This window comes from Cucumis sativus, chromosome 1 (assembly GCF_000004075.3).
Source record: "Cucumis sativus cultivar 9930 chromosome 1, Cucumber_9930_V3, whole genome shotgun sequence".
NCBI lineage: Eukaryota > Viridiplantae > Streptophyta > Magnoliopsida > Cucurbitales > Cucurbitaceae > Cucumis > Cucumis sativus.
The window spans coordinates 30,656,491-30,727,748 of NC_026655.2; the positions used below are offsets into that span (position 1 = coordinate 30,656,491).

Here is a 71,258-nt window from a genome sequence, read left to right on the forward strand (position 1 = left end):
TCGTTTAGATTTAACTTCCAAAACTAAATGATCGTGGAAAGAATAGTCAAAACTAAACGATTGAGACATTTTTGGTTGTTTTCAGAGTAGGCCTATGAGTCTTTTTTTTTTGTTTTCGAATTGTTCTATATTGTTATGTTTTTTAAAAGACCCCAACTATAAATATATTAAAAATCAATTTTATTTATGATAGATGTGATTAGCCTTTATTTTAATAGAAAAAACAAAAACTATTTAACCACTCGGTAAAAAAATCACTAAAAGACAATTTTTTTAAAAAAAAAAATATTAATTCAAGTTTTTTTAGATTAATATAAAAATATATACTATTAATGATAAAATTGTTTAAAAGTATTTACAAAATAAAACTTCTATCAAACTATAAACCGGTAGACTTACATGAGTTTCTATGAAATGTGAGTAATAGATACTAACCGATAGAAATTGATAGAATTTGAAATTTTTATTTATTTTATATATATATATTTATTTATTTTGGTATATTTAAAAAGGAGAACAAATTATTACTATACTAAGTGTAAGACTCTTAGTTTAACCTTTCATTATTTTCAACATTGTAAAACGAGTGTAACGTGGGTAGTTCTAATCAGTTAAAAAGGAAAAGAAAAGAAAAAAGAAGACTAAGTTTGAATGTGTTCATAAAAGATAGGAGTTTAAATTTCAAGAAATAAATACACCATATATATATATCATACCATGCATACCATGCATGGAGTTGGAAGGAGACGTTGCTGGAAGGAGACGTTGTTGGAGATTTTGTGGTTAAAATTTGTTCTCATTAAATTTTTTAATTGCAATTTATAACTTTTTAATTTGGCACCCATTGGATGAGTAAAAGAGGCACCCACCCTTTGCATGTACAATAAAAATAATTTAAGACTGCTTATCACATCTTTTATATCGACTTATGTTAAAAAAAATGAAACATTATATGTATCGGTCGAGGCATACTCCATTCTCCTTACTACTGTGGATTGTGATTCATTGATAAGAAACGATACGGGGAACCTAAGTTATTTGAACAAAATTAACATTGGATGATACATATTCAAGTGTGTAAATCTCTCCATGATTATTATCACATTCTCTATATTATTTTCGAAAAAGTGACTATTGTCCTGTAATTACTTTCTCTTTAAACGTAATGGTATGAACGTTTAAATTACATATAATCTTAAGAAGTAATAATATTATGAAAGGGAGGTTTTTAATACAACAATAAGTCTTTTTGGATGGTTGGATTCCTCAATTCACCCATCACTCCGACAATGTCACATAATTACTTTATTAGTAGCTTAGTTTTAATGACAAAATTAAAACCCAAAGTAGGGCTCACCTTTTAAAGGAATAGAAGACTAAGGATCACTTTTTAAAAATATTATTGAAATGGAAATAAATATAATATATTTTAAGGCAACAATTTGTAGGTAAATATAAATATGAATTTCCTTTTTTGACACACCATTTAATTTCATTAGATACTTTAGAAGATGGTGGATGTGACACAAGATATACAACAGAAATTTTGCATTAAATTCCCATACCTTCTTCATCTAATTAGCTAATATATTTCATTTCAATAAAACCCAAACCCAAAATTTATCACCTTTATAATTATCTGAGTTATTAACTCCATCATTTATTTTTTCAAGGGTTCATATATATAATAATAAAATGCAAATGGTCTAAAAACGAATGAAAAATAGATAACAGTAATAATTGGTGGGGTTGCCATATCAACTACTCTTCACAGCTTTTAAATATGCCCATGTTTATAATCTTGATGGTGGTTGGGGTGAAATTTTACTATATTTATTTTCGTTATATACTTCTATTTAGTTATTTACATGGAGAGCTGCGAAAATTAGTAAATTAGATAAAATATTTACGACAATAGTAAAATTTTCAGATTCTATTAGTAATACATATTGATAGCTATTGATATGTTTCTATCAGTTGCATTGATAGATAGTAATAGAAGTCTATCAGTGATTATATTGATAGAATCTAAAATTTTGCTATAGTTTCTAAATATTTTAATTTATTTTACTATTTTTAAAAATGTTCTTATTTATATCTAAAGTTTTCTTTATATAAATGACAATTAAAACAATGAGTTTTTTTTATAAAAAAAGATAACAAACTGGCAAAATATTTACATTGTACAGGATAATTTTAGAAACGGAAAAAATCGACAGACCCACAATGGAAAATACAAAAGATGTCTAGTCAACACGCGATTAATCAGCCACATGCGCACATGTAATTCTTTATCTAAATGAGCATGATATGCGGTCGTGTAAAAAGTAATACACGATCGTGTAGGTAGTATCAACAAGATCATGTAGTTCTTTTTAAACGATGAAAAAAGAGCTTCAAGTCTAAACGATCGTGTTGACTTGGTAAGTGATCATTTAGATTATATTCACACGATCGTGTAATTCTTTTTAAATGATGTAAAAAGTGTTTCAAATCTAAATGATCATGCTGACCATGCTAAACGAGCGTGTTGACTAGGTAAGCGGTCGTTTAGATCATGTCAAAGTGATATTTAAACGATCTTGATATTCTTGAATATAATGAAGATGAAGTTAATATTTAGATGAAGTTCAATATTTAAACGATCTTGAGTATTCTTGAGATTTAAACAGAAGAATTAATCCTTTAAAAATAGAAGAAAGAAAATCCGTAAGAGGAGCTTTAGAAGTCTAGAAGAGAAGATAAATAAATCACAAGAAGAAGAAGAAAGAGAAGTGTCTAATGGTCTACAATATTAAGGAAAAATCTTGAATTTATGAAAATGTTTTATTGACTTCATGGGCTTTTGAATTTGTTACATGGGTCGTAAATATTTTTGTTTTTTTGTTAAATTTATGAAAATTAACCTAAAAAATTATAAATAAGCAATACAATATTAAAAGGTTAATTTACATAGATAGAACAAAACACGAAAATATTTGCGACTTGTATAACATAAAAAGAAAGCCCATGGAGTCACATCATTTTTTTTCATAAACTTAAGATTTTTCCTTGTTTATTTTGAATTTCTTGGAACGAGTATTGAATTCTTGTGCATCTTTCTCATATTATTACTTCTCCTTCTTCATAGTCCCACTTCTTCTTGTTTGTGATTTCTATATCTCTTCTTCTAGAATTTCTTGTTTGACATCTCTCATCTTCTAGAATTTCTTGGTTTGCCAACGCTCACATTGTAAGGTTCATCTTCGTGTTCACCTATGTGATTGCATTCCTAATAACATCGAGGATAGCTTGAAAATTCTCTGTCATGTCGTTTATCATTTCCAACATATTCTTGTGGGAGTTATCTAGCTCAATAATTGGTTCTTCTATATGAGCAACAGAGCTCGGCAAACTGTTCCCATGCTCGTAGGTGACTTTCCAGTTCTTAATATTCATGATTCTAGAGTGCCAACTCTAGTCAACAATTCTGTATGGATAATCCCGTCGAGACGACCAAACACCGCATCAATGCCATTGACTTTCTTGAAAATTTCCTCAAGCCGCTTTTCGAATAAACTAATGGAATCAAGAACTCCCACTAGGTAGAGCATCTGCTCTTTGAGTCCAACAAGTCGAGCAATCGTTCATTATGGGTCTTGCTCGACTGTTTCACAACCAACATCTATCTGTCTAAATTGTAAACTAGCCAATTTGGCTCTGATACCACTTGTCACAATCGCAACCTTTCAACCTTGGAACGAGCGATTGTGCGGCACTTGTTCGACCTAGTCAACAAGTTAGTCGATCAAATTTTGAAAATCGCGGACAAACTCACGGTACTATTTTCAACCTCCCATCATGATTTTGAGAAAATATTTTAGAAAACGTGAGAGAAATAACTTCATTGAAATCGTTGTTAAAACAAGCATTGAAAACTATCAATTGCAACGAAAAACTTAGATTGCAAAGAGTACGACAAGGCTTGGGCAGGGATTCAACTACTATGCCTCCCCTATAGTACATTTTGAACTTTTTCAGCTCTGGTAGGCTTGCATATGATAAAGACTGAAACATCACACTTTAGATTTATTACATAAAAAGGAAAACAACTAGCTAAACTAAACATAAGACATAAAGATAAGATAAATCAAGGGTATTTGGGCATACGGCCATAGGCAAACATCGTCCTGGACAAGTATGCTCATTACACCATGCATGTGTAGCCAACCTTATCCATTACGTTGTTTGGAACTGTTAGGCTATTTTCAAGCTATTTTGATTTCTCATGATATTTTTGGGAATTTTAAGGAAAACTTTGGATATTTTCACGTTCAAGAGACTAATTAAGGAATAAATATGAATTTTTCAGATCAAGAAGGCTTAAGAGGAATTTACGGCGATTGATACATACAAGTATTGTGAGTAACAAATTGTTTTAAACACTATCTATTAAACATAATTTCAAGTTTCACATGAAAAATTATTATCAACAGAGATGTGATTTTCAATGAAGATGAATCATGTAACTAGAGTGACGATGTTGATAAAGCTAAAAGTCGATTTTGATGTTAATATAGATGACAATAAAGTTGCTCAAGAATTAGAGCAAGTAGAAATCCAAGCGGTTGAGTCATCTTCATCTTCCACGCCATCTTCCATAAGTGATAATGAAATCTCACCAAGGAGAATGAGGAGTATTCAAGAAATTTGTAATGCTATTAACAGAATTAATTATGATAATTTTGCTAATTTTGTATTGTTTGCTGCCTATAACTTTTGATGAAGCCATCCAAGATGAGAAATGGAAAATTGCAATGGATCAAGAAATTGATGCGACAATAAGAAATGAAACATGTGAGTTGATGGAGCTTGCGACAAACAAACAAGCTCTTGGAGTAAAGTGGGTGTACATAACAAAGTTGAAGTTAGATGGTAGTATTGAAAAATACAAGCCAAGACTTGTTGTAAAATGCTAACAAGCAGTACGGTATGGATTATGTAGAAATATTTGTCTTGTGACAAGAATTGAGACCATTTGATTAATTTTTTCATTAGGTGCTCAAAATGGATGGAAAGTTTATCAAATGAATGTAAAATCCGCCTTTTTGAATGGACACTTGAAGGAAGAGATATTTGTTGCACAACCTTTGGGCTATGTGAAAAGAGGAGAAGAAGAAAATGTGTACAAATTGAAAAAGGTCTTGTATGGATTGAAGCAAGCTCTGCGAGCTTGGTATAGTCGTATCGACAGTTTTTTTTTCTAAAGACAGGATTTTGAAGGTGTCCATATGAGCATGCACTCTATGTCAAAGAAGACAAGTATGGCAAACTTTGTCATCGTTTCTCTTTACGTTGATGATTTACTTTTTACTGGAAATGATAAATCTTTGTGTGATGATTTTACAAATTCCATGAAAAAAGAATTCGAGATGAGTGATATGGGTCTCATTCACTACTTTCTCGGAATTGAAGTTAATCAAAATGAAGGAGAAATTGTCATTTCACAACAAAAGTATGCTCATGATTTACTAAATAAATTTCGGAATGGAAAGTGTTTTACCTTGCAACACTCCCATGGATGCAAATTTGAAATTGTGCAAGGATGATATTGGAGAAGCAGTCGATCTCCAAGTTTGTATCGAAGCTTAGTTGGAAGCTTAGGGCTGGTTTGATAAAGTTATTGTTTCCCATTTCCTGTTTCTGTTTTCATTTTTTAAGAAATGGGGGTGTTTGGTAACGTTTTCTGTTTTTTGTTCTAAAAAAAGTATAAACGTTTCTCATTTTATAAGGAATTATTGGCAACAAAAAAAAAGTTGTTTCTGATGCTCCCGTTTCTCAATTATTTCTATTAGTTTTTTTTTTCTCAATTGTTTCTATTGGTTTCCTTTTTCTTTTTTTTCAATTGTTTCAATTGGTTTCTTTTTTCTTTTTCTCAATCTTTTCTTTTGGTTTCCTTTTCTTTTTTCTCAATTCTTTTTATTGGTTTCATTTTCCTTATTTTAAATTATTTTTCTATTTCATTTTCCTTTTTCATTCTCCATTGTGATTTCCTTTTTCTTCCTCTTATTTTCATCTTCTTCCCAAATAACCAGTCTCCGCGTGGTTTCTTTTTTCTTCCTCTTATCTCCACCGTATTTCCCAAATAACCATCCTGTTTCTCCTCCTCTCAAAATCTTCGTTGTCTTCATCTTCGATTCTCATTGTCTTTCTCTACACGACGCTTTACTCTTTGCTGGATCTAGGTTTTCCTCTTCCTCTTTGCGTAAATTTTTTTTTTCACCATGGGTTTTCGTCGAATTTGTGGATTTTTGTCAGATTTGGGTCTTAGTGTGAGTTGTTGTCTTCCTCTTTGTCATGAGTTTTGGTCCTCCTCTTCGTCGTGGGTTTTTGTCTTCCTCTCGTCGGCTTTGTTCTTCAGATCTCAATCTTCATCTCATTCTCCATAAGATTACAAGAAGATCTTCCTATCTAGGTTTGATAAAAAAAAAATATGTTTAATGGAAGACATATATTTTTGTTTGATATTTAATTGAATTAAATGTGAATAAAATGAAAAAATAAATTTCAAAGAAAATCAGAAAACAATAAAAGTTATCAAACACATTTTCTATTTCTGTTTCTTTTTTTCAAGAAATAAGAAATATAAACAGTTATCAAACACATTTTTTATTTCTTGTTCTAAAATAAAAAGGAACGGGAAACCGGGAACAGGAAACAAGGAACAAGAAACAGGGAACGAGAATGTTACTAAACAGGCCCTTAATATGCTTGACAGCAACAAGACCTGATATTTTATTTGTCGTAAGTATATTATGTAGATTTATGACAAACTCGAAAAGAAGTCATTGGGAAGCAGGTAAAAGAGTTCTTCGTTACATTCTTTTGGCACCATTAATTTTGAAATTTATTATAAGAAAGTTTCAGAATCAGTGTTGTTTGGTTTTTGTGATAGCGACTAGGGTGGTAATATGTGGATGATCATAAAAGTACATTTGTTTATGTTTTTAGTATGGGTTCAGGTGTTTTTTCATGGACTTCAAAGAAACAATCTGTTGTTGCCCTTTCTACAACCGAAGCAGAATATATCGCGTTAGCTGCAGCTGGATGTCAAGCTTTATGACTTAGGTAAATGTTAAAAGAATTGAAGTGTACTCAAAGAAGTGAAACTGTTTTATTTTGTGATAATGGATATGCCATATCATTATCAAAGAATCCAGTTTTCCATGGACGAAGCAAGCATATTAGAATCAATTAATATCATTTTATCATAGACTTGGTTAAAGATGGAGAAGTGATAGTAAAATATTGCCAAACTCAAGATTCAAGTGGTAGATATTTTTACAAAGGCGCTCAAGTTTGACTTATTTGTTAAATTCAGAGGAAAACTTGGAGTTGCTCAAGTCTAGATTGAGGGAGGATGTTGAAATTAAATTAATCGAAACTTAATACATGAACTTGTATTATTAAATATGCATGAATAGTTGAGATGCATGGAATAGTTAATCACTAGATACATTGATATATAAAGAGTCACATGTATTGATATTTATTGTTGATGACCTTTAGCTTTTCTACTAGTATAAACATGCGTAAGGTTTCTCAATCGTAAACAAGAAGGAAAGTAAGACATTCAAGTTTAAGAAATATTATTCAATTTCTTTCTTCTCAATTGTGTGAATAAGAGAACAATCTTCTTCTCTTGTTTCTTGATTTTGTATCGTGAGGACCTATACGTTTCCAACACAGTAGAGGTATTGAAACTAGGTTTATCAACACTTAAAAGCAGAAGCATATTAGTTTGTTTCAACAAACCAAACAGAATCAGAGAGAAGAACATTCTCATTAATATTTGTTTTAGTATCAGCATGCATACGAACAAAGTAAACGTCATTATCTATGATCACAGGGGGAAACATTTTCAATGCAATCCTTAGAAATAGAAACCCTAGTTTCATCATGCAAGTGGTCCCTAGTTGCATAAATCATTTTTGAATCTTTTGGAAGAAGATTAGAGTCTTGCATGAGATTAGATTCATCATTTGATGGAGGATTTTCAACTTGAGGTCTTAACTCAATATCAGAAGTCTACTAGGTCAGTCAAAGTAAAAGAAGACAAACTAACATTTTCAATCTTCTTTGTCTCAGTTGTAGAACCTAAGTTGGAACGTTTACGTTTTACAAGAGGAGCAGTCAATCTGTCTCCCGAAGGAGGTATACCACATAAAAGCACATCATATTTGTTTGAAACTTGTGGAGGAACATCGTCACGAACAACCAGTTTCCTCTTTACCTTTTCTTTGTATCCTACCTTATGATCGTTCGAAGTTTCGGTTCCTCAATGAGTACTAACCCTGTAGAAAGACTTGAAGTATGAAGTAAGGGAATGAGTGAAGAGAGATAGCTGAAGAAAGAAAAGGACCCACGATTCTTTTGAAAAACCTGTCACGCAACAACTGCCCAAAAGTTAGCGCTACTCACTCGGTGCACAACAAAATTCAATAAATACCTCATAGATAGATTTCAAAACCTAATCTTAAGAGGATTAAGACATGGAAAGTTACAACAAATAGGTCATGAAAGCTCATTGAAAATTGAAGGAACATCACAGTGCTGTTTTAGTTTAATATTTCTTCTTGTGATTTGTTCTCAACTCAAGTATTAAAATGGGTATGGCATACAAGTTATAGTGTCTAATCTCACTCTTTCAATTTGAAAGATTGTCCTTACAAACAAGTTCACTGTTTTTACTTTTGGCATCAATAGGATATAACTACTACTAAACAGAACAAAAATATCGGAAATTCCCCTTGCAATCAATATCAAACATTTTTCTTCAACAACTACTAATAATCCTTATCCTACTTTTGTTTCTATGAAAATATTGGAGAGAAAGAATCAAACTTGTTAGGTGAGCTAAAGTATATTGTTTTTGGCCATATTTCAGCATTTAAAGTATATTACAAATGTGAATGATAGACCATTCGTACAAGAATTGAGGGCCTTTATAGTGCCAACTACTCCACAGCCATGTCCTTCACCTCAATTAACTTTGGTAGGAAAAACAGTTGTACTAACCCTTATTACCACAGCCTTCCATATCTGTGTTTTCCAACAAAAAAATGTATGAAAAATTAGTAACTGAATTCTCAAGCTCATAAATTTCCCAACCAAAATAGTGGTAGTAATAATAACAATAAGCAAGAGAGATTTGAAAAAGTCATTGACCCTTTAATTTGTTTTGTTTTGTTTAGGTATGTTCAACATAAGCTTTTTGGGAAGACGAGACCAAAACAGCCACTTTCAACTCAAGATTTTCATGCTACGAAGTAAAAATAAAGTGCTTTGTGAGAAAAAGTCATAACCATCTAAAAGTGATGCATCGTAGCGTTGGAACAACAATTACTTTGGAAGTAGTTTGAACAACAAGTTTTAAAGCAATTTGTTATAAAAATAATTTGAATAGATAAATTTATTTATTTATCTAAATGGTGCCACACCATTTAAAGTCTCTTTTGAATATACTTTGTAATTTAATACTCTTGAAAACTAATATGTTCAATAATTAAAAAAAAAAAACAGAGAAAATGTTAACCTAATACCCATCAAAGTAGGGGTTGTATTAAATTAAATCATGAAGTAGTAATAGTAATTTAAATTCTAAATTATTTTAAAGTTAATTTTTATAAATATAACAAACATTAAAAATATTTACGATCCAGGTAAAGTAACTAAAAAGTCTATAAAAGTTGTCATTTTTTTTAAATATTACAGGTTTGTCCTTCCTTTTCGTCGTTTTTTTCTCTTCCTCTGTATTTTTTTCTCTTTTGCATTTCTTTTGTTAAACTGTTATTTAGTTCAAGATCGTTTACTAAATATAAAATATATATATATTTCAAATTTTTATTTGGTTATTCAAAATATAAAGAATCGTGAATAAATGGTTGGGATATTACTATAGTCAAATCTAAACGATAATCCTAAGAGATTTTATCAACTACGAATTTTGGAAGTTTCTCTTCCTTTTCTCTTTCCCCTAAACCTAGAAAAACATACTATACCCTATACTAAGGGCAATCCCTTTGGTCCATAGTGCCCCATGGACTATATAGATCACATGATATCCTTAAATGCTTGAAATCCTTTTCTTTTATGAAAAAGTTTGTTGTGTGTAATTTGTAAGAAAATTATTGTTGGGATTCAATTTGGAGATTTAAATTTTAGATTGTCCTTTGACACCTTCGCCATTTGATTTGTAATTCATGGGCTGTGGGTCTTTTGTCCATAACTTCTCAATGTCTAAAAAAAAAAATTGAGTTAATACTTTTGGTCTCTTTAGACTTACTTAGAAGTAACAATTTTGGATATTTCAACATGTTCAAATAGGCAAAACTCTGATTATTGAAATTTCTCAAAATTTCAATTATCTATGCGACTTGCGAGTGTAATAAAAGCTTTTTCAATTTAATGATTTTTTTGTCTTGATTACACAAAATGACCACACTTCTCTCACCACCATTACAAAAACCATCTTCCTTTCATTTTTATTTTATTTTTCTCTATCAAAATATTTGTACAACACCTTATAAACAACAAAATGTTGTTGTTGAGCAAAGTGAAAAACTTGTACCTTGTTGAAAGATGAGTGCGCAAGGGTGAAGGAAATAAGCTTTTGATCGACCCAATGTATGAATAAAAGAATGATTTAGTTAAGGTAGGTCTAAGTAGCAGCATATACACAGTTGATGAAGTAATAAAATTTTCAAGTGTTTCGACTGTCGAATCTCACGAAGACTATTTTATGCAACCTCTAACTTACCTATCAATCAATGGAACCCAAATAGAAAATTCATTCCCTCAAAACTTGTGCCTTTGCTAGGCCTTAGGGCTTCCATTTTACAGCCTTAATATTCTTTTCTTTCTTGTTTTTATTCATTAGGCAAGGAATGATCCTTAATATCACTCATCACCCTCACTTTCGTTTCAACATGCCCCATGAGTTACCTGCGAACATCTGACTATCAGTAAGATCACGCTTGAGGCAAACACTTGCTTCCAAGTGAACCGTTTCATGCACAACAGTACAACTATAACATGCTTCACTTCTAGCTACTTTAGCTAACTCGAAAAGGAAGAGTGTCATCGTAGTTTTTTTTTTCTTCTTTTTCTTTTCATGGTTTAGCACACATACATGAATACAAACATTCCCATAATGATCTTGATAGAGCAATGTAGTACTCCCCCTCCCCCCAGACATAAAGAAGGCAACGTCCTCGTTGACTAGAGTATGAGAAAGGTACAAAAACAAGGTACTTAATATTGCCCGACTGCAAAACATAGGGCTAGCAATACGCTCCTAACCAAAAATCATTGTAAACTATTCAAAGTTCGGCGTCGAGAGACATTTGAAAACAACTATTTCAATTAAATCTCACTACTCAAATGGCAAGAGCCTAACAAAAGATTGAAACAATTGGCGTCTAAGCATAGTTCATCAAATAAGTCATTTAGTTGAAATCAATATTCAAAATGACAATAATTCAACTCCAAAACAATACTCAACAATAAACAAAGCATTAGACATAAAAAAAGATCGTGAGGGGATTGCCTTATGGCACTACAAAACCCTACATGAAATTCAACTTTAAAGAGACCTCATAGTAATAAAATTTCTAGCAACGTTTAAGTGAATATCTTTTCGAGCAATACATTAAAATCCTTGATAACTAGAAATATTTCCAGCAACGGCCACTAGCAATGCACCCTTAAAGAAATATTTATATAACTCAATAACTAAAAAAATAGAAACATAAAAGAAAAAAGAAAAAAATACAAAAGATAAATCAACCAAAGTGCTGGCCACTTGCGAGTGGATAGGTTTTCCATATTTCTTCACATGTGTCTTTGTCCTAACATCTACTCGGGTAATCAAAGTTCACAATGAAGAAAAGTTTTTCAACATTGAAACACAATAAATAGTTATGTATTAGCTATATGTGCTAAATATAATAATGTTATTAATTACATAAATTTACCAAATCTACAACTACGACTACACATGTGAGAAAGTTGCTTTTTTTTCCATATCTTTAAACTTCCTACTTTTTGCCTAAAAACCATACTCAACCAGATATTAATAAAGATTCTAAGATTAAACTTGTTCCATACTTTTGAACCAAAGTTTAAATTAAACAATCCAAACATGTTTTGCACTAATAAGCTATAAGTCAATCCAAACATACACTCATAAGCTATAAGTAAAAAACAATATTTAATTCACTATTTCAAAATTAAGACCCATGTGTTTATCACTTTCTTGAATTGAAAAAAAGGAACTACTCTAAACAAGGGATAAAATTAAAAGAAAAGAATGTTTTAGGAACCTAGCACATTATATTTTCCAACAAAATTCATGACTACTCAATTCACAGCATTGGTACTAATTTGCTTGGAACAATAAAGAAATTTCATGAGTAACTAGCTCAATCCATAAAAAGAAATTTCGTATTTTCACAACATTGTTTGGGCTAAGAGAAATGGGCAAGGATTGATGAATCATTGGAAGACCCTCAAACCTTAACAATAATTCCTCTTGAACCAACCCAACCCAACAACAAACACTTATCACGTGTTGAAAGTAACACTCGTTTACAATAACAATATGGTTAGAAAATTTTCTAACTGAAATGCTAAGAAGCCAACGAAGAAATGCTAACAAGCCAACGAAGAATGAAGTGTTTAAAACCCAACAAAATTAAAGAACTAAATGAACTTAATGTACCAAGAAGAAAATTTAGCTTGAGTTCGATCGTTTTAGTTTTAGGGACTAAATCCACCTTCAGCCCTTTCACTTTTAGGACCAAAGTAGTTGTTGGTGGCACCTTTAACTTGTTTCAAGGTAAATGGTCTGTTTGTAAACATATTCTTGAAAGTTCAATGACAAGGGAAAGATTAAAAAAAAAAAAATCAACTAACTTTTACTGCTACATGTGAAAGAAATATGAACTGTTTTTATATTTAACACTAGACAACTTTAACCACTGTATACGTCTTCCTTCTTACGTATGCATATCTAAGGAAATACAAGGAGCATTATGACGAGACCTCTTCAAAAATCCAATTTCAAATGATCTTAAGGTCATTCATATAAAAAGTATGCAATCAAACATTATTAAACAATCAATAAATTAAGAAGATTTACTATCTCCTAACTGCTTACCTATGTAGAAACTGATGTAAGCATAACATAGTTAAATTTGGCTTATCAATACATGATAATGTCAAAGGAGAAAAATGTTTAAATCTCATCTCAAGTTAATGTACAAAGATTTAAGAAGAAAATTAACTAGATTTTCATTTACCACTATTTGTACATCTGAAGCTTGATATTCAACAGGCAAAGGAACGTATAGATGATGCTCACAGCCTCACATCACACACATGCACGACTCTTGCTCCAACCACCTGCAACCACATCGCAATACCCAAAAAATCAGCCATTGAAAATCGCTAAATCAAGTTCTAAAGTGCTCACGATAATCAGCCCATCAAACTTGTCAATCAAATGTCAAATTGGGAGCACATCAATTAAAATAAAAGACTAACAAATTTGGTCCACCAAATATCCCATTAAGTTTGTATGCAATTCAATTTCAGAATTTGACAATTCGGTATTATATTATTTCTTTTCTCATCAAAGGCTTTAAATCATTTACTTATATCATTTAACTAATTGAAACCGAAATAAATTACAAATTTTTTAATGAACATTAATGTGAAGTAAAACCTATGCAATTCTGTGAGCTCCATTACATTTTCATGATAAGTTTCCAAAAGGAATGGATGAAGTTTAAGAATGTTATGATGTTACATTGAAATAAGCCCAAACAAAGCAAGCAACTTCTGAAGTAAGTTAAAAGACTTCATGAAATATATGAGAAAATCAAAAGAAGAAGCCATAACCTCATAGCCACTACCTTGAGCATGCTCTACCCCTTTTCTAAGGTCCTATCCATAGGATTGACATAAGAGAAAAATTAAATCATACAACAAGAACAACTTAAAAAAAAACAATTAAGATGACAATTTACCTATGTTGTTGAAATATATAAAATTGCAACAAGATGGTCAATAAAAAATAGGTTATCAACATCAATTACAGGTAGCCCAGAGACTTAATTATGGCACCACATATATTAGCACATCATTAAACACATAAGTATGAATATCACAAAAATAATCTCCATCACTTAATTGGAGAGAAGATAACAAATAAAAACAATACTAGTAACTTGTAGAAATCTAACACAATCAGTTGTTTATGTAACTAAATTATGAATACCACAATCTTATTAAGTAGGAAACACAATTTCTATCGCAAGATAACTATCGAGATCACAATGGTAGAAGATCAATTGCTTTTCACCTTTTAGCTTATAAGTTTTAAAGAAAAATTTCTTTTCTTATTCATATGGTTTAGGGTTTATTATATGCGCTCCCTCCCATCGTTTCTCCTTGACTTCCCTGGAAACGTTGCAACGTTAAAGTGTGTTTACTCTGTAAGACCAAAAAAGGAAATCCATGGGTTAGATTGAATGACTTTAAACCTTGCTTTGATTGGCATAAAACCCTTGTCCTTAAAAGAAAACATTTCTCCAATTTGGTAGAACCAATTTGAGGGTCCAAAATATCAGGGAGCTTCAGAATCTTTTTACATAGTTTCGAAATACAGATCATCGTAAAGATATCGAGCGCAATCAGAAGTAGAGACATCTGAATTAACTTAAAATAAAGTTCTTGATGGGTCTGAGTAATCTTCGGAGTGTAAGGATCTAGTTCGGGCTCAAGCCATCAGAATTCTCGAGAAAAATGTGAAATGGATGGGAGCATGACAACAAATAGCGAGTCGGAGGTCCATCCTATCTTAAGGGTGAGTTTAAGCTTAAGTGTCCAATCATCGGCCTTATTTAAGCTAAGCTTAAGGATCTAAGCTGACCATCCTCGCGTCTCGTCTTAACCACTTTGCAATTTTTTTGGACAGATGCGGGGCAAAGTGTGACAACAACTCTTAATTTAAACGCTGACCTAAAGATAAAGAGAATGAAGGTTAGGGATGACAATACAGATTCTTTCACAATGGCCCAGAATATATCACACACCCACAAAAATGAAAAATGAACTATCTATCTATACTCAAAGAAAAGGGTATCGCTCAATGCACAAAATCGTTGAGAGATAAAAGAAAAAGCGCCGAGAAAGGATATTCTGACGCATAAACGTGCAGCGAGATCAAAGTTGGACAAAATGTGTCAAGAGTGGATCTCCCAACGCACAAGATTACGGCGTCGGAAGATGTGTGTAGGATCTCCCAACGTTTAATCTTGTCCATTAAGAGTTACTATAGTTTTTTTTAAAAAAAATACCTTCCATTACTAAATGGAATGTATTATGTATCCACGGAGAGCTTTCCCAAAAAACAGTATTTTGAAATTAGTATTACTTTTAAATTCATTCAAAGTCAAAAATGCAAAAACTAAACTCTAGCTTTACAAACATTTTTTTCAAAGTGTAAGTCTTACCATTTTTACCATGTAAGCTAAGCATAACAGAAAAAATCAAAGATACAACATTTGATTAATTGGAACAAAAACTTAGATTCATCATAAAATCATAAAATAAAGACAAAATCTACAGAGCTAAATGGAAAATAAACAAACAAATAAATCTATTCACTTGGTTAACCATCACACGCAGTTTTCCAAAATCAACGGCAACTACGACATCCTTGATGTCAAATCCTAAACCCTAATGGTAGCACGGTGTGTCTCTACTTTCCTTCTTATTAGATATGTGAAGAAAGACATAAAAAAAAGGGTAAAAAGGGGAAAGGAAAGGAGAAGGAGAAGGGAGAGAGAAGAAAAGAGAAGGGAGGAGAAAGAGAAAGAGAAGGAATTAGAGAAGAAAAGAAAAGAAAAAAGAAAGGAGATAGATGTCGGGAAGAAAAAAGAGAAAAAAAGAAAGAAGGGAGAGAGAATTGACAGTCTTGAAATTTTAAAGGATAACTCCTAACGTCGCTCAAAATTACGTTGACAAATCCCCTTTATATCCGGACACACATTAAGTAATGTGTCGACAGTTCCCCTCTATGTCCCGATGCATTAAGTAATGTGGAGTTCTCTCACATCTCTCCCTACTCCAGTTTATGCAATGGTAGATGCCTTATCTTTTGGCGCGTCTCTCCTAACTATGTAAATCGGCATCAGGAGATCTAGAATTTTTTGTAGTATATAGGCGTTTGCTTGGGGCGATTGCACATGCCTCTAATATCGCAAAAAAAATCTTCTAACTACCGATTTACATCATTTTAAATGTTGTGTGGTACCTTCTAGCAATTTGTTTGTCTTGTAGCAATTTGTATCACCTGGTATCTTTTGGTTGGTTGATATGCAAGCATGAATTGCCTATGACAACTTATTTTCATTTTGCTTCTATCTTCTTTTTGCAAAAATCCTACATTAAGATAAGAAAAACATGTGACAAACAGGTGTTTCATTCTCTTACAGCTCATAAATCGCATAGTTCATATTTTCACATGACTTACCACCATTTTTATATAGCAATACTACTTCATTGTTCTACATAAAAAGTTATAATAACTTATATTTCTACAAGTTATCACCAATCTTTTGTTTGGATCTTCAATTCTGTTGAGATGTTGCTTCTCTTTTAGTATTAATATCCCTATTCGCTTTTAAACTCATGAGTTCTTTTTAACAAGTTTTATTACATTATGTTTCTACAAGTTTTTCCCTATGTTACTAAGAGGAAGTTTTAACCAAAATAGTAACCCTACAAGAAATTGTGTTTTTAGTGGCACACAAAAAACGTCACTAAAATGAAAACAACCTTGCTAAAAGAATTAGTGAAATATAATAATATTAAGAAATATCACTAGGAAAGATGCAATAACACCAACTTTATCACAAGAAATATATGTCAAGAAACTTCAATAATTTCATAAATAGTTCAAGCAATGTCAACCTAAGTTAATAGTATGAAGTCACATGAAGTAAATGGATGTCGAAAGTTAGTTTCAAAGTTATAACTATGAAGTTACGTCAAGAAGTTACATTTGTGCAAACGTATTGTGGATAACAAAAAATTCCTACAAGTTTTGGAATCATGAAATGATGTTTTCCTAATAAAATTATAAGATACAAATAAAAAACTCTTTTCATATTCATCCAAAGTCAACATCAAAATATTGTATAGAAGACCATTTATGCGTCAAATCTAAAATGTGTAACATAACATAATAATCATGTAAGCAAAAAACGAAACTTAAACACTTTAAATATGACATTACTTACATGGATAAAACTCAAACATTCTAAAACAGGGGGAGGGGGCATGTCTAAAGCGAAAGCAATAACAAACTCCAAAATGAGGAAAGGGGGCATGTCTTCATCTAAAGCAACAAATTCAATATGATTGAACTCAATAAACGAAACTTAACACTTCAAAGCATAATGACACTCCATAACGTTCTAATTACAAGCATCAAAATCATCACAAGAATGAATCTATGACTACCGTAATGGTAGGATAATCATATCAATGTACAATAATATACCATGTTTGCATATACTACTCTAAATAACCATAATATTCAAATCCTCTTCCAGAATTTCTTTCTTCTATTTTTATGCATCTTCTCTTTCTTTCTTTCATCATCATTCTTTCTTTTTCCCATCATTAAAAAAATACTACACGATCATGTATCATTTTCTATACGATCGCATATCATGATCGTTTAGAAGAAGAATTACACAAAATATTTTTTTCATCGTCAAATAGAACTACACGATCATGTATAATTTTCTACAGAATCATGTATCATTTCCTATACGCTCGTCTATCGTGACCATTTAGAAGAAAAATTACATGAAGCATTTTTCTCATCATTAAAAAAATTACTTGATCGTATATCATTTCCTACATGATCATGCATGGTAGATTTATTAAGGGGTTAGCGGGACACATGCCCTCTCACATTATAAGTTTTTGTATTTTAATATTAATTTTGAAGTATTATATTACAATGTATATTAAATTATGTCTTATTTTAAATAACGTCTGATTTTTGTGTATCGATCATGCTCCTACTCCATAATTACCAAGTTAATGGTTCAAATATTGCATTTTGCAACTATTTTTTAAAATAGTTTTTATTTCAAAAATCAATAATTTTCTATCTCCAAATATCAAATTTCTTTCTAAATTGTTACAAAATACATTTTATTCCAGACATCAATAATTTTCTTTCCCCAAATATTTAGAAAAAAAATGCAACAAAGTCGATGATCTAAGCTTCCATTCTCTCAACAATATTACATGAAAACTGTATTTTTTTTTCTTTTGTTTTTGATGAAATTTTTAAAATTACATTTACATTACAAATAAATGTAGTGAATATTATTGGAGTATCAACGAAATATCTAGATATTTTTTAAAATAATTTTTAGTGTGTTTACTATAGTGTCTGGTATCCCTCTATATAAAATTTAAGGATCCACCACTGTGATCGCGTATCATGATCATTTTGAAGAAGAATTACACGTGCGTGTGTGATCAATGTTGATACTACCTACAGGAAAATGTATCATTTTCTACATAATCGTGTATCATGATCGTTTAGAAGAAGAATTATAGGTGCACATATGGTCGATCAATCACGTGTTGATTGAGATATTTTTTGTATTATCTATTTTGGGTCTGTGAATTTTTTCCATTTTTAAAATTGTTCTATATAGTATAAATATTTTGTCGGTTTGTTATATTTTTTAAAAAATCCCTAAAATTTTACTATATTTACGAGGAAAATTATAGCAAAGAGCACAATTTATGAATTTAACTAAAAATATAGTACACTGATAAAACATCTATAGAAATAGCAAATATTAACCAATTAGCAGGCAAAAAAAATTAAAATGTCAAGTCGATCCTTGATGGAAACTATCATTGATAACCGTTGATAATGATATATAACAACTTATATTGATAGTATATTTCTAAAAAAATTCTATCATTGATAACATCTCTTGGTAATAGCAACTTATAGTAGTTATCAAATGCTATTATTGACAGCTTTCAATTTGAGAAAACTGGAAAGAAACACTTGTAATGGTGGTTGTTCGCACGAGATTTCCGAAGCAATTTGATTCATGGTGTTGAACTTGAGTTGATGTTGTATTTTGTTGATTTGATGCGATGCGGTTTGATCTCTAGAATGTGATCATCTAATTTTCTCTTAATTGGATGCTTACGCTTGATTTGAGTAAGTGGAGCACATGATGTTCTTGAAGTTAGAATCTTGGAAGAAAGCTTTGTATCTTCAAAGAAGCTTCAATCTTCAAGAGAAGTTGAAGTCTTGGAAGAAAACTTATATCTTCAAAGAAGCTTCAATCTTCGATGATGGTCGACTTCAGAAGTTAGGAAGTCTTTTAGCTCTTGAGAGAATTCTATCTAGATTTTATAGAGTAAAAAATTCTAACACTTACTAATGAGGAGAACTCCTCTATTTATAGAGTTCTCTAGTAGACTTTATGGACTTAAGTATGGTTGATCCATGGACTCAACCACATGAATTTGTGTCATATTTACCATTTGGGTTCAATTAAGTTTATTTTCGAGTTCAACTTAGTTCAAGTAAATAATAATTAAATAAACCAAAATAATTAATTTGATTCAACGGTTATGATAAAAACATGTGGCATTATAGAAATGATCAATTTATGTTTTCAATTTGAATTTAGAATACATATCAATTTTTAATTAGTTTCAAATTCAATTATTTTCACTTTTCATCATTAATTTAATAAATGATGTGACAATTTGTGATTGGTCTCAAAATTTTCTATTCAATTATAGTAAATAGAAAATTTATCAACGATAGCAACTATAGGTAATTGTAACTAATATCAAGTGATGACATCTATATCTATTAGTGATAGGAACTATCACGAATGGTTTTTAGAATGTGATTTATAGAAGTGGTGGTGGGAGCTATTTAAAACAATTTGGGTTTTATTTTAACGCTTTATTCCTTACAAAGGGTTTAATGTAAGAAAAGGATGTAAAGCCCTAGTTATGTCCGTCGTCAAACTTATCAGCAGCGGGAATTAAGAAAAGCAACCTTCTCTTCCTCGCTCTCTCCGCTCCATCCATCAAACCACTCAGTATGTTTCTTCAATCTTCAACTTCTTCTTATTATTTCCCTTCATTTTATTGTCTTCTTCTTCTCATCTCTCTCTCCAAATTTTAAGTTTCAGGAAGTTTTCCTCCCCTTTGGATATCTGTTATCTTTATTATCATCAATAATTGTTCTTCCCTACTTGAGTTTTGTGGGAATACTGTTGTTGTTGGATTACCCATTATCTTGCCCATGACTTTTTGATTCTTTGTTAATGATATTCTTTTCATCTTTTTGATTTCTTGGGTTCTGAAAATCTTCTTTAATCTGCTTATGTGCAGAAGGAAGTATCAAATTCACTTTTGGGTCAGAGTTAGTGAGTTATTTCTATAAAGTACCAGTTATTCATTGGTTAGTTTCAGTTGAAATGAAGCACCTAGTTACTGGATACTGATTATATCATCCCCTTAAGAGCTTTGAAGCACCCCCCTTTGCTATTTGAGGTTGTTATGGCGTATATATTGACCGTTCAGAATTATATGGTAACAGTTAACGGTCTGCATGAATGTTCCAAACAAGAGTATGCTAGTACTGGTATTGGCCAATGCTTGCTGGAAAAAGAAAAACCATCTTCTTTACACTTATATGGTTTGTGCAAGACTAGTTTTAATGGTTCATATAGCTGTCATTGGAGTACAACTCTTGGTTTAGGAAGAAAACAACGGGTTTTACATTTTAAAGGATTGCAGAGGAGTGTATGTATTGATAGAGTTGATGATACTTACGAAGATGAATTGGCGTTGAATGGCCACGAGATAAAGGTTGAAAGGAATTTTTCTGAGAAACTGACTAAAAAGAGGTTCGGTTCTCATAATTGTTCATCGTTGTATCTGGATGGGCCCTTTGTTGGAAATGATGAAGAAACCAACAATGTGATTCTACAAAAATTCTGCTACAAGGGGAAGTTGATGGAAGCATCTAGGGTAGTTGATATTATGGCTAGTCGAAACCAGATTCCAGATTTTGAATGTTGCATAAACATGATTCGTGGGTTCGTAAACACTGACCGAATGGATAAAGCTGTACAAGTCCTGAAAATCATGGTGATGTCTGGTGGTGTTCCAGATATTATTACGTACAACATGGTGATTGGATGTTTATGCAAGCAAGGACATTTGGAATCTGCCATTGAGCTCTTGAACGACATGAGTTTGAGTGGCTGCCCCCCAGATGTGATTACGTATAATGCAGTAATCCGCCACATGTTTGACAATGGATGCTTTGATCAAGCTGTTGAATTTTGGAAGGAACAGCTCAGAAAAGGAACTCCTCCTTATTTAATTACTTACACAATCCTCATTGAGCTAGTCTGGAAGCACCGTGGAACAGTTTGTGCTCTTGAAGTATTGGAAGAAATGGCTAATGAGGGTTGTTATCCTGATCTTGTCACTTACAATTCCTTGATCAACTTAACCTGCAAACAGGGAAAATTTGAAGATGCAGCTTTAGTTATTGATAACCTTCTTTTCCATGGAATGGTACCCGATGCTGTGACTTACAACACCCTTCTCCATTCACTTTCAAGGCGTGGGCATTGGGATGAAGTTGATGAAATCTTAAAAATCATGAGCATTAGTTTGCAGCCTCCAACAGTTGTGACGTGCAACGTCTTGATTAATGGTCTATGTAAAAATGGACTCTTAGATAGTGCCATAAACTTTCTCAATCAAATGTTTTCCTACAATTGTTTGCCTGACATTATAACGTACAACACTCTTCTTGGTGCTCTTTGTAAGGAAGGTATGGTAGATGAGGCTTTTCAATTACTTCATCTTTTAACCGACACGGCCTGCTCTCCTGGCTTAATTTCTTACAATACTGTGCTTGATGGGTTATCTAGAAAGGGCTACATGGATAAAGCAATGAGTTTATACAGTCAAATGATGGAAAATGGGATCATACCAGATGATACCACCCATCGCTCTATAATTTGGGGATTTTGTAGATCAAACAAATTTGTAGAAGCTGTGGAGACATTGAAGGGAATTCTCAAGGGAGGATACGAAGTGAATAGTAGCTTTTACAGAATTCTAGTTCATGAACTATGCTTAAATAAGAAGGTGGATCTTGCAATACAAGTTCTGGAAATGATGTTATCAAGTCCATGTAAATCCAATGAGACAATTTATTCTACTATAATTAACAGCATAGCATCTGCCGGTTTAAAGGAACAGGCTGATGAGTTACGTCAGAAGTTAATAGAATGGAAGGTTTTAGGTAAGCAAGAAGATTAGAAGCAAGTTTTTTTTCTTTTCTTTTTTTTCCAAGGGGAAAATTTATACCTCATCAACTGCTACTTGAGATTTAGGCAATAGTTCCTTGGGGAAGTTGTACAGTATGGTTTAAGTTCTTCAAAGTTGAATCATTGAATCTTACTTCCTTCTACAGAAAATACCCTTTTTGTGTTTCTATAAAAAGCTCGTTTTGAAGTTACTCGCATGGAACTGGCATTCATATGATAAGAATTAGTCATTTGGCGCTTGCATAAGCCTTAAACGCATTTGTTAACTGTTAAGTAATTCTTGACACTAAAAGGAATGAAGTCGTGTTGATTTTTGATGAATGTGTTAACCATGAGCTGATTAGATATAGTCTATAGCGCCCGTGTTCTTAGATAACACCATTTTCATAAGAAAAAGAACGAATGCGGAGTGGTTTTGTCTCTTAGATAACAAGTCTATTGCTATGTTTTTGGTAATGGTATGATTTGCCACAATAGTTGGGTTGTAAATTCTTGTAACTAGTGGATGGATGGAGCGTAGGGTGACTACAATAAAAATTGTTTTGATTGTTTTAGTGATGTAATTAAAAACGGCCATTAATAGCCACATATTTGTTGCAAATATATTAACAGTAATGTTGCATAAAACGTCGCTAAAACATTGTTGGTGAATATCTTTTGTGTCACAAAGTGTCTACGATAAAACATTATTTATGATGAAATTTTATATTTTTGTAAAAAGAAAAGAAAAAACAGAATTATTGACAAAAATAGATATTTTTTGGTGAAGAAGTGTGCATGTGAGTCCTACACCCTCTATTTTTTATTATTATTTCTATATATATAAATATTGAAAAAAAAAAAAAAGAAGAATACGTGAGACTCACGCATAATATATATGAATAATGAAAAACGTAACATACTAATTAAGCGTCTTTATAAAAAACGAGGTCTTGTTTAACATAATTCATTTATGTATATACTAATCATAATTAAGAACATAACCATGAGATAAAATCATAAACAATAAATAAATGAGCTCAAAGTGTCAAATAACATAATCTTGATTTCAATAATGGTATCTACTGATGCCCATACGTTCTACATGATCATTGAACGTCTTTGGTGGCAATCCTTTAGTCAGTGGATTCGTAATCATAAGTTTAGTGCTAATGTGTTCGATTGACACCCTTTATTTTTGAACTTCTTCTTTAACTGCAAAGCATTTTAATTCCATATGTTTAGCACCTTTAGAATACTTCTCATTTTTTAGAAGAAAACTGCTGCAGAATTATCACAATAAACTCTTAGCGGCTTGGCAATACTGTCGACAATTTCAAGTTCTAGATAAAGTTTTGCAACCATAAACAATAAATTGTAGCCTCAAAGCATGCTACAAACTCAGCCTCCATAGTGGATGTAGTGATAATAGACTGCTTTGTACTTTTTCATGAAATTGGTCCTTCAGCTAATAGGAACAAATAGCAAAAAGTGGATTTTCATGTATCCACACATTGGTAAAATCTGAATCTGAATATCCAATCATCTCAAGATTATCAAATCTCTTCTAAGTAAGCGTATAATTATTTGTTCCTTCCAGATACCTTAAAACTTTCTTTGTAGCTTTCCAATGATCCATTCCTGGATTACTTTGATACCTACCTAGCATACCCACACCAAAACTGATGTCTAGTCTAGTGCAAGTCTGTGCATACAATAAGCTTCCAACAATAGATGCACAAGGAATGGTTTCCATTCGATTTCGTTCCAATTCATTTTTAGATATTGCATGAGACTAAACTTATCTCCCTTTTGAATTGGAACTACACTTGAAGAGCATTTGTCCATATTAAATTTCTCTAAAACTATATGCTTTTTGAGACAATCCTAACAATCCATGTATTCAGTTAGAAAATATTTCAATTCCAATCACATAAGATGTCTCACTCATATCTTTCATTTCAAAGTTTTGAGAGAGAAATTCTTTGGTTTGACATAACAACCCAAAGTCATTTGTAGGAAACAAGATGTCATCAACATATAGAACAAGAATTATAAAATTACTCCCATTGATGTTTAGGTATATACATCGATCAACGATATTTTCTTCAAACCCAAAAGATGTGATGGTATCATTAAACTTAAGATACCATTGTTTGAAAGCTTGTTTAAGTTCATATATTGACCTCTTTAATTTACAAACCATATGTTCCTTTCCTTTAACCATAAAACCTTATGGTTGATCCATGAACACTTCTTCATCTAAATTCTCATTTGGAAATGTTGTTTTCACATCCATTTGATGAAGCTCTAAACCATGAGTGTACAGAACTACGTGGTGATGAAGTTGGCTTATGCATTGAAAGGAGCGTATAATGCTTAACGGCCTGAGCAACAAGGACGAATCAGAACACTCTCGGATGTTGATAATTCAATAGTCCAAACATGAAATTATGTGACCTAGCATAGAGAGTGATTCGGGATCCTTGGCGAACTAAAATGGTTGTTAAATGATTTGTTAAGCATAAAGAAAGGTTTATGCGAAATGAAATGATTTGTTGGTGTGTTTAAATGGTTTGATATTATTTTTGCGAAATAATTATGAAAAAGTATTGTGAAAGGTTTTTATAAAACCTCACTGAGTCTTTCGACTAACGTTTTCATAAATCTATCTTATAGGATCAGATGTTTAGGCCAAGTAGAAAAAAAGGTTGAAAGATTTCTAACGAGATGAGAAAGGTACTAAAAGTTTAAGAGTTTATTTAATGTAACTTTAGGTCAAAATGTTGCAAGTTATGTTCATCTAAACGCCTATTATTAATAAAGTGTAAGTTTTTTGTTGAATTGATCACGTTAAGTTTTTCGCATTAAGAATGACTTTGAATGTGTTTGCCATTCAGTACAACTTTTGTTGCGTTTATGTTTTCTCTTGGTAGCTTAAAAGGAATTGAGGTTGAATTAATTAGTCGATAAGAAAATTTCAAGGTTGTAACTTAATTGCATCATATTCCCATTACTTTGATGTTTTGGTTGTATTCGATTTAGGGTGTGACAAATTTAAAAGTTCATCTAGATATTTTAATTGTAATCGTAAAGGTCACAATAGTACGACTTGCAAAGTTAAGTTGGAACAATTAATCAAAAGATGTAATCATTCTTTTTGTATTGTAATACATGTATATACAAATGGATTGACATTACAGTTTATGAATGAAATATTCTGATTTATTTTGTTCTATGTTAGATAGACAATGATCTATCGTTTTCTATCTCAAATAGGCAATATAAAATTTTATCTTCTTGTATTCCAGCTTCTTCCTCTTGTTTCTCTTCTATTTCTGCTTTTTCATCTTCTTGAATTTCAACTTTCTCTGTCTGCAAGCATATAATGGAAAGAAATAATTTTTTAAAACTTGTATAGTAGTTTGGGATAAGAAAGTGACGAAGGTCTATCATTTTTTATTCCATATAGACAGAAATAAAGAACTAACACCCGTCTATCCTAGACAAAGATAGGTCACTATTTATCCTAAATAGGTAGTGATAGACATATGTTTGAAAAACATTCAAACCTTCATCAACAATTGTGTTTCGGGTGTTTAAATTTGTGGTTCCAATTGTTACAAATCATCTTTTTCATCTTCAACTTTATCTATCCGTTATAGACTGAGATAAATTTATAACTTGGATAATAATAAAAATAGTTTTAATTACAAAATTGGACATGAGTTGATTGTTGGGTTTGAAAATGTTCTATACAATTAAATATTTTGTTACATTTATAAAACAGAATCATTAAATTTAATTAAAAAAATATTACTTATTTAAACATGTAAACTAATAAATTAATATATATAAAAATAAAGAATATTACTTAATATATATATATAGTAAAAATAATCAATTTAATATTTATAAATATAGCAAAATAGCTATAAAAAATTTAGAGATAGTTGCATAAAGCATATTTAAACTGCCCCTAAATTTTCATCTAGTTTGTTGATGGTTGCAATTAGTGTCTTGCTTCTAAATGAATAAGATAATTTAAAATCGGAAAAGAAATAACTAAAAATCCGTAAGTTTAATGTGAATATTTTCACTATCTTTTATATATTTGAATCAACGTTGATTGTGTTATTTTTATAAAGTTCTAACTTCATGAGAGGGAGATGAAAAGAGGTGTGAAATGGATTTTTGAGGGGGAGAGCTAAAAATTTGGGAGTAAATGAGTAATGAGCACTGGCCTCAAATGTAACCCATGTGGGCTGAACTTGAATTCCATAACTTGACCAACCTGCTGCTATCAATACACAAATTAGATAGGTTTAGGTGTAGGTTTAGATAAAATGAGTACACAAATTCATGTTATTAAAATCTTAAAATCACATCATCAATCAGTTAAAATAATAATAATAATAACGAGAAGTTGGCACATAAGTCGTACAGTAGTTTTATTTTCATTACTTGAAGATATCTTCGAATGCATGATAGAAAAAAATAGATGAAAAAAGAAACCACTAACAACAAAATTCATGGATTTAGTGAAAAAATGCACCTCTATAAAAAGGCCAACCAAAAATCTTCTTGGAAACAGTGACAATGGCAATGGTAGTTGGTTTAAATCCTGTGCTATCTACAAGTACAGATTAGTCCAAGCTTCAGCCAGCCAGCTCACCTTCTGCGATTCAAAGTTACATGTTCCATTCATCATTGTGTGCCACGTTAGGTTCAAATAAGCAGAGGTCCTGAGCTATTAGCCTATGGCATTGCGCCAAAATCCTATAAAAAAAATATAAGCATGAAAGAAACGAAGGATTATTACCCTGAGAAAGGAAATATAGTATACTTTACTATTATAATCCAAACTAAAGGGTTACAGACCGCATATCCTCCTTTTTAAGGAATGTAATGTTTGTGCCTTGTTTTAGAGCCCGTTCAAGCATCTTTCAGAAGGTTTTTCACGTCTGGACCTGAATACATTTATATTTCCAGCAAGATTCCATAGGAGAGTCAAAGACTGGTATCATGCATTTGGTCTTAAGTAGCATAGTGAAGCCATGAATTTAATTCTAAACTTTGTAACGAAGTTACTACCTCCAGTCAAAGTGCATATAGTATCAACTTCGTCTTCTGAAAGCTTGAATAATCCATCCTTCTCTATGAGAGATTAGGCATAATCCAAGCTCTTGCTTCTATAGAAATATTGCCAGCAAAACAAGTTGAGCATGTGCTAGGAGTGTGAGGTGCATTTTGTTGACATGACTTGTACCTGAAAACAGACGGGAATGCAAATTTTCTCCGGCAAGTCCGCTCCTTGCATATGTTTGGATCATTATACAGAAAAATATAAAACGACTCCGGCTGTTTCATTTTATCTCTCATTTAGAAGACATTTCTCGATTGCTTCATCACAGAGATTAAGAGTTATCTCCACATCTCCTTCTTCATAGCACATGTCAACAAAGAAATTGTATATTTCTCCATCAGCAACCAACCCATGTCCTCTCATCTCTTCAAAAAGTTCCCTTGCTTCCAAAATTTTCTTTTTCTTATAAAACCTCTTTATAAGTGCATTATATGAAGTAACAGTGGGAACATATCCTTTTTCAATCATTTCTTTATATAAAAACCATGCCTCTTTCAGATTCCGTGCCTTACAATGCCCTTTTATTAAAATATTGTAGGTGTTACTATCCGGCGCCACTCCTTGATTACGCATCCTCTTGTAAATCTTAGTTGTAGTATTCATACTATTTCTAATGCAATGCTGCTTCATAAGAGTATTGTATGTTATTGCATCAGGCACGATGCCCTTCTCTAGCATCCATCCCAAGAGTCTATCGCCATCTTCAAGCATTCCCAACATACAAAACCCATTCATTAAAACATTAAATGTAACAACTGTTGGTTGAAGCCCTCTATCCAGCATCTCCTGAAGAAGTTTATGAGCCTTATCAATATCTCCTAATCTACAATAAGCATCGATGACCGTGGTATAAGTGATAGCATCAGGATCAATCCCAGCTACCTCCATCTCTTTCATCAATTTTATTGCTTGTTCAATATTGCCTGCTTTGCAAATACCATTTACCATTGAGTTATAAATGCAAACATTCAGTTGAAGTCCCTTTTTCCGCATCTCATCCAAAAGTTCATTTGCTGTATCTAGTTCTCCATGTTTACAAAGGCCATCAATCAGGGCACCGTAAGTAACAATGTTTGGAGTCATTCCCATTTGAACCATCTCATTGTGAAGAGAAAATGCATTCACCATCTCACCTGCTTTGCAGTAAACATCGATTAGTGTTGTATATGTAACTTCATCAGGCTTTAAGCCTCGGCTAATCATTTCATGGAAAAGATTTTGTGGTTCTATCACCTTTCCACCTTGACCAAATCCCTGGATAAGAGTTGTATAGGTTATATAATCAGGACTGATCTTCTTAGACAGCATTTCGTCAAACCATTTGTTTGCAGTTCGAACATGTCCTAATTTGAAGAAACCGTGTATGAGAGTGGTGTAGACAACATTATCAGGAATAATCTTTTGAGACATCATCTCTCTCAATACCTTTTCTGCTTCAAATGACTTACCAATTTTACACAAAAGTAATATTATGCTATTGTAGGTATAACGGTTTGGTTTAAGTCCTTTTATTTGCATGTCATCCATAAGCTTCAATGCCTTCTTCAATTCTCCCAAATGACAATATCCATCAATCACAGTACTATAACTAACAACATCAGGTGTAGAACTTCTAAAATCCATCTGCATGAGTAACCGATGGGCTTCTTTTACTTTTCCCAATCGACATAAAGAATAAATAATGATGTTATAAGACGTAGTATTCCAACTAATACCATATTCACAAAAAACCTTTATTGCCATCTCTATTCCTTCAGAATTGTTAGCAATGCGACTAAGAAAAGCATTACAAGAATCAACAGTGACAACTAGTCCGTAGCTCAACAATTTGTCCAATAGTTTTCTTGCTTCACTTAAATGACCAATTTCCACTAGGACTTGAAAAAATATATCAAATGCAATGGGGTTTGGTCCCCAGTACTTATACGTGTATATCAGCCGGTGGGTAAATTGAGTCATTTTAACGCCAATCTCCAGCTTTGAGTTCAAGAAATAATCATGAACCAGCTCATGAGCCAGCCTAAGATCATTTGACACCACAGCAATGTGAATAATAATGCAACGGGCTTCAAGTGATGGTTCTCTACGAACTCGTGCCCAATCAAAGAAAGCCAAAACCAGATTGTAGTCATTCTTAATGTTCATCAGTACCCAAATCAGATGATCATACCTAAAGTTGGATTCATGAGCCTTTAGAATGCGATGAAGGGGCTCAGAACGGCGCAACTTAATTACAGCAGTGATATCATGGATAAGTTCAGTATCTCTAATTGTAGGCTTCTTAGGAGAATAATCAGGAAACGGTCTGGTTTGAAGCAAAAATGAAGATGGGACTCTTTGGCTTTGAGTCAACCATCTTCTAGAGAGAAAAAATGGAAGAAAATTACATCTAGAAGCTGAATTAGAAGAAACCTGTAAACAGGAAAACCGGAAGAAGACGACACACAACTTCTTGTGCAATGGTAGAATCATCAGAAAAGCATTCTCTTGTTAGCACATGAGATGTCCCCCATGTTTGACAAGACAACAGCCCACGTCTATTCATGTGATCTTTTATAGGAGTTGGTTGCCATGAAAAAACCCAGCCACAAAAAGACTTTTTCAGGGAAAATTGCACTGGTACTAGTTACGAACACCTCACTCTTCTCCAAACTTAAACCTTCTCAGGTCAGACTTCAAATCGTTTCTTCAAAATACTACTTCAGTAAAACCTTCATAACATTTGCAAACAATTAGCAAATTATGAGTTAGCAAAACAGTTAATATGTTAAAGCCATTGCCTTCTTAAAGGCTACATATTATATGTTCTACTTTCCATTTGGAACCCTGAATTTGTAAGGATTATCTGAAAACATTCCATGTGTTTGGGTAATGTCTCCAGAATAGACTAACATAAACCAAGAAAACAAAGAAAAAATCAAAACCTCGGGAATCTAAAAAATGAATGGGCGCAGCACGATCTCGGCAACAGATAGAAGTGTTTGGAAGAGAGTCAGATGAGTTCGTGGGAAGGCCAAGACTTAGCAGCGGCGAGCAGGAGAGAGAGAGGTGGGTTAACGTGAGATAGGGATCAGGAAAATAAAACCTTGCAAAGAACACCCAACTCTTCAGTCGCTACCTCCACCCGTATCCTAACCTTTCAGAATTAATAATTGGGTCTTCAATTTATATAAATTTTAAGAACTATACCCTCAAATTTATACGAACTACGAATATTTAAAATACAATTGTGTTATGTTTATTTATATGCATGTTAAGATTTTCTTTTATTTAATTATAATCAAGCCTACTTTTTTTTTTTTTTGTTTAATTTATGGTTGAAATTTAGTGAGAAAAACTTGGGAGAATTCTATAGTAATTCACATAAATAAAATATAATAGATTAAAAAACAATTTAGTTTAGATTTTCTATTAAAGCTTTCTATTAACGATAGGTATTATTTTGATAATTTAACGCGATATCTCTCGGTTCTTCTTAAGAGAGAAAAGGTATTGGATTATCTATGAGGTGTCCAAGTGCGGACATACCTCGTGGATTTCTTATCCAAAGGGCTAATGCTTTTACAATTGAATCCTTTCAATCTTTTGTTGCTCGTTTCTCTCAGCACTAGATAGACAAAAGGAGCGAAACTCGTTTGCAAATTCTGTTCAAAGTTTAAACAAAGGACGATGCTCCATCTCCAACACCACCTAATGGCATAGCAAGCGTCATCAACGAGCATGTTTTCATCGGAATTTCTCCCTCAGAGCCTCCATTTCACCAATCCATTAGCGAAGCCAACAATTCCCCAATCACGTTCAGATTCCATCCCCGCTTGCAGATTTTCAAACAAAACCCATCTCAGAAATGTCACTTCTTCTGCTGAATTTAGACAACCCCATTTCCCCAATCTCGATAACAGAGATGCTCATTTGATGAAACTCCTCAACAGATCCTGCAGAGCTGGGAAGCACAACGAGTCCCTCTATTTTCTCGAAAGCGTGGTGAGTAAAGGCTTCAAACCTGATGTTGTGCTCTGTACTAAACTCATTAAAGGGTTTTTTAATTCGAGGAATTTAAAGAAAGCTATGAGAGTTATGGAGATTTTGGAAACCTATGGTGACCCTGATGTTTATTCTTACAATGCTATGATCAGTGGGTTTAGTAAAGCCAACCAAATTGATTCTGCAAACCAGGTGTTTGATAGAATGCGCAGCAGGGGTTTTTCTCCTGATGTCGTTACTTACAATATAATGATTGGGAGTTTGTGTAGTAGGGGGAAGCTTGAGCTTGCTTTTGAAGTTATGGATGAGCTTTTGAAGGATGGGTGTAAGCCATCTGTGATTACTTACACAATTCTTATAGAAGCAACCATTCTTGAAGGTAGAATCAATGAAGCTCTTGAGCTGTTTGATGAGTTGGTGTCGAGGGGCCTCCGTCCTGACTTGTATACATACAATGCCATCATTCGAGGTATTTGCAAGGAAGGAATGGAGGATCGAGCCTTGGATTTTGTTCGACATTTATCAGCTAGAGGGTGTAATCCAGATGTGGTATCATACAATATTCTGCTGCGTTCTTTTCTAAACAAAAGCCGGTGGGAAGATGGGGAGAGGCTTATGAAAGACATGGTCCTAAGTGGCTGTGAGCCGAATGTCGTTACTCACAGCATTTTAATTAGTTCGTTTTGTCGCGAAGGGAGAGTAAGGGAAGCCGTGAATGTGTTGGAGGTGATGAAGGAGAAAGGGTTAACACCAGATTCATATAGCTATGATCCACTGATTTCCGCCTTCTGCAAAGAAGGGAGATTGGATTTAGCAATTGAGTATTTGGAAAAAATGGTTTCTGATGGTTGTTTGCCCGATATTGTAAACTACAATACAATTTTGGCTACACTTTGTAAATTTGGTTGTGCTGATCTTGCTTTAGACGTCTTTGAGAAGCTGGATGAAGTGGGTTGCCCTCCAACTGTGAGGGCCTACAACACAATGTTCAGTGCACTTTGGAGCTGTGGGAACAAGATCAAGGCTCTGGAGATGATATCAGAAATGATAAGAAAAGGAATTGATCCCGATGAGATAACATACAATTCTCTGATCTCATGCTTGTGTCGGGACGGGTTGGTTGATGAGGCTATTGGATTGTTGGTAGACATGGAAGCTACCAGGTTCCAGCCGACAGTGATCAGCTTCAACATTGTGCTTCTGGGAATGTGTAAAGCACACAGGGTTTTTGAAGGCATTGAGTTGCTAATAACAATGGTTGAAAAAGGTTGCCTACCGAATGAAACTAGTTACGTCTTGTTAATCGAGGGGATCGCTTATGCCGGTTGGCGAGCAGAGGCTATGGAGTTAGCCAACAGTCTGTACAGATTGGGAGTTATTTCTGGAGATTCTTCCAAGCGTTTGAACAAGACATTTCCAATGCTTGACGTTTATAAAGGGCTAAGCTTATCAGAAAGCAAGAACCAACTCTTGCAAAGCTGATGTTGACTATAGAATTTTCAACTTTTGGCTATTTTGTTTTGTTTTCTTTGTTTTTTTTTTTTTTTTTTTTGTGCAATTTCATTAACCCACCAATTGACTTTTAATTTTTCTTTTATTTTTCCTGAAAAAAACAAAGTCTGCTAATAAATAAGACTAGGGAAAGAAGAAAAAAACATTATTAAATTAATTTATTGAATGCCAAAGCAGCTTTTAGTTGGGGATCTATAGAATGCAATGGAAAACAATAAGAGTCAGATCATCAAATATCTTGAAAACATGATAATTTGCAAAAGCATGTTCTTGCCCTTATTTAGAAAATGTTTAAAGCAAAAGATGAATATTAAAAATACTCCGATAACCACTATTGTGGCTAGGCTTTGTAATCACATGCGATCAGCAGTTGAAGTCAAACATAAAGAAACTTGGAAAAAGTAGTAAAGATGGAAATTCTGTAGGTTACAAATATAACACATCCACCTATAGATAGAGTATGTGTCTATGAGGTCTAGCCACCTATAGATAGAGGATGTGTCTACGAGGTCTAGATTATTGAAGTATGAAGTCGATGACCGCTCCTTTGGACGACAACATTCACCTTAAGGGAAGTGTCTAGTGTCTTGACCATGCTTGTCCTGACAGAGTATGTTTTTGCTTTGCATGTTGCTTTCATTACTATGTTGTTTTGATTTCACGCGACTGTTCGCTATATTGCATAAGCGTCCATCACAATTGAAATTATTTCTTTAAAATGTACTATACATAAAATTCACTAGTCAATTTTCCGACTAAGCCTTATTGACTGCTTTGCAAGCCAAATTGTCTTGCAATTATCGGTTTTTTTTGTTTTATTTAATAATGTTTTTAAAACTTTTTCTCTCTCTTATGTTTTATAAATCAATTCTCTTAAATGTGAAGGAATGTTACATCATATAGTGAGATTGTTTTCGACTTTCAAATTTCACACGACTAATTTGCTCGTTGGGTTAATTAGAGCAAGTGTCCCACAATCGCTTGTCACGCATTTGAAAGGTTGCAATTGTGACAAGTGGTATCAAAGCTTTGTTGGCTCCATGGCTAAATAAGACATAACCATGTTGGCATTGAAATAGCCGTCAAAGTTGCAGTTTGAGTGCCTAACCAAGATCGAAGACCAATTCTTGAATATAAGAGAATTGCTAGACAAACTGTGATTTCTTCAAACTCGGTTGGATGGGTTGGATGAAAAGTTTGAAGGATTAGACACACTAAATGCCCAAATAGATGAACTGCCAATAAATGAATTAACGTTGAGGGTTGATTCGCTAGAACATAAAGTTGCTCAAGAGGGTAGTTTTGAGCGGGGAGGTGACTCTATGAGCTCTGTCGCACATATAGAAGAGTGTGTGGAAGAACTTGATTGTTCCCAGAAGACAATGTTAAAGTTTCAAATGACTTTTAAGTGACTATAAAGACAATTAAGGTTGAGATGGTCGAGATGAAGATACAAGTGAATTTAACAACGCAAGCACCGATCTTGAAACCTAAAGCCTTCAATGAGAATCATGGTTGACACACAAACTTGGTTGGTGTTTTTTTGGGACTTAGTTGTTTTGCCTTTGTATAATGTGATTGCAATACGTCACGAAGTAGGTTCATCGCGCATAAGATGTTCACCTTATTTTTTTGTATTGTGTGATTAATTCTATGCGATAAGTCATGGGTCATGATCATGCTCACTATGTACATGTTCATCGCGTAATATCTAAGTCCTCGTTGAGTAAAAGTTTTTCTACTGTTCACCCAAGTGCAAGCAAACAACAGGTTTACCTAGATGATCCAAGGTCGAACACAAGGAATTGGTTCAAAACATTAGTTCTAGACTCTACTTATCATTTAGGCGTTATGACGATGAAGTTAAAAGAATAATAAAATAACTAAAATTACTTACTTATACCTAGAGACTCATGCACAGGAGAATAAATTATGGCAAGATGGAAGATTGAACGAACTAACTTGCGTAAGGAAGGCGACGAAGGAAGGTCTCATGTTATCATGCGATTAAACTATATGACCACCTCAATGTGATATAACTCACCTAGTTATCTTATGATTAAGGCATGCACCTCTCAGAGTCATTAAACGCCACACTTGGTCTCATTTTGGGATCCAAATGACTAAGGCTAGCTAAATGGTTTATATCTAGTACTACTTATTTATTTTACTTAGAGTGCTTTGCATTTAAGGACAACAACTTCTTAGTATCTTAGTTCACACTTGTTCACCTTTCGAGATACAAATGGAGGAAGTCATCTCGCAAGGTTGAGAAAACTCTTCCTTCTGTGTATTAGCCATGTCCTTGCTACTCACCCTCTCGGGTAGTTGACGACATACATTGGCCAAGTGTAGAATGTAGCTCAGCTAATACACTAAGCGGTATAAATAAATATTACTTATTGAGAACAAATCATAAACCTAAACTACGAATAACACAAAGACAAATGAAGAGTAGAGGCATGGATGGATTGAAAAGTATGAAAAGATACATTGTATTAAAGAATGAAGGTCTTCGGCCAATGTACAATATAACTAAATACAATGTAAAGAAATAGTAAAAATGAAAAGAGGAAGAAAATGAAATACAAGTTAAGGGGAACGGGAGATGGACTCATCTCCTCTCAAACTCTAAGCTTTCATGTTACAAGCTGGTTGGAGAAGAAGAATGAATGTTGTACAAACGGTGGTGAGGCTAATCCTAACCACCAATTCTCTAGGTTTTCTTGTCTATTCGAACCTCAAATGGCCCATGTAGGCCTCTTCTTGTCTTTGTGGGGATGAAATGCTTTTATAGGCAGATTTTAGACGAAAAACTTCTATTCCTTCGAGATTGTCAGTGCTGACTTTGGTCCTGTGAGGTCACATCACTCCAACTACTATTCTTGTCCTTTAGTCAGTCTTCCTCAAATGATGATGTGGTTCCTCGTCTAGAAATGTTAATCGCTCGATGAGCTCTTATCGCGTAACCCTTGGCAAGATGTCTCTTGCGATTCACTAGTTTCTTTCTTTGTTCATTATTCTGCGTTTAGACATGTCAATCTCATAAAACAGGCATGATACTTATGTAAGATGTATTTCTAAATACTTATGTATTTACAACGTAAGTTATGCATTCTCGTTATACGTTTTAACCTTATTATTCTAATAAAAGATGTTATAATAAACAGGTATTTATACATGTTATCAGAATTGTGATGCTAAAGAGCTTGAAATTTCATTTTTGATATGGAACAATACTTTAAGACAAGTGGAACCATCTTTAGAGAAACTAAGGTGACATTACCCTCCCATGCATTTGTCTGATGATGCAAAACTCTGGTGGAGGCCGAAAGTGAACGACATCTAGAATGGTCATTGCACCATTGATACTGGGGAAGACCATAAGAAAGAACTAAGTGCTCAATTCTTTCATGAGAATGTTGAATTTATTGCAATAAGGAAACTGCCTAAAGTTAGACACACAAGAACCATCAAGGACTACGTTAAACAGTTTTTCGTTGTTATGTTGGACATTTAAGACATGTCCAAAAAGGATAAAGTATTCTTCTTTATAAAAGGGCTCAAGTTGTGGCCTAGGATTAAATTATACGAAAAAAAAGTTCAAGATCTTGCATTTGCTCTTGTTGTCTCAAAGATATTGTTAGATTATAGTAGCAACCAAAGATCTCAAAAGAAAATTGCTCTAACACTGAATTTTAGGGCAAGGCCTCCAAGCCTAATCCTCCAGAACTTCAGAAACAACAAGAAACCGCAAATCGCAAATATTGGTACTCCTCAAAGATCATATCAATCAAGTTTGATTAAGACAAAGCCCATTTTCAGTTTTTTATTCAATGGCCCCCATTGAGTACCCAGGTGGTCATATCGAGCTTTGTTGACAGTGCTACAAGCCTTGGTGCAATATTCTAATGGTTCAAAGGCATAAATGGAAGTTAACAAAGAGGACGATGAGGAGACTCCTTGAATTGGTGCATTAAATTATTGTAAGCAATTAGAAGAAAGTTTCTTACCAAAATGATGCTTTAGAGAGGGGACTTATGCTTGTCAATGCATTCATCAACTCTAAATTGTGGTAGATTTAGGTGCAACTCATAATTTCATTTTGGAACACAAAGCTCGTTGATTGAAGTTGAAAATTGAGAGAGGTACTAACAAGATGAAAGTTGTTAACTTCGAAGCATTACTAATTGTCGAGTTACTGAAGATGATATCTCTAAAATTAGGCCAATGGATAGGAGATGTTGATTTTTTCATGGTTCGTATAGATGACTTCGATGTCGTACTTGGAATGGAGTTCCTTTTGAAACACAGAGTGTCACACCCTAAACCACAATTCGACTAAAACATCGAAGTAATAGGAATAGAATGCGATTTAGTTACAACCTTGAAATTTTCTTATCGACTAATTCAACCTCAATTCCTTTTAAACTACCAAGAGAAAACATAATGCAACAGAAGTCGTACCGAACGCCAAACACATTCAAAGACATTCTTGAAGCAAAAAACTTAACGATATCAATTCAACAAAAACTTACACTTTATTAATAACAGGTGTTTAGATGAACATAACTTACAACACTTTGACCTAAAGTTACATTAAATAAACTCTTAAATGCCTAGTAGTTTTCTTCTCTTGCCACAAATCTTTCAATCTTCTTCTCTACTTGGCCTAAACACCTGATCCTGGAAGATAAATTTTGAAAACGTCAGTCGAAAGACTCAGTGAGGTTTTATGAAAACCTTTCGCAATATCTTTTCATAATCTTTTCGCAAAAATAATATCAAGTCATTTAAACACACCAACGAATAATTTCATTTTTCACATAAACCTTTCTTTATGCTTAACAAATCATCTCACAACCATTTCATTTTGCCAAGGATCCTGAATCACACTCTACTCTAGGTCATGTAACTTCACGTTTAAACTATTGAATTATCAACATCCGAGAGTATCGTGGTTCATCCTTGTTGTTCAGACTACTAAGCATTATACGCTCATTTCAACGCATAAGTCAACTTCATCACCACGTAGTTCCGTACACTCATGGTGGCCTTTAACTCTTTATGTGCACATAAAAGTTAGCTTATTCAAAAGAAGTAACTAATGGTTTGAAAACTATATCATAAACATTAAGATCAAATCATGCTTTGAACATCATAACACTTTTTCATATAAATCTCTTTTAGAAATCATTTTGAATTGAAATCATTAACTCAAATCAATAGAGATTTATAAGAAAATATTTGGCATAAAATATTAAGGAAAACACTCACAAAACTTTGAAAGAAAAGTACTCACTTTTCAACTTTCCTCTTCTCGCCAAGTTTTCTCGTGGAGACCGCGTGGAAACACTTTAGCATTTCAACAAAACTCCCATCATCCCTACTTAGTTAACCAAGTCCTCCATTTATAATACTCTTTTAATATGGATTAGTCACCCTTGGTTCTTTATCCGATTGCTAGTTTCTACTTCAACCTTGTAAAATTTCTATTTATTTTAGTCATGCTTAAAACCTTAATCTTACACGTTAACCCTTTATCAAATCAGATTTGACATCTTCTAGCCAAACCTCTCTTCTCGCCTAATACCATTCCACGAATAACTTCAACCATTTAACAACATACCAAGGTTTTATCATATAACTTCTTTTGCGAACTACCAACTTTTTTTGCGAAGACTTTTTCTTTTGTGAGCGTTTAAACTTAGAGGTCTTACCACAAATCCTTCTCGCGGACTTCCTTACCTTAAGCTCTTGACACGTACTCAAACTAAAATGTCTTCTTGTCCAAAACGCTAAGTTACATACTTAGTCAAAAAATTTCCTTTTAACTTTTAATTTATGTTCAGGTCTTAAAAAATTCGCTACAAAGGGAATTCTTTGTTTTCTAGGTTTTCCACCTTAACATTTGACAATAGGAGGTAATATTTTCATGACATCATCTTCAACTCTCTAATCTAAACGAATTCAACAAATCGAACACAACCACTATATGTTGCTGATATTGGTTCTTTATAACAAAACTTAGTTGCGTAAGAATAAATATCTAAATTAAGCATTTAGAACAACAAGAGTACGTGCACATGAAGTTTCCTCAAAGTCCTATACTCGACAACTACAAGATCCTAGGTCTAGCTTCACTGAGAAGTCTTCATTTCTATCCATTGCCTTGTATTTAGTGTTACTAATGCGATCAACCAAATAGATAAGATAAGTTAGAGAGAAGTAATAAGTACGTGCAATTTATTTGTTCCTATTTGTGATACACACCCATGAACCATAAAAATAAGAAGAAAAAAACAAAATTCTTACTAAGAAACTTATTGACCTTTTGTGTTCTTTTTCGTAATATGCATATATCTTTGTCTATCTGTGATTTTGTAATAGAAAGAGATAAAACTCACAAATAGCTAGATAGACAAAGATAAGTATCTCTATCCACATTTCATTATAGAATTAGATGAAGAAAAAGGGATAAACCAAAATGTACACCGATTTTTATCTATTTATGTCCACAATTCATTGAAAAAGAAGACTACAAAGATTGATGCATAATGTTTTCGCTCATTTTTCCCTTATATATTGAGTTTTTGCCTATTTTTTCTTTCTTTTTTTTCTTTTTATGCTCATGCCTCACATTTTCTAGCAAGCTTGGCTTTGTTTTGCCACTATTATCTTTCTTTGGTTTTATTTCTTTTGCTATTGCTAGGCTTCCATTTTTTTTCGGCTTGGCTTTTCTCTATTCTAGTATTGACCTAAAAACAAGATGGGACAATCGACCTTTCGAGGTGACAACAAAAATATAAGTATAAGATTACCTTTTCTAAAAATCGAAAACTCAAAATGACTTGATGAAAGTATTAAGAAATGCATGAGATATCAAAAGATTTTTTTAAAAGAAAAAAGTGGTCAGGATCATGAGTTCTCTCTTCCTACTTGAGATAATGCAAGTTTAAACAAGAAAAGTGTATCACCAACCATCATCATAGTAAAGAACCAACTAACAAGAGAGAACATTCATGCAATCAATGATTCATAAATTCATATTTTTCAATCATGCATTCAATCATTGTAAAATCACCAATCCAAGCTCACGTACTTAATGACTATCCAAAAATGCACGAATTCATCCTAAAAGTACAACTTAATATGACATATCTAAAGCAAGTTTTTTTAAAAAGAAATTGGCAAAAATGCAAACAAACTAAACCCTAACACCTCCAACTTTCAAAGCATGTTTTGTCCAAAAAAGCATCAGATTTAATATCAAAGTAGAAGAACAAACAAAAGGGAACATAATACTTCCCTAGCTTAGGAGGTGTGTGCTTAGGTTGAGCTTGACTTGACATCCAACAGCTTTATTTCTTCCAGTGAATCAAATGATTCAAAATTTCTCTCAATTATTTTCAAACTAAAATTTGAAAAGAAAAAGAAAATCCAAAACTAAGATAGCATTTAATAAATATAATTTCAACTCAATAATATAAAATATGAGCAAATAAGCAATATAGAACTTAAAACCAAGATTAAATGAGTTACGTTGCTAAAAGGTAGAAGCATGACAGTTGGAAGATTCACTACAAGAAAAACTACCTACTATGACAGTTGTATACATCTCAAATAAAAAGGAGGAAACAAAAAACTGTCACAAAAGCTAAAAATCAACGTTTTTGATAGGAAAAGACGGAATTTTTCGAATTTTACTCGCGACAGAAAATAACTATCGTCGTAGACCATTTTTGTTGGAGTGATTGATGAAAAAGGAAAGGCCATTGTGGTTGATCTACCTTTGAGCGTAGAGTCTAGGAAAGGTCATTGTGCTTGGTCAGTGGTAATACACGGGTTCATTTCCACTATTTTTCATATTTGTCGATGCTCTCAAACTTCAATTTGGCTTGTTTCTCTTTCGTTTCGACTCCGCCAATCCGCTCTACCTCTTCATTTCTCAATACTTACAAAATAGCATAATAAACACAAAAAATCCAATAACAACCCTCGAATTAAGCTCAAGAAATTAGTGCATTTCAAGTGCTAACTTAACTATCTACCCTAGATATCAACATTAATTTAGTACCAAACTCAATACTATGTTATTTATATAATTTTTTCAAAAATAAATACGATGAGCTAGATATATTTTTCTAAAAGTTCAAACGTTAAAACATATATTTCGAAAAACTATCTCTAAAGTTTTCAAATTTTGATGAATATATGTGTTCGATCTTTAAATTTAAAAACGATATCTTTTTAGTTCTTTAAATTTATAAGAATAAATACATTTAATCTTTTAATTTTGAAATTGAATCTTTTTAATTCTTTAAATTTATAAGAAGAAATTCGTTTAATCTTTTAATTTTCAAATTGAAGTATTTTTTTTGTTTGATTTTTTAATATAGTATTTCAAATATATATAAAAAAATAGTTTTATAGAAGATGGGAGTTTTAGAATTTATTATTCTAATTTAAAATGTTATATTATTATTTAAAAGTAAAATTATACGCGGAATGTTAAAAACAGTAGGACTAAAAATATTTATATTGAAATGCACACATTGTTTTTAATTTTCTTCTTATATTTTAAATGTGAGGAGATTAAAATAGAATAAAATATAAAAGTTAGAACAATTAGAAAAAATACATTTATAGGTATTAGAAAAAATACATTTGTATAGTTGGAGGATAAAAATTAAATCTAAAATTATTTAATTGAGAAAAGATATATGTATGAAAGAAATAAAAATAAAAAAAATAAAAAAGAAGAGAAAGGAAGAGGCAAAGACATGAGTCCGGCCACCGCTAATTGGACCAAAGAATCGGTGGAAGTAAACTCGTTTACGATGATGATGGCGTAATTGAAAGAAATATGATCAAAATCACAATCATAAACAACACCACCAACTCTCATTCCTCATAAGCATAGAGATAAACCTCTTTCTCTTTTTCTTCTCTTAATCTCAATTACCCACTTTCCTTCTTCTCATGATCTTCGATCTTTTGCTCTGTGCTTGACGCCATCGCCCCAATATCAACACATTTTTTTTTTCTCTTTCTTCAACTCTTGGAACCCCCAACACTTGATACAAACCCCCATTCGCCTCTTTTTAGGTGTTTCCAGGTACTTAATTCCTTTCTTGTTTATTGGTTGCTTCGATTTTTTTTTTTTTTTTATTATGGGGGTGAATTGATTTTTTCTTTAGGGATACATTTTGCTGAGGGGAAACTGGATTCTGGGTCTATCTCAGTTCTCCTTTTGATTCTATGGAACGTGTGGGAAAATGTGGTGAATTTTGTTTTGCTGGAAAATTAACCCTTGTGTTGATGTTGTTGTCTGAGTAGAGCTTTTGATTTTCTTGCTTATGGGACTTCCATTATGTCGAAATTTGGGGGGGAGGGAGGGGGGGCTTTGGGGGTGGAAACAACGGCTTTAAATTATTGCAAACCTTTAATCATTGCTGTTGTTCCTTACAGATTTTACTTGACCATGCGGTAATGGAGCTCCTCACCAGGATGATTAAGTTTATATGCACTTCAAAATTTAAGCTCTTAGAATCGTGGAGATTCAAACTGTCTTGGACGAAGTTGGAAGAATGCCTATGAATTTTTTTCCCTCTGAATTAAATAGGAATGTGCATAGATGAAAAAGGCATACTTGAAAGACTTTTACTATAAAAATAAAGAGTAACCTGGAGAAAAAAACAGATGGAAGAATTTTCTAAATATGCTCATAGTCCCGCTCATTTAGCAGTTGTACGTCGAGACTATGTTGCTCTTAGATTCATTGTCTCCACGCTACCACGACTAGCCAAGGCAGGTGAGGTCAACACCGAAGCAGAATCAATTGCAGCAGAGCTACAAGCTGATGCTTTGTCTGCTGTTATTGATCGACGTGATGTTCCAGGACGTGAGACACCTCTCCACCTTGCAGTACGACTTTGCGACCCAATTTCTGCAGAGATTTTGATGGCTGCTGGAGCAGATTGGAGCCTTCAGAATGAGTATGGTTGGAGTGCTCTTCAGGAGGCAGTTTGCAGTAGAGAGGATACAATAGCTACGATTATTGCACGGTACTATCAGCCTCTGGCTTGGGCAAAGTGGTGTCGTAGGCTTCCTCGCATTGTTGCTTCAGCAGGTCGGATACGTGATTTTTATATGGAAATGACATTTCATTTTGAGAGCTCTGTAATTCCATTTATTGGACGAATAGCTCCATCTGATACATACCGGATTTGGAAGCGTGGTCCCAACCTTCGTGCAGATATGACCCTAGCTGGTTTTGATGGTTTTCGAATACAACGATCTGACCAGACATTTCTCTTTCTTGGAGAAGGCTACTCATCGGATGATAAAGTCCTTACTTTGCCACCTGGTTCTTTGATCATTCTTACCCACAAAGAGAAGGAAATTACAAATGCTCTGGAAGGAGCTGGTGCACAACCAACTGATGCCGAAGTTGCTCACGAAGTGGATTTAATGTCAAGGACAAATATGTATAGACCAGGCATTGATGTAACTCAGGCTGAGTTGCTTCCTCATTTAAATTGGCGACGTCAAGAAAGGACTGAGGTGGTTGGAAATTGGAAAGCAAAAATATATGACATGCTTCATGTAATGGTGAGTGTGAAATCAAGGCGGGTTCCTGGAGCTATGACTGACGAAGAGCTATTTGCTGCTGATGATGAAGATAGAGTAGCCCGTGTTGGTGAACGTGATGAATACGACGATATATTAACAGTTGAGGAGAGAAAGCAATTGGATTCAGCGCTTCATATGGAGAACTCAGATACCCATCTTGAATATGAGGAGCAAGGGGTTATAGTTAGTCAGGAAAATGCATCCATAGGTTCCTGTGATAGTTTTGAGTCCAATGGTGTTGCAAAGGAAAAGAAGAGCTGGTTTAGTTGGAACAAGAAAACTGCAAGGAGTAACAGTGATGAGCCAGATGATTCAAAGGTCTTGAAGAAATCTGCAAAGTCAGCCCCAGAAGGTAGCGATCATAAAGTAGTCGAGCCTCCAAATTCTTCTGATTTGTCTTTTGAAGATACGAGGGATAATACCAAGAAGGGAAAAGATAAAAGTAGTAAGAAAAAGAAGAAGAAAGGAGCCACTAGTGAATCTAAAGGTGAGAGTGAGTACAAAAAGAGTTTGAGACCAGTCTTGTGGTTGACACAAGATTTCCCATTAAAAACTGACGAGCTCCTGCCTTTGCTTGACATTCTTGCTAACAAGGTGAAGGCTATTAGGAGATTAAGGGAACTTCTAACTACCAAGTTGCCTCCTGGTACATTTCCTGTGAAGGTAAGACCTATAAACTAGGCACTTGTCTGATTTACCCTATGCTAAATTGTTATTATGCTTTTCTTTGTCTTAGTTAACTCTGAAATTGGTGCATTTATTTCTCTTCTTTAATGAAAAGTTACAGCAGCTAATTTTCATATACTGTTCAATTCGAGTGATTATTATTGGATTTTTTTGCAAAGCCTTTCGTTTTTTTTTTTTTTTTTTGTTGTCTATTAATATAAAAGCCCTTTCTATTATTGGCTTGTTGGGGCGTGTGCGGTGATTTGGGATGTTTGGGGGGAGAGCAATGATTGGGTGTTTCGTGGTAGGGCAAGGGATCATAGTGAGGTTTGGTCTTGATTACGTTCATGTCAAGGTCTTTGGCCTTTCATTTTCTCTCAATGAAAGTAGTTTTTATCCCAAAAAAAAGTCTTGCTTCCTTTTCGCTTTCAGTGAAATTGTTTTTTATTAAAAAATTTAAAAAGTACAAAAATAAAAAAGCACTGAAAATCACTTTGCATGTTATTCATTTACTTTGAGAGAATACGAAGTGGATGCTTTTATAGCAAAGATAAATAAAGCACTGTTCATCATTCTTTTATTGGTTTTGCATCACACTCAATGTGCAGAACTTTATGTCCAATTATTCGTTGGAAAGGAATAAAAGAATTTTCGGATGTACAGTATGAGATTTGAAGATGCTTGTTTTAGGATCTGATTCTTGTTTTAGGATCTGATTCTTATTGTTGGTAAAAAAATGTAAATTATTTAAACTTTGATATTCTTTTAGCACTTGTGATCTTTTCACTAGCGAAGAGGAGGGATAAGAGGGGCCACATAAGTCTGATAACTTGATTTAGAATTGTTGGAAATTGAGGATTAGATGGTCTAGACTTTATGTATAAACTTGATCCAATGCATATGATAATAAAATGACAATTATTTGGCATACAGGTTGCCATCCCTATCGTCCCAACAATTAGGGTTCTTGTTACTTTTACGAAGTTTGAAGAGCTTCAGCCAGTGGAAGAATTTGCGACTCCTCCTTCGAGTCCAGAACATTTTCAGGATGCTAAAGTTAAGGATTCAGAGGGATCTTCATCATGGATTCCGTGGATGAGAGGAAGTCGTGGTGGGCAATTAAGTGATGGCGACAGTAATAAGGATGAAGTTGATCCCTTCCACATACCCCCAGACTATATTTGGGTCGATGCTAATGAGAAAAAACGGCGGATGAAGGCAAAGAAAGCCAAGAGTAAAAAGCATCGAAAGCACACGACTGCTAAAGGTGGAAGTACTGCACCTCAGGTGAGTGAAGCTATGGAAGAATAATTACATTACATTGCAGAATTCTGATTTGAGTTTCTTAAGCAATATGATGACACAAATGCTGTTACATGCATCAGCATCTGATCATATTAATTTCTTTTTCCTTCAAGTCAATATGTAGTGTATGCTGAAAACTTAGGATGTTTTACCAATTTTTCTTGATTATGGGTGTTGCTGGCATGTCTTTCTGCCTTTCATCTCCTCTTTCTTTTGTAAATGTGTACGCTTTGATGTTTACTTAAATAGGGTACCCTTCTGAAATTGACTACTTTCTTTCCTGTACCATTTGATTTATAACTTTTGAAAACCATTGTTTTTTTCTCAGTTAAATTGACACTTGAGCTTTTAGCTTGGCCTGTGTCGCTTTGGTTCCGGAGTAGGTTCAAAATTGACGAAAACCAAACTGCTTAAAGGGTTATTCGCATAAGCTTGGTGGCTATCTTTTCTAAGGAAAAGAAAGAAAACTTTGGGTTAATGCCATAAAATCTTTGCTTGTATAATATATGAGTGTAAAGGAATATTGTTCTGAACAAGGAATGGAATTAGTGTTGAAACGAAGATAATGCCAATGATTTGGTATAATTCCTTTACCGATCTAAAGTTGGTGTTTTCTCTAAATGGATGTCTTTAGACCAAGTATTTGGGGCTATTCAACTTTCATCTTGCAACCAAGTTTTTGTCATTGGTTCTGTTAGAAGACCAGTTTTTGTTTTATTCTTCTATTAACTTTACAAATTCCTTTTCTTTGTGTTGTCTTGTATTGAGATTTATGGTAACATTGTAAGAGTTGATACATTGTAATCGTTTGAACAAATGTCCAAATGAGAAGTGGGGAGATTTAACTCTACTTTGTGAATTCAACTATGGTGGGCTAGAAAGGCCAAACAAGAATCGCCATTTGAAATTTTTTTGTTTTTTTTTTCATTCAATAAATATGGGGTGGAACATTGTACAACTGATTTGATCTTTAGGAATGTACGTTTGTAACAGGTTCATGAGCTACTCCCACCATTTGAACTAAAATTTTATCTTCAAGTTTATTTTTTCCTACAATTGAGACCATGTTGAAAAAGGAAAAGAAAAAACAATTTTCTTGTATAGCTCACTAACAAAGTATGATTTTTTCAACTTATCTTCGCATTGTATTATTAATTCGCTCGCCTTCTATTTCAACGGGAAATTTGACACATGACACTTTTTTTATATTTCAACTGTTTTCTAATGTCAATAATGAAGATGACATCTTTTCTTAAGATACAATAATGAAGATGACATCTTTTCTTAAGATACAACCAAGTATTACTAGGTAATAATAAGAGGTTGAAGAGGTCGTGTTCAACACCCACTTTAAGCTTTTTGGTCATTTTGTTATTTAACCATCTGGTGTAAAAAATAATAAGATAAATGTTTCTTTAATCAAATACCTATTTGGCACAAAATTTAAAGATTAAGCTTTTTCAAGTTCAAAAGGATTAGTTAGACCTGAGACTAAAATTTAGGGATAAAACTAATTGTCTAACCATATACTTTTCATAATTACAACTATTTATTTCCTTGACAATGCGAAAAACAACAATATTTGGTCCGAAGTACGACAGCAAGTCAAACTCAACCCATGAAGGAAAGAAGCAATGCCATCTAGATTATACATAAAATGAAGAGAGTGTGAAGACCATAACCCATTAAAGCCAATCATCTTATACACAATTAGTTGAGAGAGCTCCTATATGTCAGTTGGCCATGACTTCCCAACTTAACAAAGGAAGAAGCCAACTGCAAGCATTGTAATACCCTCGTATTCTCCCTGCTATCAGAGAGCCATCAATGAACATCTCTGCTCCGAGACGTCTAGCTATAAAACTGTTGCATCTGATTTAGCCCGTTTTGCGTCCGGAGAAGAGTTGCCTTCATCCGGTTCAACTTCTTCACCTTCATGTCCTTTATGCTTCCTACTTGCAGCAAGCAGACCATCTTCTCGAGCGTCCTCGGCATTCTCCGTGCTCATACCAGCTGCATCATGACCTTGTTCTAAGTTTTTGGGTTGGTCATCAGCACAAGGCATATTTTCTAGGATTGACGATGAGGTCTTCAGCTTGTTTTCCATCTTTCTCTGTTGCTCGAACATCTCCTGTAGATACTTACCTTGTTCTTCAATTCTTAACTGCAAATTCCTTTGAATCTGTATAAATTTACGGAATAATATTCAGAGAACTGAAGTCATATTGATATATGAAATAAAGTTGAGACGTAGGACTAAATGTGGAACAAATGATGCCTATGTTTAAGATTAGAAATCTCTTTTCATGATCTTGGGGCTCTCTTCAAATTATTGTTCTCTTGTCAATCATCAAAGAAATTATGTTCTAAATTCATAAGCTTAAAAGGAGCGAAATTGTCTCAATTGCTATAATATCTTTTCTGCTCAACAATCATCAAGAGAGAATGAATGTTCCAATAGGTATCAATTATCATCATTTTGTTTTTGATAACGTTTCTGTTTTAAAAAATTATGGTTATTTACCAACCTATTTCCTGATATACTTCCAAACCACTTTTTACTATTGACAGTTAACTAAGAGTCTAAATACATTTGACTAAGATTTTAAATAAAAGAAAGCATCAAAAGCAAAATAGTTATGTTGCCTATATAATCACTACATCTTGTCTCCGTTTGTATTTCCAATATCGGCTTCTGAAAGAGGGAGTTGAAGCATAAATGAGACATACACAATGAAGAGGCAAAAAAAGGAAAGAGGCAAAGGTCAGCAAAATTATCGGCCATATTAAGCTAGTGTGCGAGCCTACTGCGTCCATAATGCATAAAATTTAGCTTAGCTAGACTTTATCGGGACTGAAATGTAAATGAACCTTAAAAAACAAACAAAACGCAGACCTCAAGTTGTTCGTGGAGCCGCTTCTGAACCTCCATTTGCAAACGCAAAGCTTCAGTTATCCCCATACTCCTACATTTTAGATCAGTAAATTGAACAAAAAAGTTCAGATCAGAACTAAGACCGTTCCCCAAAAATAATAACCAAGGATTTCAGTATTTACAAACACAGTAACATCCACTAAAGCTTGCATATTTACGAGGAGAAAAAAAACAGACAAACAAACAAAAAAAAATTGGTAGCATACAGTATGTAATCATACGATGTTATATTTTAACTTTCACAGTGAAATTTCCAATACAATCTTGAATTAACCCGTGAGTTTTTATCAGCCAATTCAGCTACATCTAAATTTTAACTCCGAACTTATTGATTTCATTCTAAATCCTAATTTAAGATAAATAAAGAAAGTGCCACAGTTAACTTGCCCGATACTAGTACTTTTAAGTTGGGTTCGGATATTTTAGTGATAAGGTGAGGGCATTTTTAATTGCCTGATTCACCACTTACTCAAAAGGTGAACTTGATAATTTACCCTATTATTCTGTGTTTTGATTACATCTAAGAAACAAGGATCACGCGGAAACTAATTATAGACGCCTTTTCAGCCTAATAGCATCAGGATGAGGGCTTTCACAAATTGGTTTCACGGTAATGATCTGAAAATAGTTACTTTAGGATGCTTCCACTGGTTTAAGACTAGTTACTTTTTCTTCTAATATTTTACCGTCACTCTTCCAAGTATTATTCTTCAGAGATAATACGTTAAAGACATGATTATGAATTCCTTTCCTTTCTTTCGAACTTTTATGATATTCCAATACGTTCAAGGTTTCTGCCAAAATTTTATCATTCCCATTGAACTGAAAAAAATTATATATGTTCAAGATTTATCAAGTAATGGTCAGTAACATTGTTGAATTAGTATGGAAAGAGAGGGATTTAAAAGAAAAAGTGATAACTGCAGATGAGAAATGTTGTCTCGTCCCACAGATAGACAACTAGTACTTTGGTCAATGGTCAATGTCTGAGAGATTCTCACGTTAAATTTGTACTTAGTGTCAACGAAATGCATCTTAGCACATTATAGTTCAAGTGAAATTGTTCAACTATTAAGCTACTTCAAAAGCACTAATATCAGAAATAGCATATTTGATACGATCTTTTTCATTAAAATTTTGTTTTCGAAAACTAAACTCACAAACATATAGATACCAATGTTTACTTCGTTCAATTTAAAACTAACAAAACATTTATGGTAGCTCAACTTCAAAAAGAAAAGGCTAAGTTCTTTTCTTTTTTTATCTTTTTACTTATTTTATGAAAAACAGAGACGTATATTCACACAAAATGACCATAGTACAACCTGAGGGCAAAAGGTAGCTAAGAAAAAGCAAGTTTTTGAAGCTATATATACATATACACACACACATTCTTTCCAAAATGTAGTTTCAATCACACCCATTTTGAACATTGGAAAACAAATAAAAAGATAGGTGAAAAAGCATGCTTCCTAAAAGTAGAAAAAGGAAAGGAAAAAAAATCAAACACACTAAATGTAATTTATGATCAACTCCACCCTCCTACTGTAAAAGTAAATAAGCAAAAAGAAAATGCACCGATACTCCACACACACAAAAACAATCAAAAGGGGAAAATACTACTTACGTTTTTAAGTCGAGAGTTTTCATTTCCTCAATATGATTTATTTTTTTCCCTGAAGATCCTGGACAGAGAAAAAAATTAATCAACCATCTATTAGACTGCTTTTCATCAAAGGCCCTCAAACGAGAGGATCAAAAGAAACTCAAAAGAGGCGCCACATGTTCTTCATATGCTAAAATCCATTGCCACTTGATGTATGAGATGATCAATGAACATGCATATGAAACCAATTTCTGTAAAACTACAAAGAACTACAGCTTGATATTGATTGGTCATTGATGGTCAACATGGATTTAAGTACAACAAAGATATGACAACGCTGATAAAGAAATTAACAATAACAAAAAGGAGAAAGGAAACAGTCACCACTACCTTCTGATGACTCCGGTTTATATCTGGCGGTTCTATATTTCTGACATTCGAATGATAATAAAGCAATACATTAGAAATAAGCATGCTGGGTGAAAACCGTATGAAAATTGAAAAATGCAGAGTACCTGTAAGTGGCTTTTCACATGATAAATGGTGAGGCCTTCGACATTCATGAGCTTTAAGACACCCTTAGGAGTAGCATCTGTCCATTAAACTTTAAAGTCAATTATAGAGAAGTATTTGTTGCTTTTAAGGCGTTCTTAAACAACAGTTCACATGTATCAAAGAGAGTAATTTACTTTCACTGCCACCAAGTTTATTGACCGCTTCTACAAATGCCTCATGAAGCTCTGGAGTCCATCGCATCCGAGGTCGGGTTGATGTTGAGAGTGAATTAGAAACAGAATGAAACTCTACTGTAGGTAAAGAGTCAACTTGATTCGTTTGGTTCGGTGGAGCATTGAAATTAGCTGATGAAGATTTTAATACCTGTAAAATTTACCCAAAAAGGAAATAAATCTCAAAATTTAAAACTCAAACAGAAATCTAGAGTACAGAAGAACTTCGGGAAAAAACCCTGATGATTCAATGTCATGTTTTCAACAAAATAAGGATTTAAAGAAGATTGTAAATGGGTAAAACAAATATCCTCGTCACTAACGCCACGTACTAACTGAAGAAAGGACACATCTATCGAACAAATGTTTGCTGATCTGATATGACATGGTAGAAAATTAACGAAAAAAAGTGGTAAGACAACAAAATAGAGTGGCATGGTATATAAAAAAGCTTGGATATATTGCTTCAAAAAGAGGGGACTTTGAACAATGCCACCTCATTTTCCCAAGCTATCACCTCCTTCTACCACTTATCTACAATATCATGTCTATTTAGCCAATTATATTTACAAGGACTACATAGAATTACATTTGTAAACATCCAACTGTAATTTGAAGTTTAGAAATATAATTGAAACTTTATAAAGTTTAAGGTTAGTATACACAATCATCAAAGTCTAACATTCTAAATTACAAGTTGTGCCTTGCAATATTCTGATGCATATGAGATTCCATAAATGTAACATATTCTTTAAATACTCACAGCCAGTAATTGTATTATGAAAGTACATGTGCCACAAGCGCAAATGTGGCAGTATTGGCGATAATGCTATATTTGCAGCCAAGTAAACAATAAGGGATTGTTTGCAAGTTATAATAGCTAGAAACACCAACTATTGTAATTGGAGCTCAAGCTTGGAGTGAGTTAAACCCACCCACCAACTGCAAGTTGGTGACCTAAACACCCCTAAAACTTAGAGAAAAACAATATGGGTACTACAGAACTGGTTTTAAAAGTTTAAACAACAAATATATGTCTTGTACACAACGCAAATCACTTCATGGTCATCAGTCACCAAGCATGCATTAAAAACAAGTCCTGCACACATCGTATCAAAAAGTCCAATCATTCTAGCATCCATAACTTCAAAGGGTGTGGACTTTAACTAGAGGCCAAGCTTGCCAAAAAACACTTCAGGAGTTTTGAACTGAACTATACATCAGATTTTCATCTCATAAGGCTCAGATAATCCTTTCTTTGTTTAAGAATATCCTCCCCTCTTCCATTAAGTCCTAAAAAATGACTAGAACCAGTTTAATCACAATTTCATTCATTTTGAATCTAGAATCTTCCAAGTCGTTTAGTTTACTTATTGTCCCTTCCTTCCTTACTTTCCTTTTTTGTTTCTGTAACTTTCATTACCTTCAGTTCTTCTTTCTTACTTTTGTTTTTTGTTTTTAAATTCCCTTCCATCTTTCCTTTTGAACTCCCATACATTTTATATGTAAGTTTTGACCTTTTTTCTGTTGAGTGAACATGAGAATTTTTGCGCATAAAAAACGATCTTAATGTTTAATGAACCAACCTCAGGTTTAGGATCTCCTGCATTAGCATCAGAAAAAATTTCACTCCAATTTGGCTCCAAAGCATCATCAACAGAAATAAATTGATCGGCCCAATCGGGCCAATCATTCCTCTTCGCTTGGTCATCCGACATTAGGACACTGGCCACGTTTTGATCTTGACCATTCTGGTCAGGAATGTTCTCAGAAAAATCAAGTAAATCCTGAAGTGTATCTGTACTCCAAGATGCACTGTTTTCATTCAAGTTACCAGTCACCATTGTGGATTGTACTTCTGAATGGGAAGAACCATGAGAAGGCAACAACGACCCGTCATTAGCAGACCGAGAAATAAACGGAGAAAACTGGGCATTTCTCTCTTGAGACAAAGGTTGCATCAATGGAAAATCGTTTCGAAATCCAGAGGATGATGAAAACAAATGACCAACAGTGCCACTGTTAGAAACTAATGGAGGGGCCTGTCTGGGGATTGGATGCCTCATGGCTTCACTTTGTGAGGAGCCCTGAAAAGAAAGAGGCAATTTGGGATACTTGTCTTCAAATGGCTTAGAAAGAACTGGATAAGATGATGACATAACTCCGTAAGCGACCCTCTTGTCACTCTGCAGTAGAGAAAAACATATATCCATGAAAAGTGAGAAAAAAAACACAACTCAGCTCAGTTACACAGAACTCCATGACAAAATCACGATGGTATAGAAATCATACAATCATTAAAAGCTCGTTCTATATCTCTACAATTCAATCCAATTTGACAAACAACACAAAACCGAATCCAGGAGGGTCTCAGTAGGGGTTAAAAACGGGGGGAACTGTTAGAAACACAAAGCAACAAATAAAATTTGAACCCAGAGTCGGAAATTAAGAAAAGAAGAGTCCAAAATCACAAAATCATAAAAGGGGAAAAACAGAAACACTTACCCCAGAGATCAAAAGCAAGATCAAAGAGTGATGCAGGAACCGCAACAACGAAATCCGATGCGAGAGTTGGGCGATGGGGGCAAAGCAAAGCAAATTGCAAAGGTGGGTTCCGATGCACTCGATGGGTTTGAGGTTTTGACGTCAACGAAATTACACAAAAACATAGACACAAACACGAACTCCTCTCTGAGAGAGAAACGTACTGGGGTGTCTCTCTCTTACATGATGATGAACAAATTCACAAATCCAATTTCAACCCTCTGATTGCTCATGGGTGTTGATTCAACACCGCTGATTCCTCATGCAATTTCCCGATGCACACAAATGATTGGGCAAAAGAATTTTTTGAAAAAGAAAATTGGCCTATGCCAATTGCGTATTGCCTATTGCAAATTGCCACACTTCCATTTGGCTTATTGGATAATGAACGGCCAATTCATAGGAAATGCTTCAACCCAAAACTCAACCATCGATCCAACCCAACCCAATTATTCCGGTTCGTTTATCCATTTTTTAATTATTTATTGGCTTAAATATAAATTTGAGTCATTCAACTTTTTGTAATTTCTCGAAGAAAGAAAACAAAAAAATCCAAATTGTGTTTAGTGGTTTTTTTTTCTTTATTAGTTTTTAAAAAAAACTAGAAATAGAGTATAGATATATTCACGGTTTGGTTTGGTTCACATTTTGATTTTTCAAATATTCACCTAAGAATAAAATTTTTAAAGAATATTTATAACAGATTTGGTAGCAAATTTGATTTTTTGTTTGTTTTAAATTTTGGTTAAAACTTATCATTGAAAAATTACAAATAAATTATTTATAATACACGTTTGTAGATTGAAATTTTTTATATATTTTATTCCTTTCAAATTTTTTTATCTCTAATATTTTATTTTATTTTATTTTTCGAATTGTTATTTGGTTCCAAATATACAATGTCTTTTAAAAAATAATCAAATTGTTATTTTGTTGTTTAAACCATCATCCAAATTTAAACACCAAGTAATCTTTTAAAAAATCGTTTAGATTTATATTTAATCGTTTATATTTGACTTCCCAAATCCTAAACGATCGTTTCCTAATACTAAACTAAGGTTTTTTAAATATATTGTGTGCCTCGAATGACAATTAATCGATGCATTTTTGAAATTTTCTATTGTGGACTTTTTTCGTTTTCGAAATTGTATATATTTTGCCGTTGTGTTCTATTTTTTAAAAGACCCCATAAATTAGGTTAATTTTCATAAATATAATAAACTGGTAAAATATTTACCGTCCGTCTAATAAAATGAAAAACCATATGAAATTGGTTATTTTTTAAAAATATTCCAAGTTTGTCATTCTTTTTTATCGTCTTTTTTTCTCTTCCTCTACAATTTTTTTAAATATTTTCGTTTGCCCGTTCTTTGCATCTTCTTTTTTTTGTAATTTTTCTTTTCCTTTTCATCGTCTTTTTCTCTTCTTCTACAATTTTTTAATATTTTTTCAAACGATTATTTGGTTGTTTAAAATAGTGTGCCAAATATAAAAAATAGTGGAAAAAAAATCATCGAGATATTAGAGGGCCAAATCTAAACGATAGTGTACCAAAAATATCTAAATCTAAACTTGTGTTACAAATATAAGCAATGAAATAATCGTGTACCAAATATAAACAATCGTGTGCCAAATCTAAATAATCTTATAAAGAAAATCTTGAAAAAAATCGTTTAGATTTGGCTACCAACGATCGTGTGCTAAATATAAACCATCTTGTGTCAAATTTAAACAAATGTGTAAAAAAAAAACCGTTTAGATTTTGCTACCCAAATTTAAACTATTAAATATAAACGATCGTCTACCAAAGAAAAAATCCTGAAGAAAAATCGTTTAAATTTGGGTAGTCAAATTCGATCAAATCTAAACGAACGTTGGATACGACTCTCCCCCTTATACTATCTCAATTAAGGCTTTTACTTTTCTTTTACTTCTCTTTTACTTCTTTTACATTGCAATTATGCGAAGGTATCAATAAAATAGAAACACTATCCCTCCAATACCAAGAAAAACCTAAAAGATAAATAAGATTTCAATCTGATTTTCACTGAGATTTCCATAAACTATAGGCACCCATTTATGATAGGGTGAACCAAATAGGATACAACAAACTTCCCTAAATTGTAAGTGAAGATATAACATGATATACAAAAGATTTAAGAATTGAGGAATCTAAATAAATCTGAGTAAATTTTCAAAAGTCTAACACAACGCATCTGTGAGACAAATTAAACCACGCTTAAAATTTTAACTTGGTTCTCCACATATCTCCTACCACTGCTCTCGGCTGTGGGTTATCAGGTCCTCGGTCCCGCTGCCCTGAGGTGAAGTACAAGTATCCATCCCAAAAACCAGCTAGCGTCGTTTTTATGCGGTAAGGGAGCTTTCCAATTACTGACCAAGTCTGCATTTGTCAGGGAACCAAAAACACAAGATCAACACAAATATAATGGTTGGTTTAAAGAAAGGGTTTTGTTCAAAGATTAGAGAGATATGTTCATACAAATGAATCCAAATCAAATCGGAAGACCTCCCCAACCAAGATCATTCGTTTGGTAATTGGGTGTTTTTCTGTTGTACCGCCGGTGATGATAATAGAATTATTGACAACAACCCAAGCAAACTCAATATGAGAATCGGGCTTTGGCATAGGGCTTAATGTTTTCCATTTCTTTTCATTATCCAGCATGTAGACATCACCATAAACAACCTGAAAACATGAAAAAGTAGATTCAACAAAGGATGGTTCGAGAGGAGTCAAATAAATCTCTTCTGTGGATAGATCGTTCTGAAGTTCCAAGACTCGATAATACTTCTTCTTGGTGTTCTCTTTCTGAGCTTTTTGTTTGAATTGTGGGACATTTATCTTTCAGTTTAAGCCTTGCTTATCTTGTATTTTTTATCTTTTATGTTTTCTTTTCAAATTTTTCGTTTCTTTTTTTTTTTTCTTTTTTTGTATTTTGAGCCTTAGTCTCTTTTCATTGTATCAATGAAATGTTATGTTTCGTCTTAGAAAAACAAAAAACAAACAAACAAAAACAAAACAAAGGATGAACAAAACCTATTGTGATGCTAGGTGAACAAAGGGTGAACATTGAAAGAAATGTGAGGAATATCTGCCTTTCGGGATAATGTAAAATATGACCTACACATGCATTTAATATGATGAGCCAGTTTATCACTCTTGAGCTAACATCGAAAAATACCTCATGCCTACGGGAGCACTTAAAAATAGGCGAACCAGGTTTTGCCATGAAGTCACCTTCTTGACCACCGATAACAAAAAGCCGATCATCGACCACGATACAGGCCCTGGAGAATGTCAAGTTGAAATATTGGATACACTACTTGAACTGTTTTCAAATATTTGGATTGTCTAGAACATCCTTATTCCATTCATTATGGATTACAACTCTAAATGACTAGTTATGGAATTTTAATTAAAAAAAGAATAGTGTCCAAGACCTGTGTGGTCCTCCACGAGGTATGGGTACTTCAGTCCGCCACTTCTTCTCCAGTACTTTTCCATCTTTTACAGCAATGCTCCAGTGCTCCAATCCAGGTGTGTGGCGATTCTCCTTGCTGCCACCCATCACATGAAGTCTTCCTCTCCATAATTGTGTTGCTGGAGCATATCTGAAAACTGTTGTGTTAAAAAACCCTTTAACTAGAAATGACAGAAAATTTCTTTTCTATCTTAAAGTTCCCGTTACAAAAATATTTTTGTACGTTCAGATAAAGCTCTGAGATCAAGAATCAATTGTGGTGGCAACTGATAGTACATAAACTCTTTCATTTCAGGATCTAGCAAAGTCCAGTTATTTTGATTTGCCATCTCAAGTTGTTTTCAATTAATTCTACGATTTCTACTCTTTCAAATACGCATTTAAACAAGCAAAAGGTTCAATAGCAATTTATTAGATACCCAACCTCCTAAATAGTTAATCAACTCTTTGCTCATTTGTTTGCACTTAATCTTTCTTCCTACATTTAAGTTTACGATCCTAGATCGCCAAAATCAACTTGTGAAGCCCATCTTTACACAATGATATGATGTATAATCAAACTTTTAGGAAACAGAAACCTACAAAACAAGTCTTTATAATCAATTTATTTGCACGAACTAACACTTCATGATCCAAATTGGATAGGGACAGGCTTTTGATTAGGATGTGATAATTAGATCACATTGTGCATAAAAGATTTTTTTTTTTATATTTGTGAGTGCCCAGACCAGCTGACACGTATCTCGACTAATATCACGGGACAACATAAAATATGCATAAAGATACAATCACAAAGCAAGGAACTAACCAAGAGAAACCACCAAACAATTAAGCGGATCAAACAGAATACGGTTTCAGAAAACCTACGTGGACAACAATAGTTGGCAATAAATGTTTTGCACGGTAAGAGCATATAACCTTTATAGGAATAACAAGACGGTTTACATACTTCATAGAAGAGCTGCATACCTAGGAGCAGGTAACGGGGGCATGCTGTTCCACTTCTTCGTTTCAGTGTCAAGCACAAATGTCCGGGCAGTAGGCCCTCTGCATTGTGGTCCATATTGTCCTGATACCACATAAACGTATCTACCATCACATGCCATTCCTAAATGTGAATGTGCCATCTCTTTTGGCATGTCAAATTTGCCGATCCATTTATTATCAGAGAAATTGAACATGTCAACGTGAGTATGTACCTAACAGAGAGAAAATGACACAGCATCAGTAATGTATACAGCACTGCCATATTAACAAATTTGAACTTTCAACAACGAATCGTGATTCATCTAAGCTGCAAGCAGAAGAGAAGATAAGAGGCGGTGTCTTGAACCTGAAATATTCATAGATGAAAGGCCCAAGGATACAAAATAATAATACTTCTTCCGAATACCCATGTGATAATATGGTGCATAAGGGAATCCAAAGCCCACAATACTTAAACTTATACATACAAAATCAAATATGCATTACAAAAGAGTAGAGAAGAGAACGTTACATAATTGATGTTTCCATATCCTGCGAAGACGTAAAAAATATTGTTAATCTGAATGGATGCCCCATCAAGACGAGGTACAGGGGCTGATGGTATCTCCTCCCATTCTAAATCAGGTGCAGGTAAATCAAAAAAAGTTCCGGTTAAGAATTTCCTAGAATCGGTCTCCTTGTCATCTACCTATAAATATGAAGAGTTGGGTAAGTAGGAATTGAGAAACAATGAAATCAAGGAAGAGGGGGGGTTGTAAATTGAGAAGTGTTAACCTGGGTAGCATTGTTAGTGGATGAATGAGGTATAACATAAAGCTTCGTTCTGCCAATGGCCCAAGTTGATGCAATGGAAAAAGAGGAAGAAGATGTCCAAAGCAAATCAGCAATGAGAGCAGCACCAAGAAGACCAGCACAAGTGATAAGAAAGAGTAAGGTGTTGGTAGAAGAAGCGTTCTTCAGATGATTTCTGGTCATTTCTCAACAAAATTGTGGAAGCCATGAGAGAAAGAGGAGGAGAAATAGGAAGAAGAATGAGAGAAAACTTGGGCACGGCACCGCTGGTTTAGGTTTACAAACCATTATGCGCAATTGCCGCCCACAGCTTTCTCCATTCTTTTTTTCTGCACAACAAAAGGGTAGCGGTGGAAATGGATTCATTTTCTACCTTTCTTTTATTTCTTTTTCATTTTTAAAATGTTTTTTTAAATAACCAAATAAATTAAAATATTTTCATAAAATTTGAAATATCTTTTTTTTTTTTTTGTAAAATTTTCTATTTATTTAGGACAAACTCAATTAATTATGAGCATCATTCGTTCAATGATCTCTTAAAATTAGTAGTGTGTTATAATCCCTACTCAAAACTTTTTACGATTTTCGTTTAGTTCTGATTCTGAGACCCAATCCAACGCTTTTTTTATTATAAGTAATTTTAATTATTTTTCACTTTTCCAAACACCTAATAATTCTTTTATTTTCAAAGATTGATATGTTTAGTATCCGATTGAAATTTTTTATAATGTTCTTTAAAATGTTGAGAGATTTTAAAATTGAAAAAAAAATGTTTTCAAAAACTTGTTTTTAGAAAAACCTGATTTTTAGTACAAATTGAGATAAAAGGAATTGAAATAAGATCTCTTAATCTTTTGTATATACAAAATTAGTTGGTTTAAGCTCTTATTGATAAAAAAAATTGTTTTTTTTGTAGGTACCAAAATATTTACAAAATATAACAAATTTTATATATTACAAAATAAATAACAATGATTAATATAATCTAAAAGTTTTTTATACTTTATAAATATGTTCAATAATTTCGTCATTTACAAATTGCATCAAGTAGCAAAAATGATTAACATATACTAATATGAGCTTAGCTCAACTGACATCATCTATAGACAAGAAGTCTCGTATTCAAATCTTCACTTGTATTTATTAAACATTTTTACAGAAAAAAATTAACATATTCACATCCATTTAACCATCTTTTTCAATATGGAAAATCCCGCCGAATTCTTTTTAATAAATTGTTTTAATTACAAAACTACAATCAATAGTCTCAAATACATTTGTTTTCCCTTTCCTCCTCGTTACGACAACCAACCAAAATCCCTTTTTCTTCCATTTCATCCTAGAAAAAAAATAGTTGAATTTCAAGTTGATTTTGTGAGAATTCAAGTTGCATTTTCTCTCTCTTCCTTGTTCCATCAATTTCAAATTTGATTTGGTTAGGTTTTGAATTGAAAATCAAGTTGAAACGAAAAGAATAAGAAAAAAAATTATCTTAAGCAAATCAAATCTCATGTTGAAATAAACTTAGTTGGAGGTTGTATTTGGTAGGAATTTAATCCCAAGGATCCACACCTCATACAATAAGTAATTTCTTTGATATTCGAATCCTTATTTTTCTTTTCTTCTCTTGAAAATGTAGAAAAATTTTAGTATTTTTTTACTACTTTTTTTTTTATCACCATTTTAAAAAAAATTCTTTAGTCTTTTTCTTCTCTCTAGAAAAATAGGGAGAAAGAAAACGACATAACAAAAATGTTCGTTTTTTTATTTATCCGTATTTCATTATTTTTTTAAAATTCCAACTCTTAACCTTTATTTTTTTTCTCTAAAATATAGAGAGAAAGAACGAGGATAGAAATTTTTTTATCATTATTATCGTTATTACTATTATTATTTTATTACTATTACGGTTCTTTTTCTTTTTACTTGTTGTTCTTATTATTATTACTACTATTATTTTTATTATAATTATTATTTTTATTTCTTTCATGGGGTCCCCACCCCTCTACCATTTTTCTTTCTTTATTCATTCCTTTTTTCGTTTTATTTCTTTCCTTATCTTATTTATTGTTATTATGTTTCCTTTCTTTTACTTATTCACATTACTATCATATTACTATCGTATTGTTATACGCACTTAAATGTAACTCTTTGTATTAAAATTGTTTAATGTTTTAAAATCCTTCTAATTTAAAATTCTTTATGTTTTAAAATCAAGACTTTTTTTAATCATTTAGCAAATTTGTCTCTAATGTTAGGAATGTTTTATGTCTTTCAAAACTTTCAAAATTAACCTATGATTTCATAAGATTTCCTAAATCAATATTTTCTAAAAAAACTTATACCGTTTTCCTTAAATAAAATTTTATGATGGGATTTAGAAAATTTGTGAGTCCGATTTCCTAGAATTCTTAAGGTGATGGATCACATCTTTGTAAGTCCAAGATGTGATCACAAGAAAAAATGAATTTAATCGATGTTTTAAAAAATCTATATTTATTCCAAGACTAGCCTAGGATAGATTTTGAGAAATTGTAATAATTTCTCATTTTCTTAAGATGAGAAATTTCCTTCGATATATAGTCTAATTAATGGAATATTATTCAACTTATTTTATGAGATCATTGCTTCAAATATTTGAGCAAATAGGAGTGAAATAAGACATTAGTTTCAAAATAAATAAAAAAATATTTTCAATTTAAGATTTAAAATTTGAACACCGTTTTTCTAACTGAGCATTCCTCGTAGGAAGAATATCTATGAATCTCTCACCAATGGGGAAAAGGTTTTATGGATGAATCCTATAATTAATTAATGTTGTGTTTGTAAACTTGATGTGTGCAAAAGGTGCTCTATTAATATTTATCTGAAATATTCCTTCTTAAATGCTTATTATATGAGATTGGTACTGTCGTGATATTAAGCACTAAGAAGCTAATCTTTTTTGTTACTATTTGTAATGATGGCATGTCATGACGTAGGGTGAATGCGAATTTCCATGTCTAAGCGAAGTTGTAAAAGGTCGCTGGTTGAGTGTGAATTCCAGGTCTGAGAAAGAGGGACTATGACGAGACACTGATGAAAATCTCAAGTAACTTGCATGACGCTGATCGAGCGTGAATTTCAAGTTTAGACGAGGGGAGAATCTTAGGTCTCAGTAATGAGTATGGATTGCAAAATGTTCTAATTATGTAAAATCTTAGGGATTATGGCACTCATAGTACTAATGATGGGATTAATTATGGTTTTCTGCTCTAAGATTTATGCAATATGGTTAACTTTATTATGGTTGTTATGCGACATGCGTTAATTGTTCGTTGCGATGAACTCCACATATTAGAAATTATTGCTTATGTTATTATGGATTTCCTGCGTTTTCCCAAAAAAAAGTATTCTTGAATCCTTCATTCACCAAGTCTACTGACTTACGTTTCAAGTGTTTCCTCTCCCCAAGTTGTTGGACGTGAAGGTCATGCAGAGGTTAGTTCTAAGGTTGTATAGTCAAGCTAAGGAGGGAAGAAAGTGTGTTTCAGTAGTCTTACATAGCGTGTTGACTATGGAAGTTTCTATTAAGCTTGAGGAGTTGGTTGGTAAGTGACTCACTCCTCCGCACAAATGGCTCAGCTCGAAAGGCGGGTGGTAAGGTCAAGCTCGAGAAGTCTGAGAGTCAGAGAGCTGAGTCTGAAAAAAAGTAACCCCAAATGCGGTCTGCTAAGAGAGGCGAGTAGGCAATCGAAACGAAGGACTGAGGTATTTCTTTGCACCTTTAGGTACCTATCGCAAAGAGCAGTGTTTAGCATAGCAAAGAGAAAAGGGTTACCAGGAATTGCCCTCGAGTTGAGATGTTGATGACTCGAGGAGAAAGGGTTGAAGAAAAGGATCTTGAATTCCTAAAGACCTCAATGCGAAGAGCAGCACCTCAGTGGTAAAGAGAGAACAAGGCACATTGCTACACGATAAGGCGAACAAGCTAGACTACAAGTTGGAAAGTTGTGCTAGACAAAGGAAGACCAAAAGTTTATGTTTTAGTCTTATTGTAAGGAAAAGTCTAAACTTTATATGTACCTTATTATAAAGTGTTAAGTTAATATAAAAAAAAGGTAGTTGTACTCACTTCGCTGTATTACATTGCGTCTATTGCATAAGTAGTCAAAAAGATTTGTTAAGCTTAGGTATGAAAGGTTAGGCGCTCAGGCTAAACCAATGAGAGTTAAAGTTTTACTTTGTCATATTGTGTTAAAAACGCTTGACAACCTTGAGTTTAAGAATCTATTGCAGAGTTGTTCCACTTACTAGGCGTTTAGTGCGTCATCTCGCAGAGAGATACACAATGAATGTCTAGGTAGCACATCCTCCACTTGGTTCGCATGGTGTAACATTCAAGACGAGATGGGACAAAAGTTAAATATGTTTGAAACTATTAGATACAAAACTAAAAGTTATTAGACACCATTTAAAAATTTTATAAACTTAAATATAAGTTTGAGATTCATGTCTATTTTGTCCATAAAATTTTAAAACAAAAATTTTAATCCCTCAAATTTGTTCAATTTCTCAAAATGGTTCGGGTTTAATTTTAAGCTAACATAATTCTTATTAGGCTAGAAAAATTTTCACCATGCGAAGATTTATTACAATCACACAAAACAAAAGAATTCTTATCCCCACCAATTATAGAGGACTCTCTCGTGCTCAAAAAACTTTTGTACACCATTCTCCCCCTCAAACTAGAAAATATGTAAATAAAATTTAACTAGAGTTAGCACAATCAAACTTTTTTGAACACGAGACAATTCCACTTTTAGTATTTTGTCAATACTCAACCCGGGAAAAAATTTGTCATGTTCACAAATTAAGCTATCATTGGGTAACTATTTTGCTTTTTTGGTTTTGAATATCAAGTCTATTTCCTCTCAAATTCTTACAATAATTTGCAATAACTAAATTAGCCAAATTATAAAAACAAATATTTAAAAGCTACTTGTTTTAGATTTTAAATTTGAGGTAAGTTTTGGAAAAAACGTTGTTAACAAAATATGACATTGAAAGGTGGAATGGAGATTTACAAGCTTAATTTATGAAAGAATAAAAACAAAATGATTGCGTAACTAGACCTTATTACTTAGTATAATTTTTAAAACGAAAAAGTATCACCTTGTTATTTTATTGAGATGCATCCTCTACCAACGATCACCACAAGAACACATGCCACCTTCAAATTGATGAAACCGGATCCGATCCCTCACTACTATAACTCTACACAGCACTCTTGAAACTAATTTAATCCATGTATGGCAATCATCACAGATCCGCAGGTTCTTTGAAATACTGATCTTTGCCCCAGGACTAGTTTTCAAGATCGCATAAGCCAATGCCATCTTTTCACTATGAAATGATAAGTTCTCTTCCTTCTCCTCCTCAGAGATATCCATGAAAACCAACTCCGTCACAGGCATATATCCCTCCGTCCGAGTTCTCTTCATCAAACTGCATAGCACTTTTTCTATTGCATCGCTTTCTGGATGCAATCGATCACCTGACTTGAAGTGTTGAATGGTACCTCCCAACTCAATCCAGCTTTTTCCACGTTTCTTACGAACTCTATTGATTTTCATCATCTTTCTAACTGTTTCTGCTTCCTTCCATCTGTTGAGAGAACAATATATATTTGATAATAATACGTAATCCCCACTCTTACGTTGAGACATATTTGCAATAGCAACTTCTGCAAGTTTATGATTTTTGTAAATTCTACAACCACTTAAAAGTGTCCGCCACGTGACAACATCAGGCTCTATCGGCATTGTCACGATTAGAGAATAGGCCTCTTCCAGAAACCCAGCTCGACTATAAAGGTCAACCATGACACCATAATGCTCAAGCTGCGGCTGAATTGAATAATGACTTTTCATCAGCTCAAAATATCTACGACCATGGTCAATTAAACAACCATGGTTGCAAGCTGTTAAAACACCCAAAAAGGTGATGGCATCAGGCAGAACACTCTCATGCTCCATCCTCAAAAATAACGATAATGCATCCATTGCAAGCCCATGAATCGCAAGCCCTTTGATCATCACATTCCAAACGGAAGTATCACTGTGAGGAATATTACTAAATATTTCCTTTGCAATTTGGATGCTACCACATTTTGAGTATGCGTCTATGAGTGCACAAGTTAATAAAGAATTAAGCTCAATTTTTTTCTGAGTCATCTGAGCATGAACCCAATGAGTGTTACTAGGAGCTCCGAGTTGAGCACATGCATTCAATATGGAAGCAAATGTAAATCCATCCGGCTGAATATTTGACGTCAGCATCTGTCTAAAGAATCTAAATGCCTCATCATACCGAGCATTCTTCACACAACCTCCAATGATTGAGTTCCATGTTACCACATCACGGAAAGGCATTTTATAAAATACCTTTTTAGCAAATTTGCACTCCCCGATTTTCATAAAGTTTCCAATGAGTAAGTTCATTGCAACTAAATCAAGCTGCTTAGAGCAGAGTATATCAAGAAGTTGATGAACCCGATTAAGGCAACCAACACGTTGATAAGTAGATACTAGAGAGGCGATGAGAGTAGGGTAGTTTCCATATCCAAATTTAATAATTCGTGCATGCGTTTCGATAACAGTTTTGGAATTCATGTGGAAGAGTCTGCAGGCTTCAAGAACACGGTAAAGACTTTGATAATCTGAAAATAGAATTTGTGAGAAAATAAGTTAATATGGCAAAGTAGCAAGAGTAGCAGCTACGTCACTACTTATGGAGATAGAAGAGGTAAAATCATATTCAGATCGTATAAACGACAAATGTAAATAAGCTAAAAAAGGATACTGAATTAACTTAACGTAACTTGCTTCTAAAGTAGAATTCGAGTCACTAATTTCCTTATAATTCCAGAACATGGTAGGGGGCGGAGAAGAAGGCAGAAATGAAATGCAACGAACTCACATGAAATTGAGAAGTGATTGATGATTAGGAAGATAATCGCAAATGGAATTGTGTATTGAGATCAGAGAAGTGCAAGAAGTATACTATCTATATATATATATAGAAAAAGAGGTGAAAAGAGGTACGAGCGAAGAAAGTGAACCTTTGGAATTCGAAGGGGCCGCTGGTAAACCAGAGGCAGAGGTAGCAAGAAGAGCAAAAGTAATCCTTCTGCAGTCCAAGTATCTCTGCTTCAGCATTACTTCAGCTCTGTCTGTGTATGAAACTATAGCCTTCCGGCAACAATACAGTAACCTAACACGACCCAACGCCAAAAAGGAGCTTCATTGCCTTCCCTTTTTCCCCCAAGTCACCAAAGTTATAATTGTTAGGCTAAAATATACATTATGTCAAAAATATATTTTATTGAAAAGAGGTAAAAGAAAATAGATACCGAGTTACGTGGAAACCCGAATATCGAGAGAAAAACCACAATCTGACTTTCTTATTATTATCTCATATTAACAAAAGATGCAAGGGGAAAATAAATAGACAACAAACTTATGATAAAAAAGGAAAAAAAAAATAGGGTAAATCTTTCCTTGGGCCAAAGCCCAATAATTTTAACACTCCCCCTCAAGTTGAGACGTAAATATCAAAGAGGCCCAACTTGCTAACACATGAATCAAAGCTCTATCTGAGAAGCCCCTTGATCAAAATATCTGTAACATGTTGACTGAAAAGGATGTAAGAAATGCATATACCATTGTCCAGTCTTTCTTTAATAAAATGTCGACCAATCTCTAGGAAAAGGAAACACGATGCTATTTGGCCTAAATACACACATCACAAGATAAAGAGGAGACATCAATTCTAGAGAAGAGAGGAGTAAATAAGTACTTCATATATTGAAAGTTTGGCTGGCCCAACAAAAAATGCCACAACATACAATCTTGTTAAGAAATAGTAAAATTGCTTCATATATGAGAATATTTTCGAAAAGATTATAGGAATATTTTCCTTAATTCCTAATTCCTTTCCTCTTTTATTCCCTTGTATATTCTATTTATTCTCCCTTGTACCTATTGTATTAATCATCATAAAATAATAAGAAGAAAAATAGCGTGGTTTTCTCCCGGTACTCGAGTTTCCACGTAAAGTTGTGTGTTTGTCTCCCTTTCAATATGGTATCAGAGCACGACATTGATCAAACCCTAAACAACATAACCAGTGATGGAAATCACACAGAGGAGGCAGCTGCCAGTTTTAGTGCCACCGTTGATGCTCGGATCAATGTTGCCATGGACGAATGGCTTCGCTGCCTTTAAAAAATGCCTAAAAACATAATTCGACAAATCTTATCGTCGTTCGCGCTGCCAAAAACCACCCACGAGCCAGGAAGTTCACACACTGGTCCATCCTATTCAAACGCCACCGACCAACCTAACTGTGCCACCCTCGTCTTCATCTGTTGTCTGTAGTGTTCTCCACGTGCCGATTCGTGTTCTGCCACCTAATTCTGACCGACAATCACTGCTTTTGCAGTCAAATCTGTATGCCTTGCCACCCAATGACCTTAGTTATTATCTTGATGATAAGAATCCTTAAATACACTCAACATTTGAGGTTAGTGGATTTTCGGCACATTCCAACCCTATCGTGCAAGCTTCTTCATCGGGAATAACTCAACAACAACTGAAAGGGCTTCAAAAACAAATTGCAGTAATTGAGGCTACCCTAGGGACGACATCCAACAAAAGATAATAAACTAGTCCTAGAGTTACTACTAGTGGAGGTATCATCGTCAAGAAGATAGAGTCCCTTGCTATGTTGGGCAGTGCCAACCATTCTCCTTGAGCAAGTCCCGAAAAGAAATAGAATCAAGAAAGAAAGTAGCTTTGTAGTTCAACTCAAAGGTGATCTTACTGATAAATAGCAAATTATAGAAAATCTTAAGCACATGCAATACATTCTAGAGGGATAGCCCCTATAAGGGAAATATTTGCCCCTTCCCAGCAATTGGAACCAAATAACCATTAGCTATCTTTGTCCTTTCAATACCAGTGCACAAAATATAAGAAACAAAATTTTCAGAGGAACCTATCAAGTGATCTGTAGCACCTGAGTCTAGAATCCAGGGATTCTTCCCATCGACATTGATAAGACTAAGGGACTAAGGCATACTTGACTAAGCAAAGGCTCCTAGAGGCTAGAGTGAAGGGTGGACTGGGACAATTTTGGTTTACAGTAAGGCCCCGTGGTTGAAAGGTTACAACAAACCCATTCATATAAGCATGCCTTGAATTTTTTTTATCATTTTAGGAACGTTTCTTACATCCTGGAGGACGACCATAAAGTTACAAACACTAATTTGTAGAGTGCCACTATTTCTTGCAATGCTCACAAATAGGAATGGGTTTTCCGTTGTTCTTGTCACTAGGATGGGTAAAGGATCTAGCGCTGAAGGTAGCAGAATCAATAGCGGGATAGTCAGAACACTCATGGCACTTGTATGATCTTCTACAAGACGAACTTCAGAACACACTTGCATTAAGGAGGAAATGGGTCTCTGGCCAAGTATAGACCACAAACAATGTGAAACTTGAGGTTGAGACTTGCACGAAAGTCATAAATCCGATCAGCTTCTTCAAGTTTAGCATATTGTATGTCATCATTCAGTACTAGACTGTCTCTCTACACAAGTCCATCTCTTGCCAGAGTAGGGAAAGCTTATTGAAGTAAGAGGTTACATCCGGAGTTCCTTGCTTGCAATCATGGGCTTGTTTCCTTAGTATATACAGGTAAAAAGCATTATGATGCTTCAAATAGAGTTTTTGAGTACTATCTCATAAACTCTATACTTGCAATCATGGTCAACATGGATGGAATAAGAGAATCCCCTCCTCTCCAAAATCATTCCTGAGAATCTCGAGTGGGGGACGAAGAGTCTCTCTTGTCAAAAAACTAAATTGGTGGCAACCCTCAAGAAACATTTTGACCAATTGTGACCAGGAAAAATAGGTCTGAGCATTCAGCTTCTCTCCTGAAAAGACACCTATAGATGGTGTCATAGAACTAGTTATATAATTTGAAGACAAAGTAGGGAACAAAGTGATGGAACCCGTAGGTAGGAAATGTATTCGATATTATTGATAGTAGTAGAAATAGAAGAAATACAAATCCCCTATTTCCTTATCTTTTAAGGAAGAACATAAAAGATTCTAAACTCAAATCCTAACTAACTTTCCCGCCCACAACAAGGTTTATTTATATTGCTACCCTTCCCTTCACTCACACGTGCCTTTCCCTCATGTGTTGTTTCTTTTTTTCTCTCCTACTGTATTGATATAATATTGGTGGTCTATCATTACTCTCCTTCTCCAAATTCACCTTGTCCTCAAGGTGAAAATCTAGAAATCGCTGCTTCAAATCTTTATATAACTCCCAGGTAGCCTCATGTTGCGGTAGACCTTTCCACTGCACCAATACATCCCAACTTTCCGCTTTGTTTTTCGAATATCCATAAACCTCCTCCGAAACAACTTTCCATTCATGATTTTCAGTTAAACAGGGCACGCCATTTCTATTCTCATCCTACTTTCCAAATACGTTCTTTGACTGAGAGACATGGAATACCGGATGTATAGTAGCATTCTCTGGCAATTCCAATTTATAAGCTACCAGTCCAATCTTAGCTATCACTCTATAATATATCAAAGGAGGTGGCAATCTCCCATACACCGCTTGAAATGGTGTGACTCCCAAAGAACACTTATATGTTGTATTATACCAGTATTCTGCCCAAGGAATCCATTTAATCCACTCCCTCGGCTTTTCCCCACAAAAACAGCGCAAAAAACTCTCCACTCCTCTGTTAACAACCTCCGTCTGCCCATCGGTTTGTGGATGATATGCTATACTGTGGTTCAATTTGGTTCCTGCCAAACAAAACAATTGTCTCCAAAAGTGACTCAATAACACCTTGTCTCTATCTGATACTATGGATTTGGGATATCCATGTAAACGCACGATTTCCTTCACAAATATTTCAGACACGACTTTTGCTGTATATGGATGTTTCATAGGGATGAAATGCCCATATTTACTAAATCGGTCAACCACTACAAATATCACCTCATAACCTCCTGCCTTAGGTAATCCTTCCACAAAATCCATTGATATATCCTCCCACACTCTATTTGGCACTTCTAGAGGAGTTAATAAACCAGCTGGTGAAAGAGCCAAGGTCTTATTGCGTTGGCAGATCATACACTCCTCATAATATTTCTTCACTTCCTGTTTCATTCCTTCCCAATACAACTCTCCAGCCATCCTCTTATAAGTTCGTAAGAACTCCGAATGACCACCGAATACTAAATCATGGTAAGTATGCAGGTTTGTTGGAATTAATTTGGATGTTTTAGATAACACCATTCTATCTTTATACATCAACATCCCCTGCTTTACTTAATACTTACTATCCTCTGCTTCTGCTGTCTCACTTATTCCCTACTTAATATTCTTCAACTTCTCATCTTGATCCACCTCTGCTTTAATCACCTCTATATCAATCACCTTTGGAGCTGTTAATTGATTCAAATGCACAGTTGCTGGTACTCTAGATAATGCGTCTGCTGCTTTATTTTCCAACCCCAGTTTATAAATCACTTCAAATGAGTATCAAAGAAGTTTGGATATCCATTTCTGATACTAAGGTTGAATCACCCTTTGCTCCAGCAAAAACTTTAGAGACCGTTGATCAGTTTTGACTAGGAACTTCTTTCCCAATAAGTATGGACGCCACCTTTGTACAGTCATAACCACTGCCATCAGCTCCCTTTCGTATACAGGTTTAACCCGGCCTCTTATTGCCAAAGTATGATTATAATAAGCAATTGGCCGCTTGTTTTGTACCAATACAGCCCCTAATCCATACCCTGAAGCATCGGTTTCGATTTCAAATGGCACACTGAAATCAAGTAGAGTCAATACAGGAAGAGACATCATCGCTTGTTGTAGCCTGTTGAAAGCCCCTTGTGTTTCCTCTATCCATTTGAACCCTCCTATCTTCAGCAACTGTGTTAGAGGAGCTGCAATTGTTCCATAATTTTGAACAAATTTGCGATAATATCCAGTCAACCCAAGAAATCCTCGAACCTCTCTTACATTAACTGGAATTGGCCACTCCTTTATAGCCCTGATCTTCTCATGATCCACTTCAACTCCATCTCCCGAAATAATATGCCCCAGGTAGTCCACTCGAAACTGAGCAAAACTACACTTCTTATTCGCGTATAATTCATTTTTCCTCAATACTTCTAACACTGATATCATATGGTTCAAATGATCTTCCAATCCTTTGCTATCCATCAGAATATCATAAAAAAAAACACTAAGACAAACTTCTGAAGGTATGGTCTGAATATAGTATTCATCAGTGACTGAAACATGGATGGTGCGTTTGTCAATCCAAATGGCATCACCATAAATTCATAGTGACCCTCATGGGTCCGGAATGCTGT

The 71,258-nt window shown here is 33.7% G+C and overlaps 7 protein-coding genes and 1 long non-coding RNA gene across 17 annotated transcripts in view; 3 read left to right on the forward strand and 5 right to left on the reverse strand.

Moving 5' to 3' along the window:
- Positions 1–13,254: 13,254 nt before the first annotated feature.
- Positions 13,255–15,920, reverse strand: LOC116401740. Its single transcript, XR_004214080.1, has 2 exons — positions 14,405–15,920; positions 13,255–13,443 (listed from the first exon to the last, which is right to left on the reverse strand). It is a non-coding gene; the product is annotated as an uncharacterized LOC116401740 (long non-coding RNA).
- Positions 15,921–20,065: 4,145 nt separating this feature from the next.
- LOC101208397 (pentatricopeptide repeat-containing protein At1g08610) lies at positions 20,066–22,669 on the forward strand. The gene is made up of 2 exons (XM_004142544.3): positions 20,066–20,216; positions 20,512–22,669. Exon 2 carries the CDS (start codon positions 20,680–20,682, stop codon positions 22,462–22,464), a length of 1,785 nt encoding a protein of 594 aa, XP_004142592.1. The 5' UTR covers positions 20,066–20,216; positions 20,512–20,679; the 3' UTR covers positions 22,465–22,669.
- A 2,939-nt stretch (positions 22,670–25,608) lies between these two features.
- LOC101208153 (pentatricopeptide repeat-containing protein At1g05670, mitochondrial) lies at positions 25,609–30,784 on the reverse strand. Of its 5 annotated transcripts, none has more exons than XM_031883991.1 (4): positions 27,546–30,784; positions 27,333–27,421; positions 27,007–27,230; positions 25,609–25,826 (listed from the first exon to the last, which is right to left on the reverse strand). In XM_031883991.1, exon 1 carries the CDS (start codon positions 30,067–30,069, stop codon positions 27,823–27,825), a length of 2,247 nt encoding a protein of 748 aa, XP_031739851.1. In that variant the 5' UTR covers positions 30,070–30,784; the 3' UTR covers positions 25,609–25,826; positions 27,007–27,230; positions 27,333–27,421; positions 27,546–27,822. The 5 variants fall into 5 exon arrangements, with proteins under 5 accessions (XP_031739851.1, XP_031739848.1, XP_031739833.1 ...); XM_031883988.1 differs by lacking the exon at positions 25,609–25,826 and adding an exon at positions 26,528–26,745; XM_031883973.1 differs by lacking the exon at positions 25,609–25,826 and adding an exon at positions 26,528–26,748.
- A 259-nt stretch (positions 30,785–31,043) lies between these two features.
- Positions 31,044–33,286, forward strand: LOC101207911 (pentatricopeptide repeat-containing protein At3g04760, chloroplastic). Its single transcript, XM_004142542.3, has one exon. It carries the CDS (start codon positions 31,318–31,320, stop codon positions 33,061–33,063), a length of 1,746 nt encoding a protein of 581 aa, XP_004142590.1. The 5' UTR covers positions 31,044–31,317; the 3' UTR covers positions 33,064–33,286.
- Positions 33,287–41,845: 8,559 nt separating this feature from the next.
- LOC101216802 (ankyrin repeat domain-containing protein 13B) lies at positions 41,846–46,657 on the forward strand. Of its 2 annotated transcripts, XM_011661954.2 has the most exons (4): positions 41,846–42,211; positions 42,565–44,391; positions 45,328–45,681; positions 46,028–46,657. In XM_011661954.2, exons 2-4 carry the CDS (start codon positions 42,796–42,798, stop codon positions 46,034–46,036), a joined length of 1,959 nt encoding a protein of 652 aa, XP_011660256.1. In that variant the 5' UTR covers positions 41,846–42,211; positions 42,565–42,795; the 3' UTR covers positions 46,037–46,657. The 2 variants fall into 2 exon arrangements, with proteins under 2 accessions (XP_011660256.1, XP_004142545.1); XM_004142497.3 differs by lacking the exon at positions 46,028–46,657 and having other exon boundaries at positions 45,328–45,984.
- Positions 46,658–47,204: 547 nt separating this feature from the next.
- Positions 47,205–53,872, reverse strand: LOC101216567 (protein PHR1-LIKE 1). The gene is made up of 8 exons (XM_004142496.3): positions 53,474–53,872; positions 52,555–53,154; positions 50,930–51,119; positions 50,756–50,832; positions 50,631–50,670; positions 50,262–50,319; positions 48,596–48,665; positions 47,205–47,881 (listed from the first exon to the last, which is right to left on the reverse strand). The coding sequence occupies exons 2-8, from the start codon at positions 53,125–53,127 to the stop codon at positions 47,555–47,557; spliced, it is 1,335 nt and encodes a 444-aa protein (XP_004142544.1). The 5' UTR covers positions 53,128–53,154; positions 53,474–53,872; the 3' UTR covers positions 47,205–47,554.
- A 1,654-nt stretch (positions 53,873–55,526) lies between these two features.
- LOC101216320 (kelch repeat-containing protein At3g27220) lies at positions 55,527–59,154 on the reverse strand. The gene is made up of 7 exons (XM_004142495.3): positions 58,780–59,154; positions 58,517–58,693; positions 57,988–58,217; positions 56,978–57,148; positions 56,719–56,824; positions 56,016–56,222; positions 55,527–55,916 (listed from the first exon to the last, which is right to left on the reverse strand). The coding sequence occupies exons 1-7, from the start codon at positions 58,978–58,980 to the stop codon at positions 55,752–55,754; spliced, it is 1,257 nt and encodes a 418-aa protein (XP_004142543.1). The 5' UTR covers positions 58,981–59,154; the 3' UTR covers positions 55,527–55,751.
- A 4,612-nt stretch (positions 59,155–63,766) lies between these two features.
- LOC101207664 (pentatricopeptide repeat-containing protein At5g50990) overlaps positions 63,767–71,258 on the reverse strand; it is an 11,974-nt gene continuing 4,482 nt past the window's right edge. For 2 of the 5 annotated variants that reach the window (XM_011661957.2, XM_011661956.2), the window contains exons 3-4: positions 65,900–66,092; positions 63,767–65,497 (exon numbers count right to left, since the gene is read on the reverse strand). In XM_011661957.2, the coding sequence (XP_011660259.1) occupies positions 63,978–65,497; positions 65,900–65,996 (1,617 nt within the window). In that variant the 5' untranslated portion in view covers positions 65,997–66,092 and the 3' untranslated portion in view covers positions 63,767–63,977. Of the gene's footprint in view, positions 65,498–65,659; positions 65,821–65,899; positions 66,093–71,258 lie in introns of those variants that run through there. The other 3 variants (XM_031880331.1, XM_031880330.1, XM_031880329.1) reach the window with 2 other exon arrangements.

What these genes read in the sequence shown, in the direction of transcription:
- LOC101216320 (XM_004142495.3), bottom strand. Translation starts at nt 58,980, where the DNA reads ATGACCAGAAATCATCTGAAGAACGCTTCTTCTACCAACACCTTACTC. An exon ending in GATATGGAAACATCAATTAT is followed by an intron (nt 58,218 to 58,516) that starts GTAACGTTCTCT and finishes TCTCTCTGTTAG; the next exon opens with GTACATACTCACGTTGACAT. An exon ending in CCTCGTGGAGGACCACACAG is followed by an intron (nt 56,825 to 56,977) that starts GTCTTGGACACT and finishes GACATTCTCCAG; the next exon opens with GGCCTGTATCGTGGTCGATG.
- LOC101208153 (XM_031883991.1), bottom strand. Translation starts at nt 30,069, where the DNA reads ATGATTCTACCATTGCACAAGAAGTTGTGTGTCGTCTTCTTCCGGTTT.
- LOC101207911 (XM_004142542.3), top strand. Translation starts at nt 31,318, where the DNA reads ATGTTTTCATCGGAATTTCTCCCTCAGAGCCTCCATTTCACCAATCCA.
- LOC101208397 (XM_004142544.3), top strand. Translation starts at nt 20,680, where the DNA reads ATGGCGTATATATTGACCGTTCAGAATTATATGGTAACAGTTAACGGT.
- LOC101216567 (XM_004142496.3), bottom strand. Translation starts at nt 53,127, where the DNA reads ATGTCATCATCTTATCCAGTTCTTTCTAAGCCATTTGAAGACAAGTAT. An exon ending in ATGTGAAAAGCCACTTACAG is followed by an intron (nt 50,671 to 50,755) that starts GTACTCTGCATT and finishes TTCGAATGTCAG; the next exon opens with AAATATAGAACCGCCAGATA. An exon ending in GGCTCCACGAACAACTTGAG is followed by an intron (nt 47,882 to 48,595) that starts GTCTGCGTTTTG and finishes AAATTTATACAG; the next exon opens with ATTCAAAGGAATTTGCAGTT.
- LOC101216802 (XM_004142497.3), top strand. Translation starts at nt 42,796, where the DNA reads ATGGAAGAATTTTCTAAATATGCTCATAGTCCCGCTCATTTAGCAGTT. An exon ending in CTGGTACATTTCCTGTGAAG is followed by an intron (nt 44,392 to 45,327) that starts GTAAGACCTATA and finishes TTTGGCATACAG; the next exon opens with GTTGCCATCCCTATCGTCCC.